Here is a 72089-nt window from a genome sequence, read left to right on the forward strand (position 1 = left end):
GATTGCTACTGTATTCTGCAATAACTAAAACATAGATAATCAAAACAATCAGAAAAGAGTAGCTAATCACCACCTATGGCATAGAAGTCTGATACATAAAAGTGATTTTTTTTTAAAAAAAGGAAGAGCTGTCCTCATATTCTCTTGGAATTAGAACCCCAAAAACATACTTGTCTTTCTGAGCATTCCTATGGAACATACTTTAAAAAACATTTGATATATGCTAAAATATCATTTGACTATTTCTCTCTGGAGGCCTCTGGTGGTTTCCTCAAGAGTCTAAGATAAAGTTCGAATTCCTAGGTCTTTGGTTTTCAAGTTCTTTGGCTTCACTTTAATAATAATTTGTACTATAATTCTGATTATAACTGATGACACTGTTGTGAGATGTTCTAATCATCTCATTAAAGATGTGACCTCCAAATCAGAATTTCCAAGAGAATATTGCATGACCAAATAAATATTAAAAACCCAAAAACCAAAATTGAGTAAGAGATGTTAGAGGCCTTAACAGGGCAATAGTCATTGATAATTTCCCAAAAAGTATATATATTATAGAGTTTCCCACTTTTTTGATCATTGAAGCTTTCATTGGCTACTAAGTTGAAGTACTAGAATTTTTCAAAATGTATTTTAGTAAATACTGCTCTGAATGTAGGTTTTAAACATTGGAGAAATTAAAAAGTAGAAAACAATTAGTTATTGATATTCTCCAGGTAATAAATTATTCTATTCTCTGCCCTTTGTGGTCATAGCCCTTATTCCTTTGTAAGCAAGATACAGTGGGAAGAGCATGGGTTTTGTTATCAAATAAATCTGGATCTTATTCTTGTTTTACAGTGTGTGTGTGTGTGTGTGTGTGTTAGTGTGTGTGTGTATGTATGCATGTAAAAACAATTAAAATTTTTCACTTTGTTTGATGTTGTTTTGCTTATTTTCTGCGTGACTTTTAATAAATTTAAAATCTTTTATGAATGATTGGTCCATAGTAGAACCAAGGTTCCTACCCTGGTTATATAATGTTAAAATTAAACTTACTGTGCTTTCTCCCTTGATGGTTGGCATTTTTGGCACGGATTCAATGCCAACAGTATGCCTAAAAAACAGGGATCTAGTTAAAGTGAGAAGACCTGAATTTGGTTCTTTTGAAACTCTGGGCTTCTTGTCCCCCCACCCCTGCTTTTTTGTTACCAGAGGAATAATTTCCACAGACCTCAAAGAGAGGAGAAATCCAAATAATTCAAATAAAAATTCATCTCCCAGATCTCTTTTCTGATGGTCATGGCTCTAGATAACTAGTAACTCAATGGGAAATTCATTAGTTTGGGCACAAGGCCCAATTTCAGAAACATTTTATTTTCACCTTCACACCTTTGAGGAAATTCTTCTTTTAGGTGTCTGGGTTTTGGATCTGAGTGAAACTGTCATATCTTAATTATATTCAAAGCTACCCTCTTGACTTCTATTTCAGCTGTGACATTGGCCTTCACACTTGGATTGGCTTGAATTCTCTCTGGCTTGAGAGTGAGAATTTCATATGTTTTCTTTTCATCTGCAGACATCTGTATTCTGTTTAACTCAATACTGTAAAACTCACGGAGCGGGAAGGGCTTGAGCACATTGTGATCACTGGGGGACTTGATCCTTTGAGGCCAAAAGCTGCAAAAATCCTTTTACCAGCACTCCAAAGAAATTTTTGCACACCAAAGACCAAGGATAGAGAACATCAAATTATTATAATTATGATTTTAGAAAATATGATTTTTCTTTAACTGTAGTTTATCCGTCATTACTCACTTTGTCCATACCAGCTGTATTAAATGAATTATTAGAAGAAAATCTATTTTTAATTTAGAGAAGTAGCTAACCTTCCTTGGTGCTGTGGAGACACAAACACGTTATTAATTTATATGTCAGATGTACTTACTAAGTGCATTCTTGTGAATGAGGAAGAATCATGGTCCCATAATCTGTACAGAGTTTTATAATTCTTGGGGTACATTTTTATTCATTACATCATTTAATTTTTTTTTGCAATTCTGTGAGGAATGGAATGGGTATTATTGGTGGAAAGTATGAAACCCAGAGATTTAAAGACTTGCTAAAGTTAGATATGAGTGGATGAATTAAGACTACGGTACAAGATTTTTTTTTTTTTTGCATTTTCTTAGCTCTTTGTAGTTACAGGTCTACAGTTTTATGTTGCCTCTTAAAAATGTGGCCACTAACTTTGAGGAAATAATTTAACTGAAGAGAAATGATAAATAAAATAAAACATAATGAAAATTTAAGAGGTATCATAAAATTTCATTTTAGTTAAATTAATGTGTGTTTTCAGTTCATTACTGGACTTGTATTTCCAATTTCCGCCCAAGAATTTTGTCATTAGATTGGGCATTTGACATATTCACTAATCCATTCCCTATAGAAACTGTTAGAGATATTTTTAGACTGAATTAATAAATAATAATAATGTTCTAACATAAGCAGGAATTACTGCTGTTTTTCAAGCTGATCACATTTCAACCGGAGCCATTTGTTGAATTCATTTGATAAACTAATCAGTGACCTGGAATGGCCATACAGAAATATCATGTTTTTCAACAAACAGAAGAATCTAGGGAAAAACGAGCTGTGTGTCTACCTTGGAAAAGAAAGACTCTAGAGAACGTAAGTATCACCTAAATTTTTGAATGAGCCTCATGTTTAATAAAGCATAGATTTAGTCACATATTTTTCCATGTTTGCATAACAGGGATAAATAACATTTTGAGTATTGTCAGAAAAGAAAGGAAATACAATATTTGTATAAGCTAATATCCATGTAATTTATCAAAATTATTCGCTACAGAAAATATCTTATATTTTGTGACCCTCTTGTACTGTTCAGTATTCATTGCAACTTTGGGGCTTTTATTAATAATTTGAAATTTTACTTTGCCAACCATTAAGTTTCATTTTCATGAAAATATACTACCAGAAACGCAAAGTTCATTTTTCTATAAATAACTTGGAGTCCAAAAGAAGATAGTCATAATTTCAGTTTGGAGTCAGGAAATTGGGACTTCTTAGCAAGTGGCTTGTGTGTAATGAAATATTAAACATTCTGTGTTGTTTTGGTATTTTCTGATGGGTCAATAGTGCTCCAAAAAATGGATTCTGAAAGTCTAGTGGACCCTTGCAATCTTAAAAGTGAGTTATTTTCTACAGTAAATTTCCTTGCTAAAGGGAACTGGCTGGTAACTCCTGAAATTGAGAGCCTGAGCTTTTCTGGATTTCCAGTGGAGATAAAACAACTCAGGGGACAATATGCATGAGGGATTTTGTGCCTGTATCTAAGAAATGTAAAAGTAATTAGGTGAAAGTGATTAGGAAAAGAATAAGACAGAGATGAAGGACGTGATAGAGATGTGATGAAATCCAGGGATTTTTACAGTATTGCTCACAGGACCAAGATACATAATGAGTGAATGAATACACAAATGAGTGAATGAATAAAGTTATGCCTTCTCAAGTATTCATCTGAAGAAAACTTTAAAGAAAAGGGAAAGACAGAGAGAATTTGTGACCAGTTAAGTGTAACATTATTTGGCCACTTTAAGGGTTTTACAGCTTTAGAAAGCGTGTACAGACTTCTAGTTAAGACAGCACTATTCTAGGCCAAACGTGACAATGCTGGATCTTGCAGGTCACTGTCTGTAGGCAGGGAGTGACCAACAGACATAACAGATCAAAAAATGAATGTGGATGGAAAGTGAGCAAAACTAGAAGACATGAATAAGTGTCAGAATTATTTATCCATCATGAACAATTTCTTTCTCTAGTTAGAGTCCATCCAAGGCTTCTTTCAACCTTCCTTTCAAGCTTCAGGTCCTACAGCTTTCTCTTGCTGCATTCTATGTATCCTAGATTGTTTACTCTTTCCCAAAATGGCTTATAAATAGAAATGCTATTCCTTCTGCCTGAAATGTACTTTTTTCTGGTTTTTTTTTTTTTTTTTTTTTTTGAGACAGAATCTCACTTTGTTGCCCAGGCTGGAGTGCACTGGCATGATCTTGGCTCACTGCAACCTCCACTGCCTGAGTCAAGCAATTTTCCTGCCTCAGCCTCCAGAATAGCTTGGATTACAGAAGCCTACCACCACGCCCAGCTAATTTTTGTATTTTTAGTAGAGATGGAGTTTCATCATATTGGTCAGGCTAGTTTCAAACTCCTAACCTCAGGTGATCCACCTGCCTCGGCCTCCCAAAGTGCTGGGATTATAGGTGTGAGCACTGTGCTAGGCCAAAATGTACTTCTTATCCTCCTCTTCTCACTTGTAAAACGACTCATTCCTTAGGATTCAATTCAAACGTATTGTTCAATGCGAATCCTTGTTTCATTTCTGTTCCCCATCCTCCAGCAGAAATAATTTTGTTTTCCTTCAGTAGAGTTCCCACTATAATGTTACTACACTAACCATATTATTTCATAATTAGATATTCACATCCTTTCCTACTAGATTAACAATTATTTGAGAGCCTTTGTATCATATTAATGTTGAAATTTCTAGCACCTACCATAGTCCTTAGCATATAACAAATCTGGTAAATAAATGAATAGATGATGTGAAGACTGGATGGTGAATATGCACCTTTGAATGACATTTATGCATCCCCTAGCCATTTATTTATTCCTGCAATCATGCATGCATTTATATGGCCAAAAATAAACATATATTGAATAACTCCTATGCTATTATTTAGAAATATTATTTCCATCATGGGCCTGAAAGGATTGACTTTTGCATAGTTTTACCCTCCTCCAAACCATCCCTGATATTGTGAGCTGAATGTTCAGTCTCGCAGTCCATGATAACTAATAGCTTGCTCCCATGCTTTCTTTACCCCGGTGACTTGCTGCTGCATAGCTGGTAGCTGAGTTCTCTAGGGAACCTGTTTCCAGATTTGATTTGTGCCTGAGCAAAACCCCGGTAGCCATTTGGAGGTAAGGTCAATAGTTCTGCAAGGGTTTCTGCTCTTTGATACCGTGCAGTGCCAGCTTGTGAGTAATGTGGCAAACTGGATCTAATAGCAGTTAATGAAGCCAGTCCACATTTCCTTGGCAGGCACCTTAGTCCCTGTTCTCCATATACTTGAACTAAGATGCCTCCTGCTAGCTTAGTGTGGTGCAGAGGAGAGGGCATGGCCTGCCAGATGTGAAAGTACAGGGGCAGAGTAAATTGATACAAAGCACCCTGTGAGTGCACTACATAATAATGGAAACGGGTTTCAATCAGTCACCACAATAACCCTCTGCAATAGGGATTATGATCTTCCTTTTACAGAAAAAGAAAATGAGGTACTGAGATACTGAGTAACTTAAGTAACTTAAGTTAGAGCCACAGCTAGTAAATGATAGAGTCAGGATTGAAGGCCAGACCTAGTTGATTTCAATGTTCAAGGGTACATTGTTTTTCTGTACAATCAGGTACCATCCCAGGTAGGTTAATTTCAACTCAGTATGAAACAAGACTTTCTAAAAAATAGAGCTATCTAATGAATAAATGTCTTCAAAACTCAGTGAACTCATTAAGCAGAATTCAGTAAGAGGTCAGAAGAACATGACAATAAAACTGTCAAAGAAGCTGGAAAATGAATTACTCTATTTGTTGGAATGTTGGTTTATATATTCCCCTTTTTGTCTAAGATTCTGTGATTGCATATCAATTATAGACAGACAAACACACACACATGCACACACACATCGAAAGACCTCACGTTAATGCATAAGAGATTAACATACGTAAAACTGTGTGTGCCCCAAATGTAAGTGAACACAAAATTAATAATAGTAGTCAGTATTAATTGAACCTCTACACTACACTCTCCTTTATACTAGAAGATATGCCTAACACATTTCATGCATTATCTCACTTAAGGGACACAATAATAGTAGCTGCCATACAGGAATTTTATACAGATTAAATTAATACATGTAAATTGCTTAGAACAATGCCTGACATACATTAATTGTTAAATGTTAAAAGTTATCATTATTACTATTAAATGGTAAATTACTACCAAATGTTTATTACTATTACTAACAACTAATAAATGTTTAACTTACTATTACTAATAATTATTACTATTAAATGTTAAATTACTATTAAGTGTTAAATGTTACCATTATTATTATTATTCCTTGCAGCAAGGAATAATAATAGAACACCAGTAAGTCACATGTTTTGGTAGACTGCAAATTCAGTAAGGAAAGAGGGAAAGAAAATGAGAGGAGAAAGGAGCAAGTAAGTTGTCTTACAATTTACTATGATGTGGGTAAAGGCAAAATGGTATTTAACCCAGAGTAAATATTCAGGCAAGTGTCTTAATCTTGCAAAGCCTTAATTTCTTTACCCCTAAAAAGGGAATGATTATAGCACCTACTTCAAAGGGTTGTTTTGAAGATCGCATAATATCGTGCAACCAAAGTACAAAATTTGGTGCTTTGAAAATAGATGTCTTTAGAAAAATCTCCAAATACTTAAAATCATGTAAATTCACAAGTTGGCATAAAATAGCTCCAGATTTTTTTCTTTCTGTTCTCAATGTTTTCTCTCCACTAGATAATTCTATTGAATCTAATAGGGCTTATCAATGCCCAGTGCGGTGGCTCAAGTCTGTTAAGCCTAACACTTTAAGAGTCTGATCCGGGAGGATCGCTTGAACCCAGGAGCCCAAGACAGCCTGAGCGACACAGGGAGACCCCCATCTCTACAAATAATAATAATAATAATAAAATTAGCCAGGTGTGGTGGTGCATGCTTGTAGTCCCAGCTACTGGAGAGGCTGAGCAATCAGAAAGATTGCTCGAACCCATAAGGTGGAGGCTGCAGTGGGTGATGATCACGCCACTGCACCCGAGCCTGACTGACAGAGCAAGACCCTGTATCAAAAAAGAAAGAAAGAGAGAAAGAGAGAAAGAGAGGGAGGAAGGGAGGAAGGGAGGGAGGAAGGGAGGAAGGGAGGGAGGAAGGGAGGAAGGGAAGAAAGGGAGGAAGGGAAGAAAGGTAGGAAGGAAATTAGCCACTCCTGGTGGTGCACATCTGTGGTCCCAGCTACAAGGGAGGCTGAGGTAAGAGGATTGCTTGAGCCTGGGAGGTTGAGGCTCCATGAGCTGTGATCTTGCCACTGCACTCCAACCTGGATAACAGAATGAGATCTTGTCTCAAAAAAAAAAAAAAAAGAAAAAGACTAGTAGGATTTATAAGAAAACAAAAAAGAACAAAGAAACAAAGATTTATATGGCTCCAAAATGAATTTCATGATTTTACTAAAAATATGATTCAATAAAAATTTATTAAGAATTTATTATGTTACAAGAGCAACTGTATTTTTCTCAGTAATGTGAAGGAAACATGAGTATATGAAAATGTATAACATGGAAAAGGCATGCCTTCAGTAGCCAGAGAGCCTGACTTGAAGTCCCACATATATATTGAACAATATTTTGGGCCAGTGTTTTAACAAATCTTGGCCTCAGTTTCTCCATTCATAAAATGGGAATGATAACAGTATCACATAGACAGTTGTGAGGATTAGATAAAATAATCATGGCAAATGCTGGCACATAACAGGCATTCCATATGTGTTAGCCATTAACTGTATATAAAGCAACAACAATTTCCAAATAAATATCACTATACATTGACAATTTTCATGTACATTCATAGTAACAAAACAGAATGTTTAAAAACTAAAATTGGCATGAAATTTGGTGATTTAGGATCATTCCTACACGCATAATGCAACCTCCAAAAATTTATAATTTTGATGAGAATAGAATACTTGCACATAAGTAACAACCAAGAATAAGAAACACATGTAAATAATTATATATTAGGCCGGGCACAGTGGCTCAAGCCTGTAATCCCTGCACTTTGGGAGGCTGAGGCGGGCGGATCATGAGGTCAGGATATCGAGACCATCCTGGCTAACACGGTGAAACCCCGTCTCTACTAAAAATACAAAAAAAATTAGCCGGGCGTAGTGGCGGGCGCCTGTAGTCCCAGCTACTCAGGATGCTGAGTATATATATGTGTATATATATGTGTATATATATATGTGTATATATATGTGTATATATATGTGTATATATGTGTGTATATATGTGTGTATATATACGTGTATATATATATGTGTATATATATGTGTGTATATATATGTGTATATATGTATATATATGTGTGTGTATATATATATGTGTGTATATATATATATAGTGGAAGATCTCAACTACAGAAAAAAAGTAAGTATAAAATGGCAAGTACAATGGATGCACCCTGCACTAATGATAAGCTCTATAAGGACCAAGACCACACCTCTTCCATTGTTCATTTTACCTTCAGTCCCTCACATGGGGCCTATCACAAAGTCTTTGTTCAATACTGTACTTATTGTATAAATTTTAAAAGTGCAAAGAATGATGATTATAAAGTCCACTGTAGAACCACTAGAAATGTTTATCTTATTGTATCCTAGAGAAATGCACAATATAATATTCTAATTATATATTACTAAATACATTTATTTATCCATGTAAGCCTGAAATAAAAGGATATTTTTTAAAAAATCTTGCTGATATGTTAATACTGTAACATGTTTTATTTCAACCCACAAAGTTTGAAGACATCTTAAAGAAATACTGATTCAGTCTGCTCAGGTTACAGACAAGGGAACAGATGATTTACCCGAGTTTGTTCAGGATCGAGTATCAAAGGCCAGATTTCTCAGTCCCGTTTCTTTCTACTGGACCACACTGCTTCATTCCTACTCCACCAACACACACACGCGTGTGCACACACACATGCACACACACACACAGAGTTAAGCGCTTGCTTTAAATAAGTTTTATTTTTATCTATTTATCCAGTATTTCTCCATGAAGTTTAGGAAAATAATTCGTCTATATTACCCATTATAATATAGGGCACGCAGAATGTGTTCAGTAAATGTTTGTTTAAATATTGATTCCCTCCAATGGAATTAATATAGAGTTTCAAAAGATAAGATTTTTCAGATCTGGAAAAGGGGCAAAATTAGAGCCCATTTCAGTAGATAAGAATTTGACAATATTCTCTCAACAAATATTCATAACATACTTACATATTAGGCTCTAGGAATAGAGCAAAAAACAAAAACTTGCACTGTTCCTGTTCTCACAGTTATCCCTGCATTGTCAGGGAGGTAACATTAATTAATTAAATAGCTGTACAAGCAATGTATAATTACAAACTGAGAAAAATCTATGGACGTAAATTAACATGATTTTGTGAAAGCATATAATGAAGCAATCTTCCACTAGAAAGTGATACTTGAGTTTGAATATTAGGTGAAGGATCAGTAGAAGTTAAGGAATGAAACCAGTATAACATGATGAATTTGAGGCTCTATGAGGAGACTATCTGTTAGAGTGATGAACACATGGTGATGAGAAATGAGATATGGGGAGGATTATTAGAAATAAGAATGGACAGATGGATGGAATCAAGGCAAGATTATGAAAAACCTCGAAGATATAATAAAAAGATTAACAAAAAAGGAGACATTAAATAATAGTAAGAAATAATAGAAGATACAAATAATAGAAGATACATATACATATACAAATATAAGTAAGAAATAATAGAAGAAATAATAGTAAGAAATAATAGAAGATACATCTTATATTTATACATATAAATACGTATTATATTTGTACATATATTTTTACATATTTACATATTTATATGTATAAATATAAGATGTATCTTCTATAAATATAAATTACATTTATAATGTATACATATAAATACATATTACATTTATACATATATTTATACATATAATATAATACATATTATATTATATGTATAATAAATATACATATAAATATTTATACATCTTTATACATATTTGTATGTATAAATATGAGCCTGATTAAGTGCTTTACAAACTATCTCCTTTGACCTAATTACTTCCATATTTACAGATGAGGAAACTGAGGCTCAGAGATACCAATTTACTGAAATATGTCAATCAGTAAGTGTTCACTTCAACCCATGACTGCCTGCATTTGAGTAGAAGTTTTCTGGAAGAGGACTGAAGTAATGACAATTGATGATGCCTTATAGAATAGATTGGAGAAACTATATGACAATTATGGCATCTAGAAGGGATTGGAGGAACTAGGATCAGCGGGCTGTTTCAGAATCCAAATGGGAAGAAATCTGGGCCTTAAACCAGAGTACTGGTCATGAGAGAGGATAAATCCAGCCAAACTAACAGAATAAAATCGTCTTTAAAAGGAAATTTTAATAAGAAACTGGTTTTCAAGGAGGCGGCTGTTAAATTAGGAGGGGGAGAAGTCTGTTTAAATTTTATACATGGAGTGCGCTAGTAAGAATATAAAACATTTTTTAAAAGTTAGTAACTCAAGGTTCAAGGTTCAAACTTGTCTGAAATGGGCTTTCAAATATTCTTCAGAATTTATAACTCAATGCCAAATGTATTCAACTAATACATATGTTAAAGTGCACACTACACGTCTTACTTTTGACTAATGAGATTTCAAATCCACCCTGATTCACTCCCGTTTACAGAAGGAAATTAAACAATTGATTGGTTACTTCCTTCGCTGCATACGGACACCTTGATTGGCCAGCTGCCGTGGCTAGGCAACCAGGCGGAGAATCTTTGGAACAAGTAGCAGACTTCATCACAGCAGGAGCCGTGAGGCAAGAAGCTCTGGGATCAATTAAAATGCCAGGCTTTTCCAGGCTGGTTTCCAGCGCATCTGTGCATGATTCCACATAAATTTAGGGAATTAGAGATCAGACAAAGGTAAACATTTCTGTGCTTTGCTTAGCATTGATTTAGAATGCGAAGATGAAATATACCACAGTCATCCAGCCTGGAGGGGGTTTACACCTTCAGCTGATTTTTTTCCCTCCTCAATTGCTTTATTATTTTAGGTATGTTGTAATCGAAGGCTGCTTAAATCATCTGTGTGTTCCTTTGGGGAGGGGAGGAGAAAAAGAAACAAAAGAAAAACCAGTTCCTACTTTCATAGACTAAACAGTAGAATGACTCATTCTTTAATTTTATAATCACACCTCTTAAAAGAAGAAATTATTAATGATCTTCATTTTCCAGCTATTTGGTTTCCTGAGCTTCGGTTAGATAAAAAGCTCACTCGTGTCCTCCTAGAAAATGAAAGACCGTTTCGCCCTTAAGTCTGGAAAGTCTAACCTTTTGTGGAGTCTTCTCTCTCTCTGTTTTTTTGTTGTTGTTGTTGTTGTTGTTGTTGTTGTTTGTTTTTTGTTTTCTGTTTGTTTTGTTTGTGTCCTTAGTACAGAAGGTCTTTTACTGCCTGTGTGTTGGAGAGAGGTTTAACTTCCGCACTTCCTTTGTACCTGGGATGAGGTGAGGGTTAGAGGTTTATCTTTGAAGTACCAAGCAGCATGACAAGGACAGTACAGAGATGGGAAAAGTACAGACAAGTGGCTGGAGATAATGACAAGGCAAACAAATATCATGAACAGCAAATTATAGATTTTAAAATCCTACGGAAAAAGACAATTCCTTGATATCACAGAGGTAGCACAGACTTAACCTTTTATTAAACAACAAGAAGAAAAGCAGAAAGCCATCAGTTTTTAGCTGAATGTTAGGAAGGAATCAGAAGTGGGGCTTTAAGCCATCTTCTAAATGAACATGACCAACTCAATATCTTATACTCTATTTCCACACCAGTAATGAGTGTTACAAAGATGTCCAAAGTTCTTTTCAGCTTTATAGTTGTAAAATTCTGTGAATTAATTCCGAATTTTAGAAAAGCTGAGGAGAAAATTAACATTTATTGAGCTCTTAGGTCTGGGCTCAATGCACATTTACTCTATTTTTTAAAATCCTGTGAGGGAGACAGTATCTCAATTCTACAGGTGAGGAACCTGATGTTTTCATACAATGACAAATGACAAAGCTCTTGTCTTTCTATCAATCAAGCTCATGTTATTTCTACTCTTTCTACCCTCTGAATTATGTCATCCTCAAGAATTCTTATAAATTCTTATAAATCCTTATAAATGAGGACTACCCACCTAAAGTTTGACTTAGGTGAAATAAATCATTCGTTCTATATGTTTTATAAACATAAGTGCAGTGTAATATAAATCTATAATGACCACTTCCAGGAGAACATAAAAGCTTAAGAAAATATCAGTTTAAGCATCTCTTTTCATTTGGTCAGCAGACTGTGTGAGAAATGGCAACCTCCCAACAGAACACAATATATGAGAGGGTTGAGAGTCGGACTCTGAAGTCTGGTATTCCAACTCTAGATACCTTCAGAGTAGGGTAATACAGATCTTGCCAAAGTACATGGTGAAATATTTTAATGCGAGAGTGAGTGTAGGTTAAAACTCCAGCAGCTTGGAGTTTTAATATTCTGTCATCCACGAGTGCCTGTAATTAATGCTGCTTACATTCAGTTGGCATATTTATGACTTGAGTTTCCTCCTTATATCCACTCTTCAGGTTTTCCCTACCTATTAGCAGTGCTCAGAGACCAGGGAGTAATTGACTGCAATTCAGTGGAAGCAGAAAAAATTGCCTAAGAAGACATCAATAAAAGAATGATTTCCATAAAGGAACAATTACTTCTGCTACATTCTTTGAGCTGATAGAAATCTAATTTTAAAAGTTCTTCATTAGTTTAGAAAAATTCTGCTTCTTCTCAGAGTGAGTTTTGCTTTGCTTTTGCTTCTTTAGAAAGAAGAGTTCCTCGATAATACAATGCTAGATGGTAAATCGCTATCTTAGTTCCCTACCAGAAAAGGGTCACACCCCTGAAGCTTCAGAAATCACTGCCCCCATGGCTTCTGTTGGAGCTCTGCTCTGTCAAAAGCTGATGCTCTCTGAACTGCCTTTGGGTGATTCTTTTTCTTCTCCTTCTTCTTTTTATTTTTTATTTTTTGAAGAATAGCACAAATTTACAGCTGAATAGCTTTATCATTCTGTCCTGTAGAAGCTAAGAAATTTGAAAGTCTTCCTTTATTTCCATTTATTCCACTCTCTCTGTCCCTTTTAATTCAAATTGGCTGTGATTCCACTCTCTCTGTCCCTTCAAATTGGCGGTATCTTTGCTGTATAACCCCATCTCTATTCCTGGCCTCTGTTGAGATAGCTGATTAGGTTCATGGTTCATACCATCACTTATCAACTTATCAAAATGTTGGTCAGTTATCCCCTTGGTGTTCTCTTATGGACATACCTTCTCATTTTTACAACATAGATAGGCTGAGAATTTTCAACATCTTTAAGTTCTGGTTCCTTTTTGCTTAACAATCTCATCTTTCATTCATTTCCCTCTCCTCTTATTTCACTATAAGGAGTCAAGAGGAACCAAGATGCTCCTTCAACGCTTTGCTTAGAAATCTCTCTAGCTAAGTATCCAATTCTATCACTCACAGGTTCTGCTCTCCACAAAACACTAGAATACAAACACATTTCACCTGATTCTTTGAAACTTTATAACAAAGAACACCTTTCATTCACTGTCCAATAATATGTTTCTCGTTTTCATCTAAGACTTCTCTAGAATGGCCTTTATCATCCATATTTCTACCAACTTTCTGTACGTGATTATTTGTGTATTCTTCAAGATGGGCACTTTCTCTATAGTTATTTTCCTTTCTTTCTGAGTACTTAACAGATTCATCTTTAATATTCCCTTCATCCCAATATTGGCTTTTTCTAGCACGCACCTCAATCTCTTCCAGCATCTACCAATTACCCAGTTCCAAAACTGCTTCCACAATTTTATGTATTTGTTATAGTGGCACCCTATTTCTTGGTAATAATTTCTGTCTCAGTTTAGGTAGCAATAACAGAATATCATAGACTAGGTGACTTAAAAATATTAATTGATTTCTTACAGTTCTGGAGGCTGGGAAGTCTAAGATCAGGGTGACAAAATGGTTAGGTTCTGATAAACCTCAGTGGCCCTCTGCCTAGTTTGCATGTGGCCTTCTTGCTGAGTCCTCACATGGGAGGAGGAGAGGAAGAGAAAGATAGAGACAGAAAAAGAGAGAGAAACAGACACAAAGAAAGGAAGATCAATAATGATCCAGGGAAGGTGCATTGCACTTATTGCTAATTTTGCACAAAATGTATATTCACAAATATGTAGGAAGAGACTTCTGATTTTGGCAACATGAATAACATCCAACACAGACTCCTCATCCCCTCAAAAACGCACTATAGTAGAAGTTAACAATAGCAACAACAAATGCACACAGATGAATAGGTGTACTCAGGAGAATGAGCAAAAATCCAAAATTTTACAAAAAAAAAAAAAAAAGAGAGAACTCAAAAGAAAAAGGTAAGCAATTTTATTAACCCTGTAACATCCTAGGAAGGAGAAAACCCTGATATAGGCCCTAAAATCTAGTACTTAGGGTATATTTCTTAGGGATAGAAAAACAGTGGTTTAAAGCTGAAACTTGGGGCCCTGAGTAAAGCTGAAGAGCATTAGAGCAGCCTCGTCATGTAAGTGAGACTAAACCACTCCTATTGGGTTAGGGTCCCACTCTTATGACCTTGTGTCACCTTAATTAACTCTTTAAAGATGCTATCTCCAAATATAGTCACATATACATTTTGGCAGAACACAATTTAGTCCATTACAAATACAATCCAGAAACTCCACCCCTACTTATCTACCAAAAGGAAATGGAATATATGTTTACACATATATTTTACACATATAAAGACATTTATGTGAATGTCACAATAACATTACTCTTAGTGGCTATAAACTTGAAATAATTTTAATGTCTGCGAACTGGTGAATACATAAACAAAATGTGGTCTATCTATCCAATGGAATAATAGCCATAAAAAAACTACTCGTCGATGCTACAACATGGAAGAATCTCAAAGCCATGGTAAGTTAAAGCAGCCCCTCACAAAAAACTACATATTGTATGATTACATTCATATGAAATTTCCAGAAAAGACAAATCTGTAGAGACAGAAAATAGATCAGTGTTTGCCTGAAGCTAGTTGTGGTACTAGAAATTAATCACAAAGGTGCACAAAGGAACTTTTGGGAGGGATATAAATGTTTTAATATCAGATTGTGGTGATGGCTGCTCAACTCTATAAATGTCCTAGAAGTCATTGAATTGTATATTTAAAAATGAGTGAATTTTATGTTATAAATTATACCTTAAGCTAGTGCAGCAGCTTATGCCTGTAATTCCAGACTTTGGGAGGCCGAGGTGGGCAGATCACCTGAGGTCGGGAGTTCAAGATCAGCCTGACCAACATGGAGAAACCCTATCTCTAAAAAAATACAGAAACCCTATCTCTACAAAATTAGCCAAGTATGGTGGCGCATGCTTGTAATTCCAGCTACTTGGGAGGCTGAGGCAGAAGAATTGCTTGAACCCAGGAGGCAGAGGTTGTGGCGAGCCGAGATTGTGCCATTGCACTGCAGCCTGGGCAATAATAATGAAACTCTGTCTCAAAAAAAAAAAATTATACCTTAAAAAAGCTGTGAGGAAAAAGAAGCATTTAAGGAAGGAAATAGCATAGGTGTTCATAATCCTTGCACTTTCTCCTTCTCCTTCTCCATATGCCACATTCCTTTCTGAAAATGACCTGCTTATTTTCCAAGTATTTCTGGTCATTTTTTTAAAAAAGCAACTTTGAAATGAGCTATTGATCATGAGCCCTTGATCTCAAGAGAAATTACACAGTCAGTGGTGACTTTCTCTTATGGAAGCATTCATTATATGGCATCTGTTCTTTTTTTTTTTTTTTTAGCACTGTTTTGTTTTGATTCAAAACTATACAGTTAATTTCTTTCAAAATTTTAAATTAAAAATATTTTTAAGCATTACTCATTTCTGGTGGCCGATTAGAAGTCAAATGCAATATACAGTACTCATTAACGACCAAGGACACACTAGACATCACAATATAGGTAACATGTAAATTTGTTTTCTTAATAAATTGCATGTTGACAATTACATTTATTTATAAATTTTCCTTCCAGACTTTTTCCGTTAAAGGAAAAATCATAGACCATGAGATGTTCTTTCACATTCATATTTCAATTAGAAAATTTTAAGCGACTGTGGAAAGGTTAATGCCACTATGATGCTTTCTCAAATCCCAAAAGTCTTCACAATCCCTTTGGACGTGGCCCCATTTCCCAAGCCAAACATCATTTCCATCTGTATTCTGAGAGCTTCATTGAGCTTTTAGATTTGTATTGTGCTACTTAAAATTTCATACAATTTGGATACACTTTTGCATCTAGAGGCAGTTATGTCTTAGGCCAAACCCTGAACTTAATTAACTTACCATAAACCTTCTTACCTTATAGCTATATCAGACCATAATACCAGTGCCCAGTTTGTGAAATAGAAGTAAGGCATGCAGTAGGAGTATCTTTCTGTGTCAACTAATGAGGCATTCTTTTCAAACGTCAAAACCTTCTAGCAGATAGGCATTTTTAATCATTCTATTTTGATAGTACAGGGGTCAAAGTTCAAATTATAATTGCTGTAGGACAACAGTAAAAAGCAGATCTTGTCCTAGGGGACTTCCTTGAATTGCAAGTTAAAAAAAAATCAGATATTAAGTGATAAAAACAAAAACTGAAAAACTAGATTTGAAGTATGATATGATTAAAAGTGACCAAACTTGGATTCAGGTGGATCTGAATTTAGTTTCAGTATTGCTCCTCATTAGCTATGTTAACTTGGGCAAGCAATTATTTTACTTCTTTAATCTTTTATTTTTTTAATTGATAGAAGGGTATACAAATATTTATTTCTAAGACTTATTCTGAGGAATAAGTGGGAGTTCTTAAACCGAGATATTTGAACTACTCTCAGGGTTATTGTGAAGCACTGAAACTGCAAGAAAACATTTGTAGGTTGTTTGAGTGTTCATAGCTTTCATCAGTTCTCAAAGGAATTTCTGTGTTCATGAATCACTAAGAAGGGATACATAGGTGTTTGTAAATACAACTTTGACAACACTTGAGAATGTGTCAATAATGTCAATAATCTATTTCCTTCTCCTTTCTGAAATATGATTAGATTAAAATTACAAACAATGTAAGATTCCATATTGAATACTCTTTTATACCACATGTATAGATGTTTTCAACAGACAATGAGAAAAAACACTGATTTTTGTTCTATACAGGCCTTCAATGGATTGAGCAAAGCCCATCTACTTTGGGGAGAGCAAACTGCTTTACTCAGTCTACTGATTCAAATGTTATTCTCATCCAGAAACACTCTCACAGATACACCCAGAGAAATATTTAACCAAATATTGAGTTCTTATGGTTCAGTCAAATTAACACATAGAATTAATACTCACACAATAGATTATTAAATAGCTGTCCCTAGAGGTAAAATACATATTCTTAATATAACTTAGCAGTTATTCATGCAATAGCTTACTTCCAATATTTAGCCTTATAGAAACCACAATTGAAACACGTATTTCCTAGGTTAAACGCTTCCATGTTGACTAAAGATTGCTGACACCTGGAACTTTTGTTTGTTTATAATCTGCTTTCTCCTGTTTTAATTTCCAGTTATTATCCTTGTAGAGTTTCATTTTGTCTAATAGGTTATTTGTTCTGCCCTATAAAGTTGCACTATTTTTTTTGTAGTTTCTCAGAGTTTTGCAAACCATTTAGCCATTTTCTTCAAACTTTTAAACTATTAATAAAGAAAACCTTGAAAAAGTATGTGATGCTTACATTTTTATGCATTGAATCAAGTTCAAAGTTAGTGACACAGAATTTGTAAACTTATTTTCAATGAAATTACTTAAATAAATACTCCGAAACACACATAATTCTTACAGCAGTGACTCCATGTCAGTTAACATTTCTAGGTTGAGCATTCCAATTCTGAAAACTCCAAATCTAAAATGCTTCAAAATCCAAAACTTTTTGAGCACTGATATGACAATAAAGGAAATGCTCATCATAGCATTTGGGATTTGGGATTTTCAGCCAGTAAGTAAAATGTAAATATTCCAAGTCCAGTATGAAATTTCCAAAATTTGACTGGTTTGGTGTACAACTTTAGCAGTTTCACCTAGTATAAACTTTAGATTTAAGACTTGTTTTTTCAGGGTCTTTTCACTTAAAGAGATACATTCTCTCTTTTTTTTATGAAATGTTATTTTTCAGGTTCTTTTTATGATGATTCTCTTATCCTTTGAGTTTTTAGGTAAAACTTCATTTTTTTAAATGAGGTCTTTCTTGACCATAAAATGTAAAAGCACCAAATCTCACCCCCAGTGAAATGAATACTTTTTACTTCTTTAGACTCACCAGTATCTGAAGGGCTCCTTTGTTGGCTTATTAAAACTTTCCCTCTCTCAAAGGAAAGCACTTAGTACTTTCTATATAGAGATTGAGTATCCCTTATCCAAAGTGCTTGAGACCGTAAGTGTTTCAGATTTCAATTTTTTTTCAATTTTGGAATGTTTACGTTATATTCACTGGTTGAGCATCCCAAATCCAAAATATTCCAGTAAACATTTTCTTTAACCATGATGTACTCAAAAGTTTTTGGATTTTGGAGCATTTCAGACTTTGGATTTTTAGACTTGCGATGCTCAACCTGTAGAAATTACACAATAAACACTGAATAAATAAATGAGCTAATGAATGAATGCTTATGCTTCTGTAGCTGTGTTAGTCCATTTATGTTGCTGTAAAGGAATACCTGAGACTGGGTAATTTACAAAGAAAAGCGGTTTATTTGGAGTCACAGTTCAGCAGGCTGCACAGGAAGCATGGCACCAGCATCTGCTCAGCTTCTGGAGAGGGCCTCAGGGAGCTTACAATTATAGCAGAAGGTGAAGGGGAGCCACGTATCACATAGCAAGAAAGGTAGCAAGAGAGACAGAGAGAGAAGTGAGGTCTCAGACTCTTAAACAGATCTTGCATGAACTCAGAGTGAGAGCTCATTTACTATCATGAGGACAGCACCAAAACATTCATGAGGGATCTGCCCTCATGACATGACCCGAATACCTCCCACCAGGCCCCACCTCTAGCATTGGGGATCACATTTCCACATAAGATTTGGAGGGAACAAACATCCAAACTATATTAGTTGATTGGAAAGATCATATGAAAACTCTTTGGAATACAGTGTAAATATGTGTGTGTATATATATATATATATATATGTATATTGCCTAAAATGTGTTTCAAAAACTTTTCTCTGATGATAAGAAGAAGTAAAAAGATGAAAGCCCCCAGGCACCTATAAATTAAGGGGAACAAAGATGGAACTGTGGTGAGAAGTGTGTGAGACAGAAGACTCTGGAGGAATCAGAAAAGGAGGATTCAAAAAGTAAGTGCTTTGGGGACATTGTTATCCATGGATCTTTCTCATTTTTATACTGTTTGCAAACAAAGGCACTGGCTGCCATTGTTCCCCATTATATTTTCAAGGCTGTTTGTATAGCAAATGGCCTTCGTAGATATAGATATAATCCTCCAAGCTCCTAGAGCAAAGGGTAGCTTTGATAATGTCTGGTATACTAAAGATAATGTCTCTTCCTGGAGCAAAGGTCGCAGGAAATGTGAATGCTTAGAATCAGACAATCTGGATATGAAATCTGGTTCTGACACTTACTGGTAAGGTATTTTACCCATTTTAGGTATAAGATTTCGAATTTTGTGTGGCAGTTTTAAGAAAATATGCCTCAAGAATTGTTTAAATAAATAAATAAGATTACATGATGACTTGCACCATGTGTCTTAGTCTGTTTTGTGTGCTGCTATAACAGGATACCACAAACTGAGTATAAACAGAAATGTTTTGGCTCACAGTTCTGGAGTCTGCGAAGTTCAATATCAAGGTGCTGGTATCTGGCACATGGTTTCTTGGTGTGCTATCCTATGTTGGAAGGTGGTAGGGCGAAACAGAGAGAGAGAGGAAGAGAGAGCCCACACCTGAAAGCCCTTTTATGAAGGCACTCAACCCTCAATAATTCCCCACGGTCTAGTTATCTCTTAAGTCTGTACAATGGCAATTAAATTTTAACATGACTTTGGGAGGGAACAATCTTTCAAACCATAGCAGCATGATAGGCATATCTTTCGTGCACAATTGCTTACTATTTCTATCCTTGTTTCACCTTCCTTTTTCTCTGCCTTTCATCCTACCTTCTTTGAACTGTCTTTAGAAAATCAAAATGCCCCCATTTCCTTAGAAGGTCACAACCCACCTCAAACTGATAAAGAAACTGATATTTATAGAACACATCCAAATATAATCAGCCTAAAACTTTTTGGACAAAACGAACTAACAAACATAAGTACAAAGTAGAGATTATAGAGGCTTTGACAATTAGTCAAACTCCTCTATCACAAAGTATGTCTTTCACCCAGTTATCATTCCCTGACATACCAACCATCTATTGAGCACTCACCAAGTGGGTGTATTGAGAGAGAAGAGAGGATGTAGTAGTATGAAATGAATTCAGCTCCAGATAATAGGAAACCCAACCAACAGTGGCTTGAACAAGTAAAGGGTTTATTTGACTCATGCAAAAAGAAGCCCAAGGTCATTTGGTTTAAGTGTAACAATGCCATCAAAGACCTTTCTAATATGCCACCCTCAACATGCAGTTCTTCAGCTTCTAATATGCCATCCTCAACATGAAGGTCTTCAGCTTCAAGCTTGTCTTTTCTTGGTAACATCAGATGAACTGTGTGAATTACATCCATTTAATTCTGGTACCTCTTAAACTCTCCCTTCAAAGTTCTGTCAAAATTTCCTAACAGCATTTATTGACCAGAGATCTCAAATCCTACTGGTATTTAGCCTCAGAGACATTTTACCCAATGGAGAATGGAGCTGTATTCCATTACCAGAATGCTGAAGGCTGCCACCAGCCTTATACAGCTTTCTTTCCATCAGAAGATCCATGGAATTTTCTGTACCCCAATATGGGACAAGGATCAGGTACCAAGCTCTTTCATGTTCTCTTGCCCTCTCAAGTAAAATTCTCTCTCTCTCCCTCTCTCTCTCTCTCTCTTATTTTTTACCCTAATATCTTTATTATGTTGAAATTAAACAGATTGTTGCAAGTGATCGTATCTCAGGTTACATTCCTTTTCTTTCTCTGAGAACATCAAGAAAAATTCATCATAATCAAGAATGGCAGTTGCAATGGAAAGAATGAGCCCTCCTGATCCCTTGGCACAGGCACAACTAGGTGGAAGCCTGTCAACTCCTAAGTTGAGGCCACAAGAAGGGCATGGGTAACAGGAAAATCACAGTGAGAGTATTTCTAACAGGCTCAGAATTAGGCAACTGTGTACACATACAAATATATATATATATATTTTTTTTTTTTAGGAAACAAAAAATTCTGTGCCTGGGTGGTTACATGTAGCTACAGCAGCTTCACAATGAATCCAGAATCTAGATCTCTCCATCTTTCTCTGTGGCTAACCATAACTAATGTTTCTTGCTCATAGTTGTAAGACAGCTGTTGATGTCCCACTCACCAGTTAGGAGGATCGAGAAGAAGCTGCTTTCCAGGAAATCCCAGTCAACTTCCAAATAAATCTCTTTGGTAAAAAATGTGTCACAGCTCCAACTCTTTTTTTGTGAGGTAATATGGGGAATAAAATATTTTAGTAGTAAAACTGGGTCTCTGCCAATAAGAAAGAAGGAGAGGTTAGATATTGGGTAGATAACTAGCAGCATCCTCCATGTGATGAACTGGAATGGGAGACTATGCTAGCTTTGATAAATTACATCTGGCCTCCATTTGCTAGCTCTAGTCACATGTTAAACTATTTTCTATTGAATCCAAGGAATGCACTTAAATTACACTCAAGTTTTCAGTTTGAAATGAAAGTACCACATTTGTTCCACTCTACTCTTATTATTTCCACCAAATCCTGAATTTCTCCATTCCTTACCACTATGTTCCATGGAATTACATTCAAAGTCTAAGTCACAGCCCACTGAAATCCACAGCAGTCAAATGGTTAAAAACCAGAGTTCCTAGAAAATCCACCTGAGATGATTAGTTAAAGCAATCTGAAAAAGCAAGGTATTTCACTGCCTGCCACATAATGTTTCTCCAGCCCCAGCCCCTGTAAAAATAAAATATCTTTAATGGAAGCCAACTCATTACCCCATAAAATTACTGCAACACATGTGCTTGAAAATGTAAGACAGATATTGTGAACTTGGCATGCCACAGGGAACCACAGAAAGGTTCTCCAAGAAATGATTTCATTTTGTTGGTTTCATATTTAAAGTCACATTTTTGGCAGGCAATCCCAAAGACAAAGTTCCAAGAGTAAACTGGCCTGTGGGATAGAACTCAGATTCTGGTCACTTGCCCACATGTGTTTAAACCGCTTACCTGTCCTTGTATACCTGACATAATGATCTGGGAGCCTGGCTCTGTTCCTCCTAGTTGTAGACCTCTTTTTGCCATCTTCTCTTCTACCCTCCATACTGAGTGTAGTTTATTACTTTAGCACACATATGTGGGGTTATAAAACAGTCTAGATTTGAAGTGCTACTCTGGCACTTAATAGTAGTGTAACTTAAATTACATAACCACACTTTGCTTCAGTTTACTCATCTATAAAATAAGCATCACAATAATGTCTACATCATAAAGTTGTTATGAAGATTGAATCAGTTAATATATTAAAGTTCTTAAAATAGTGCCCAGCATGTAGTGTGATATAGGTGGTAGCTGTTATTATTATCACCCAGCTGGATAATAGGACATGACCTAAATTAGCCAGCAAAATGACTCCCTGAGGTAAGTCAGCCAAAACCAGAATAAAAGAATTCTGTAGAAATGTGTGTGGAAGATGACAGATATTCCCCCAAATACTGCAAATATAAGGGACTCAGCTCAGTGATCAGGGAAAGTTACCTGGGATTCGAATTCACTATTTCCTCTGGATGCTTAAGGACTGTGAAATTTTAGTGAACAGAAGAATCTCGGGGTTTAGCTTATATAGTTCCTTCATTTTATAAAGAAAAACTGAATCTATGAGTAAATACAAGGTTACATAAGTAATTAGTGGACAGTTTCCTGGGCCCTGATGCAGTGACTTTTTTTCTTATATTAAGGTAAGATAATTTCTTTATTCCCTCTCAAGTGAAGATGGGAAGAGAAAGACAAGAATCTCAAATAGGCTATAAATCTCCATAATCTCTGCTTACAAAGCGGTCCATTCCAACTCAGAAATATTTACTTAACACAGAATCTTGAAATTGTAGAAGTCTTTGGGCTTGGAGCTTTATAACTATTTACTCAGCTGATTATCTCCATTTCTTACAGTGAAATGTGAAACTTGTTTTTTAAGAGTGTATGTGCAGCTTGAAATCTTCAAGACAGGCACAAAAAAAAAATGTGAGTTAGGTTTTCCCATTTGGGTGCCAAACTTACAATCTTAACCTTTTCCTTTTCTCATCTTTGCTTCTATTATTCTGATTTCAGAATAATGTCCAGCCCCCTTATACACATTTCTGTAGCATTTTCATTTTCCCAAGGGTCTTCCTCGTTTGACTTATATCTCTCAACAGTTGTCATTAGCTTTATCATCCTCACTTGACCAATGAGGAAATCAAACTTAGAAAGGATTCAGCGACACTCTTCTATGATCACACGAGTAAAGGGGGAGCCTGATTAAAAAACAACAACAACAACAACAAACAAACAAAACAAAACACAAAGAGACAGGTTTTCTGAGTCATTCTGTCTTTCATTTATTCAGTATTATCTTACCAGGATGACTGTGTTTCCCATGTGGACTGAGGATAAGTGGTTTTAAAAAAAAGTCACTCGAGATCCTTTCTTAAAGCTTAGCTTATATCCAGGTCAGTTATGTTTTATTCTAACACACAGTAAAACTATTGAGTGTTATCAATGAGTTTACAAACAAGTCAAAAGGTAAACTATACCTGAGATATCAAGTATAAATAAATAAGAGGTTTTTAAGGTAATTTAATATAAAACAAATTATAAATGTGCTGAGGTCAATAAACCAGTGACCAGATAATTAGAGCCAATCAGAACCATAGACATAACTGAGAAAGACTATCTGTAGGTCAGCTTCACTGCTTCCCTCCCAGCCTTACTGCCCCAGTCACTCTACAGCTCCCAGATTTCGTCACACCAGACTGGTTTCATTTCTTAGCACACCTCATGCAATTTCATCATGTCTTCCTACAATTTGTATTTCCTTTTCATCTTCTCTTGTGCTTCTATTTTTAAAAAATGACTTATCATTTTATTTATCCTTCAAAGTCTACTTCAAAAGTGTCCAAGACTGATAAAATTACTGTTGTTTAGGAACCCTCCACCAATAACTGGGGCCTCCTAGGAATGTAAGAGACTCTAGGAGATAAGAAGGAAAGGTCAGTTAATAATAACTTCTCAAAGTTTCTCATCCTCATGAAGTCAGAAGACTATTAGGGACTAAGAAAGTGATGACGTGATGTTTCCAGCTCATCCTCTAATTCAGCAATTTTATTGAGCACCAACTATTTTATTTTTCTAAGTAAAAATGCATCATTAAATAAGACAAAAATAATCCTCTTATGATGTTTTTATTATGATAGCAAGGCAGACAATTATGTACATATATATATATAACAACACTCATAAATATATAACTTAAAATTGTGATGAGTGTAAAAACTCGAAAAGACAATAAGATTATACTTGATGGAAATGTAGACATTTTGGTTGAATCGCCAGCACTTACTTCATCATCTCTTGATGAATAACAAAAATGTAAGATTTGGAGAAGGACTTCAGTTCAATTGGTGATGACTCATATCTCATATTTATAAATTATTCTCATCTACTTTATCAATGATTGGTTCAAGCATAATCATGTGGCCCCGTTCCAGTCAATAAAATGTAAAACCAGTTTACTGCAGGCATCTGAGAAAGTTTAAAAAAATTATTTTTTATAGAAGAGCCATAACAAGTTAATAGTTTTGTGGTATTAACAAGGAGCCTTGTGGCCTAGATTTTCCCTGAACTCATTTTACCACCATGAAGGGGGAACCAGCTTTAGGAGGAAGATGATGATATGGAAGCTGGAGTTAAAAAAGGAACGAACTTGTTAGGGTACTAAGCCAATCACCCGAAACTCACCTGACCTCAGGATCTCCTCTTGTAGGATCTCATATTTCCTGCTCTTAACATAAACTTGAACCACATTTTCTTTTACCTGTTCCTGAAAACAAACGACACAAAGGCTAGATGGTCAGGCAAGATCTCTCTAAAAGGTGACGTTTGGACTGAAACCTAAATGATGAGGAGTAGCTAACTGGCCAAAGATCTGGAGGAGTTGGAGACAGTCAGGATAAAGAGTCTAAGGAGTAAAGAAATAACGATCTGCTTTTTGAGGGACAGAAGGAAAGCCAGTGTGGCTGGTGAAGTATGAACCAAAGAGAGAATGGGATAAGAACCAATTGAAACATACACAAGAGTCAGAGTTTTAACTGAGGTTTTAATAGATTCACAACATCTCTTCTTTGAAAGGTTTAGCAGAAGTTTTTGTTATTCTTTCTGAAGTAATACATTTTTCATTACATCCACTACAAAGAACACCTTAAATGATCTCTAACCCTTCAGCTAAGATCCACGTCTCAAATTTGAAGATCCTAAATCAGGTGATTCTTATAGAATGCTGAGTAATATACATCCTTTCGTTGGGTTATAAATATCCAAGAACATAGGCAGAAAAGCTTTGATGGCAAAAAATGTATTGTAAGACAAACGGGAAGAGGAAAGAGACAGTCAATATTCTGACTTCCGGGCATACAAACAATTCTGCTTTAAAGTGATTTTAAATATTCAGAACCAAATGGAGAATTAGAGACAGTGTTAAACCATCACCGTTTATCCTCATAGTTTGTTTTATTATTGCTTCTAAATCCTTAACATATTGTAAAACTAAATGCTCCATACTTTACTGATCTGTATAACACTTGTACATATTCTGTTTTAAACCTAATTGCTTTAGTTATGTGCATATGTATCTATGTCTTTCCCAGTAGATTGTAAGTTCCTAGAGAAGAGACAACTTTGAAATCTCTTTTATATTCCCTTGTCCTCTGACAGCTCTATCAATTTAATAGAAACTCAGTACATTTTTGATGAATTAAGTGCTCCTTAGTTGCCATTTAACACTGGCAGACAGGTACTAAGATTCCATTTCTCAATAATTATAATACATAGAATGCATACTAGGTAAGCTCATTCCAATAGTTTGTGACAAAATTTTATATAAAAGAAGAATTATATTTCAGTTCATGAATAATTGCAGGTTTTTTTGGTCTATCTTAGAAATTTGACTGATGTCTGAGTTTCTGAAACCAACAATTCCTTCATTTGTTTCACAGAAACAACTGCTCTAAATTTCGAACAACTGTCTAAAAATGTACCCTCATTCATAGGGCACGTTCACCTCATTCTTCAAATATTGGTTTCCTTAAGTAATCAGTTTCTGGAACCCAACATTTGGTTTTGATATCCTTCCTATGTGTTCTCAGAGCAACCTGGTTTGTATGACTCAACCTATGTAGTTCAGTCTTACTCTGATAGATACACAATACATGTTTGGTTGATTAATTAAGAAAAAGTCTGTGACATCCAACTTCCTTCCCATCCACAAGCTCTTATCAGGGAGACAGTCAGCATAATAATGCCTGCCATGTGACTGATACAATAAATAAATAAATAAATAAATAAATAAATAAATATTAATGCTGTTGACATTTGCAAAGTAGCATACATTATGCCAAAAGCATTCACACACATTATTTCGTTTCATCCTCAAGACTTCTTCTAAAGCCAGTGATCCCTCTGTTCTTCTCCACTTCCATCTTCAGGCTAAGGCAATGGAAATTGAAACTCAAAATGAGTTTTTTTTTTTCTGAAACTGAATGTAAGTCTGAAGGATTCTAGAAATAAATAAATATATATATATATAACTATTCCCTTGTGTTCAATGTAGTCTATTCATTGAGTCTAAGAATTCCTTGAGAGCCAGGGGGATTATTTATTTATGGTATTCTTTTCAGCCTCCTACTGTAATGCCCAGCATGTGATATGTGCCCATTAAAGGCCAATTGAATTTAAACAAGGAGGATCATTTCTTAAAATTCTCAACAGTAAGGCTACAAGTACAAGAAAAATATACTTTATTTTCTAGCCATATCAAAGCTTTGCTTACTCAGATATTTCTTTTTTCAATTATTCTGCATAACCAAGATTTTACTGAAGTAAAATAACCTATTAAATAAAATCAGTTTCTCTCGCGAACTAACATTTTTCGTTTTGCTTCACATTTTCATTAGTAGCCTTAAAGTATGCTATTTTAAATATATTATTGATATAAACTTATATATTTAAAACTGAATATATTACCATGTTTATCTTGCTATTTGCTGGACATCTTAACAAGTAAACTTGATTCGTTTTCAAGCTTTTGAACGAAAATGCTCTTGCAACTGCTAGGTGATCTTGGGTGAATCAGGACTAGCTCCCACAATTAACTTCTCAGGTTTTAAATCTGTCAAAGAGAAAGTGCAAATGATTTAATGTCTGGAAGAATGTCAGTGTCCACTGTATCATGATCTGCTAGTAAGCAACCTCAGTTCCTCTTCCTGGTTCCAGTTGAGGTTAAAATGAAACTTTCTAGATCTGCTTCTGAATGTTCTCTATTTTCAGAGAAAAGAACTACTAAATTATTGACATCTCAGTTGGCTCCATAACTGATATGTTTCAAACTGTGTGTTGAATTTAACGTATTGCTTTACCTTTACAAGTTTAATACAATTTAAAAATCCCTTGAAAATGTAAGTTTACATTTTGTCATTATTGGGTTACTTGACATAGAATAAGGAAAATAAAATATTTTTTATCTGCTTCAAACAAATGAATATATAAAAGATGCTGCCATATTTTCCCTGATTTACCATGTGGTTGCTGTTATACAAAGAGGAATGAATTCATCATCAAATATCTGTACTTCAATGTCAACATGTGGTTCAATAGCAAACAAGTGATTCCATGATTTAAATGAAGAGCTAGCAGGTTTGAATTTTATGTTGAATCAGTTTCTAGAATTTCTTCTAAAATTTGAGCCAACAATTCTGGGAAAATCATCTGTGATAAGTGATGAAGATAATATTTCATTGTTGTTGCTTGTTTTGTTTGTTTGTTTGAAAGACATCCTGGGATTCCTGAGGAACATAAAGCAGCCAGAGTCACTACCACATCAGGCTGGGATTCTTTAGCTCTAATGCCTGTCCAGATCACTGTGGAAGCATTCTCACCACAGGTTACTCTCTTGTTAAAGTGGCAATTTGAATATTTCCTCCAAACCTTTTGTTTTAATTATTAAATAAAATTGCCCAGAGAGATTTTTGTTGTTGCTGTCAGACTTTATATCAGGTAGGCTGTATTCTCTGCATTCCCTAAAACATTTCGATATCTCAACAATCAGCTACTTGGTTGCCTGTCAGTTTCTTAAGAAGGACAGTCACATGTCACAAGAGAATTCAGCCAGGTATAAGCAGACAATGAAATCAAAGCTGTACCAACCCTTCCACCATAGAATCATGGACTTTAAGAAGTTTCAGGGACCATCTAGTCCAGTATTTCATTTTACAGATGAAAAATTCCGAAGGTCGGCCGGGCGGGGTGGCTCACGCTTGTAATCCCAGCACTTTGGGAGGCCGAGGCGGGCGGATCACGAGGTCAGGAGATCGAGACCACGGTGAAACCCCGTCTCTACTAAAAATACAAAAAATTAGCCGGGCGTTGTGGTGGGCGCCTGTAGTCCCAGCTACTCGGAGAGGCTGAGGCAGGAGAATGGCGTGAACCCGGGAGGCGGAGCTTGCAGTGAGCCGAGATTGCGCCACTGCACTCCAGCCTGGGCGACAGAGCGAGACAACGTCTCAAAAAAAAAAAAAAAAAAAAAAAAGAAAAGAAAAATTCCGAAGGTCACATTGGCTCCAGACTTTTTTAAGATCTTAGCGTTTACTAGCAGGTACATCTTCTGGCTCCTAGATTTGTTCGTCCTAAATCTCGTAGTCCTCAGATCTTGTTGCCATTCTTGTATCCTCCTGTGAAGGACTAGCATCTTCCAGACTTCTTTTTCATATGGCTCCTGCTGGTTTAGGCCACTGGGAGACACTGGTAGAGGATTGGAGGACTAGAGGAAGAAAGAAGCAAACAGTGTCTTAACGATATCTGTACATGGTAATGCCATAATATTGCATTTTTCATCTATGAGTATGATTAGAAAATCAAGATTTAATTTTTTCATCACAGATGGAAAATTTCAATGTTTCAATGGGCTGGTTAGGTCACATAGATGAATAAAGCAGGCACAGTAGACACCATGGAGAACGCTCAGCCTATCTAGAGATGAACTAACACACAACTCCAGAAAACTACTGCCCTGTGAAAAGCTGGCCTGTGCTGCTGACTTCTCTGAATTTTTCATTGAAAGGAAACATCTAGAACTGCATGTGAAATTGTCTTTTTTCTAAGTGATAGAAAGCATTTCAATTTTTAAAAACCACTATATGAACCAAATGCAATTTAACTGTGAGAGAAAACTGGCAGGCAGTTTATGATTCTGGCTTTGGAACAACAGCTCACCTCTAGGGAGGAAAAGTACATTTAAATATTCACCATGAAGTGCAGGGTTAAAGAACTCACCAGAGTACTTCCTCTTCTCCACTGCCCTGCACATCTAATACATGGTTATTTCAAGTAATCATTCTATCTTGCTAAAACATCTTAACATAGCTGCTTAAATATTCTACTTTACTTAGTGTATTTAAACACAAGACTAAGCATGAGCATACAGAGTTTTGGGGAGTTAAAAGGGCAACACTTGATAAAGACCATGAAACTGAGTTGCCAAAAAAACCAAACAAATCCTGTTGTAAGTGCATGGCATACCTTCAGTTATTATCTACAAATAAACCCTGGTAATGAGGTTTGGGATTCCTCTCAGTTGCATGTTGATGATAGATTCTCTGTGGAACTGACTCTAACCCATTAAGCAAGCTTGTTCCTGCCACCATGGCTGTTAATTTGACAAGACACTGTCACATTAAGTAGAACAAACATGTTTTCGTCCAGTCAGCCATCCAGAACCGACATAGCTGTTACTCTAACAACTGGATATTGATTGGAATCACTCACCCCATCTGACCCTCCACTGGGAGGTGGAGACCAGGCTCAAGCTGACTGAAGATTTGCCTCATTGGCACACATGGGTAGCATATTAAGGATAGCCACAAATTTTAAACCATTTAGCTCCTTGTCATGTTCAACCTTCAGGCACTGTCTGGTTCTCAGTTTCTTCAGTGGAGCAATAGGCTCCCAATAAATCATTGTTTATTAGTTTTCTAGATCTACACATCCATTGGTGAGGATGAATTTGTGCTGTTTTAGCATTTACAACTTCATAAATGCAAAACATCATAAGGCACACAAAGAAATTTTACAAGAAGTCCAAAAGATAAAAAATTAAAAATTGTTGAATTCTAAAAGGTAGGATGGAGTCTTCCCTCTCTTTTAATCTATGTGATTGAGAGACATCCACTTAGTTTTTGAATGACCAATTCATTTAACCCAGATATAACCTTAAAAGGCTGTAAATCAAGCTCACTGAGAATAGAAATGATATTTACCTGATGTTAACTGTTTTTAATCTGGCTATTTTTAACCTGCTTATTAATATGGGTACCTAACATTTAGTAGAGCTTGCTTTTCACTCAGTCATTCATTTACCACAGATAAATTTTAACATGTGAAATTGCTGGGGTATCATTTACCTGTGTCTCTGTGTCAATCTCAGCATACGTTAGGCCCTGCTCTGTTCACTAAACTTCATATTCATGAGAGAATCCCATGGTTGAAAAGGACCTTAAAGGACATTTAATCAAATTGTACACCAGACTCCCTTGCCTGCTCTGGAACAGTCTCAAGAAGTGGGCATCCAATATTTGCTTGAACACCTCCAGTACTGGTAAACTCATTAAACTCATAACCACCTGGAGAATTCTATTAAGATAGTAGACATATATCCTCTGTTTTTCTAGTGTAGGTCAAATCCTTCTTCTGCAGGGAAGTCATTCAAATATCCAAAAATAGTAATGGTGGTCTCTTTCTGTCTTCTTCAAGAGATATGGTTTGGATTTATGTCCTCACCCAAGTCTCATGTCAAATTGTAATCCCCAGTGTTGGAGGTGGGGCCTGGTAGGAGGTGATTGGATCATGGGGGCAGATTTCCAGATTTGGTGCTGTAGAGTTCTCATGAGATCTGGTTGTTTAAAAGTGTGTGGCACCTCCTCGCATCTCTCTTCTGCTCCAGCCATGTGAAGTGCCTGGCTCCTTCCCTTCCTTCCGCCATGATTGTAACTTCCCTGAGACCTTCCCAGAAGCTGATGCTGCTATGCTTCCTGCACAGCCTGCAGCACCATGAGCCAGTTAAACCTATTTTCTTTATAAGTTACAGTTTCAAGTATTTCTTTATAGCAATGTGAGAATGGACTAATACACCCAGCTAAACACCTCAGTTCTTTGAACTATTTATCTTATAGCAGCTGTCTGCAAACTGTGATCTAAGAGCTGTATCCAGCCTGTCACCTATTTTTGTAAATAAAGTTTTATTAGAACATGTCCATTCAGTTACATATTTTCTAAGCTGCTTTTATACTACAATGGCAGAATTGACTAGCTGTGAGAGAGACAGCCCCAAAATATTGAATAACCTGGCCCTTTAAAAAATAGTTTGTTGGCCACTGTCTTATACCATGGTGTGTCAAGAACCCTCGTCATCTGTATTCTGGATGTCTTTCAGTTTTTCACTACTGCTGTAATACTGTGACCTGCAAAACTTGAGAAGCTTGTGTCACTTGTTCTGGATACATTTTCTATTAATGCAGAAAAAAGTCCTTTGGCTTACAAAAATTCTCCATCTTAAAGCACAAAGAAATCCTCAGTTAAACCATTGAGATTAGCCTGATATATAGCAGAAAATATAAATTTTTGCTGTTTTTCTCCAAGTGTATTCTTATTTTACTGTTCCATCATTGCTTTAAAATATACTTTTGAGTACCTGTTATTGCAGAGCATTGTTCTAGACACTACATAAAATACTAAATAAGACAGAGTCCTTCCCAAAAGAGTTTGCATCTGGTTGTATGGAGGAAAAATTTATAAAATAACTGATATATTTGGGGTTTTAAAAATCTCCCTTCACTAGATTATCAGCTCCATAAGGTCAGGCTGCCTTGTCTGCTTGTCTCTATAATGTCTCCCCAGTGCCTAGAATGGTGCGTGACACATGTTAAATTATCAGTAAATATTTGTGGGATGAGGGAAATGATTAGAAGAGGGAGACAAAATATAACAAAATATTAAATTGTGTGATAAAGACTATACAAAAAACAGGAACTCTGGGAAGAAATAGATCAACATGGTCTGGACATAGAGGTGGATGGAAACTTCACCATGGAATCTAACTTCTCCTTTAAAAATAGTTATCTCTTTTACTGTCTGCAGATTGTCATGTCTAACCTGCATCAGAATCCTCTAGTTCGCTTATTAAAAGGAGAGATTCTTGATGCTTATGAGGACCTCCTGAGCCAGAATCTGGCTGCCATGCCCAGAAATTATTCTTATGAATTCTAAGATTTGAAAACTACCCCTCTCAACAGAAGGTGACACAGTCTCTATGTGAATACCTCTAGTGATGAAGAACTGACACTACCACAAGCTTCTGTATGTGTTAGCTTTTGTTGTTGAAAAATAATTTTTTACTGAGTTGCAATCTGCCTCCTATCATTTCCAATCATTGGTCTCAGTTGCATTCATTAGAATCACACGGGACAAATTTATTTTTTTTCTTTCGTATGACAACTCTTCAAATGTGGAGAGTTCTATTAAATGTCTTCTCCTAAATCAACATGACTTAGATGCTCTTATCTTTGTAGTTGTTGTTCACTAGCAGAACTTCCCAAGATCTATCAGTTACCCCAACATTCTGCTGAGGTGCCAGAGGAACTTGACACTCAGAGCCAAGTAAGTGGTTTGGGAATCTGCAGATGAATCTCTTTCCCTTCTATACCAAGTGAAACAGTCTGCCATAACCCATTCATCATTCACACCTGAAGCCAGAGTATGTACCACCCCCTCTAGCCCTTTATGTTCAGTCTCAGCAGACTCATTGGAAGGGGTTGAAGAGAGACGTGCTCATAGATTGTGGATTCCCATCTCCACACCATTCTTAACACTCTTGTCAAGTTCTATATTTCCCAACATCCATCTTAAAATGTGTCTCCCAGAACAGACTCATGTAGAGGTCAAAGTCTAAGTCGGAGTTAGACTTCACCACTAATTAGCTGTGCAACACTGGGTGATTATTGTTTAAATTCTTTTAGCCTCCATTTGCTTAATCTATAAAATATAAATAATAGCACTTCCTCATATGGTTGTAAGAATTTAATGTGGTAAAGCAATTAACATAGTACCTGGTGGTATACAGTGAGAAATATAGGTAAAGCAATTAACATAGTGCCCGGTGGTATACAGTGAGTTTTCAATAAATGTCAGCCATTATTACTACTTTCTTGGTAGAATGAGACTGTTATGTCCCAGCAATCCTGGGAGTGTTGTAATATTTTTATTTACATTCCTTTCTCCTTGTGCAGATGGTGAACACAGGCAGGGGCCACATCTGACTTATCTCTAGCTCCAGGTACTAAAGAGCCACTGGGGAGAGCTCAGTCATGTAATCCAATGCTATCTAAGTAAGTTTTCAACCTCTCTAGTATTTTGCATATTACCAACCCCCTACTTTGTGTTTCTAAACTAGGCCAACCTAATACATGCAACTCTGTGGGTAACCAATTTTAGAAAGCCACCATCACAACAGCCTCTTCTTCATAATTGTCTGAAATCCCGCTTCCCTGCCCCTGCCCCTGCCCTTGCGCCTATGCTGAGTCCATCTCCCTGTCTTACACCTGATCCCCTGGCTTGGTCATACATTTTTAGTTATGTGCTCACTTATGGACACATGGACTAGATTTGAGCTTGCTCTCTGACTTGCCCATATTCTGACTCTTATGAATAGCCATTCTGGTTTCCTGAGCTGCAAACTCGTAGAGCCTAGAGCAGGACCCTGTGTTGGACATCTGGCCAGCACTCCAGCCATCCCTGCCCTATCATCCCAGAGAAAAGCAGTCAGGGAATAAGAAAGATGCCACGATACAGGGTTGTCTACACATCAGACTGATCTGGCTCACCATGTCATTTTAGTTTCAACTCTTTTGCTTTGCAGACAAAGGGTAAGAGCAACACATCATTAATATGTTATTGCATTATCAGTGATGAAGTGCTAATAAAGTTAGTTCAACAAGACATGGGTTACATATAGGTAGGTCTCAGAAAATTTTATCAGCATCAGCTCTGGAAGTCAGGATGATGATGACATCAGGTCTTAAAAGCAAACTGCAGGGGCTGAATCTGACCTCCTTTGTCTTTGTGGCGGTGGCTCAACACCCAATCAATCTTACAACAGGAGTGTGATGCTTTGCACAAAAGAGGCTGGCGCAATTCAGCTGAGTGGGCGGGTTGATGGAAAGTGACTCTGGCATTACTGAGTTCAAAAGGAATTAAGGATTCATGAGAATGCTACACAGGCAGGCAAGCATAGATCCCCGGATGAATGCTGAATGAGTCACAAGGGAGACCTGGCTGGGCTTCGAATCCCAAATAAGCAAGGAATTGCTTTTTAATGATGCCGAACTATAAATATCATCACCTCAGAAAACCAGGTTCTCCTTTTACAGTGTCAGGAATCAGAAATGAGGACTACAAGACCAAATGTGTACGTTATTGACAAACATAATGCTTTACATAAAGAACACTGCCACTCTAAAACCAGTTACAAAGCAATTTTGAATTTTTCTTCATATTTTAATTGTATTTTAATCATAGTAAAAAAATTATGGGTGGAATTCAAAAAATTTCATTTTTTGGGGCCACTTCACTGGCAATAAAATTACCAGCATTTTCTCTGGTCCTACTCTGGGTCTGGTTATGAAATTGCTAATGTCTAAGTATCACATGTCATAAAAATGAGTGTGTTTCAGGTTTGCCTGCCACTTTTTCACTCCAACTCCATAGACTTATTTGAATTTCTTTCTTTCAGCCATGGATGGAAAACAAAGAAACAAAAATTGTATTTTTTGCCAAAATTTTCCAAAAAGCATTGAAAACAATATGTCCAAAATCCTTGGGTTTTAAATACTTGTCTCTGTTGTGCTTGTCATGAGCAGCTCTTGTGGAATCCCTCACTGCAGGACTTGATGAATTAGTGCAGACCTTGCTCACAACCAGGACAGGTGTCACGTGCTATATCCTTGTGACTTATTCAATTCTGCAAGGGTGGATGGGCCTTATTTTCAGCAAAGCTGGGACTACATAATTGCCAAAATAGAAGAAGTCGACATCCTGCTTAACATCCAATATTTTTTTGTAGTCATCAAATGCCTGGGATAGAGTGATATGCGTCAACACTGGAGCTCTATGTATAAATTTTTTAAATATATACAGAGATACATGCATACATAAACTGATACAGTACTGTATTCTCACCATTGCACTTTCAATATAATGTGTCAAACAATGGGAACTAAACAAGATCTAATTTAGGGGAAATAAATTATGTATGTAGAGACCTGGATCAACATGGCTATACTCAACTATAATGTTCAGCAAGCTGATTAAACCAAGGCAGGTCTGAGCTCTAGACTACGTGAACAGAATTCCATTAACAGGGCCCCTGCATCATCTGGGAAGAATTCATCTACTTTCCCTGCTCTCTTCCAACTTCTGATTGTTCTATCTGTAATCTGTCAATTAAAAGGAAGGAGACAGTGCTGCTGCTACACTGTGTTCCTATCTTCACTAAAATCTACTAAGAAAATTCCAGCACCTTGCCTGACAAATGCAAATAAATATTGTATCATTTTGATTAATCACAGTAATATACACAGATCACTCATCTTTTATTAAAAAGAATCACTGGCTTTTCAGAACTTTCTGGGAGTTTTATTGTTTTCCTCCATTTTATGGTAATGTAAAGGAGAGTCATGCTACAAAAATCGAATACTTATCTTTTCCTTGAATGTAATTTATTCCATGTAAACTCCTCTTTGATACTTTAAAATTACTCTGTTGGCTCCTCACCTGGGATTTTTATAATATAAATAAAGTATTCTCTGCATTAAGACTTAGGTATATAAATAAATAAATTTATACATTCTTTTCCCTGAGAAGAATTACAGATCAGAATGTACAATACAAGATATATTTTTATTCTTACAATCTTCTCTCACAACGTGCCTATGCATTGTACATTAGAACTAAGTTTGGGCCTGCTAAACTACATCTGTGCATGTGACATATATTAATGTAAAAGTGTTATTATTTTCCTCATAATAGAAGCACATGAAAATTTGCTTAGAATCTCTAGAAGCAAATAATAGAAAAATTGATATCTAAGAAAGTTGGTGGAACATCAAAATAGCATTAAAGGCCTTTTTGAGTTTTAACAAAAATGAAAGAAAGAAAGAAAGAGAAAGAAGAAAGAAAGAAAGAAAGAAAGAAAGAAAGAAAGAAAGAAAGAAAGAGAAAGAAAGAAAGAAAGAAAAAAATAAGGGAGGGAGGGAGGGAAGGAAGGAAGGAAGAAGGAAGGAAGGAAGGAGGAAGGAAGGAAGGAAGGAAGGAAGGAAGGAAGGAAGGAAGGAAAGAAGGAAGGAAGAAAGGCAGAAAGACAGAAGAAAGAAAGAAAGAAAAAGAAAGGAGGGAGGGAGGGAGGAAAGAAAGAAAGAGGAGAGAGAGAGAGACCCTCCTTCAACAAGGTGTTTAGAGGTTCAAGCTCTAAGATACCATTCACCATGCACCGTCTGGCCTCAGTCCACCTTCCCAGTCCTCCCTCTCCTCCTTACCCCTTCCACTAACCTACCTCTCCTGTCCTATTGACTAATGTTTAGTCCCTGAATATATGCACTATCATACCACTATGACTTTGCCCATGCTGCTCACTATCTTTCCACCTCCTCACTCCTCCTCTACCTATTGGGGTCCACTTATTTTCTGAGACTTAATTCAGATCTCATCTTTTCTGTGAAATCCTCCTCAAGTATACCTTGTTCCACATCTCCTACTCACCCAGCTGAAAAGAATGTCAGCCCCCAGCACAGCAAGTACAATTTGTCTGTGTCCTTCAGCCCCTAGTATAGGAACTGGCATAAGCAGTGGATTATGAACAAATTAACCAATTGGCAATGAACAAACCTTTCTTCAGTCTCTATGACCTCTTCTTTTTGAACCACATTTTACATTTTATTATTTTTGTTTTTTTAACTTTTATTTTAGGTTCAGGGGTACATGTGCAGGTTTGTTATATACATAAACTCATGTAACAGGGGTTCATTTACAGGCTATTTCATCACCAGGTACTAAGCCTAGTACCGAATAGCTATTTTTCTGCTCCTCTCCCTCCTCTTACCCTCCACCCTCAAGTAGGCCCCAATGTATGTTGTTCCTTTCTTTTGTGTCCATGAATTCTCATCACTTAACTCTCACTTATAAGTGAGAACATGTGAAATTTGGTTTTCTGTTTCTGCATTAGGTTTCTAAGGATAATGACCTCCAGCTCCATTTATATTCCCACAAAAGACAAGATCTTGCTATATAGTATTCCATGGTGTATATGTCTCACATTTTCTTTATCCAATCTGTCACTGATGAATATTTAGGTTGATTCCATGTCTTTGCCATTGTGAATAGTGCTGCAATGAACATTTGCATGCATGTGTCTTTATGGTGGAATGCTTTATATTCCTCTGGGTATATCCACGGTATTGGGATTGCTGGGTTGAATGGTAGTTCTGTTTTTAGCTCTTTGAGGAATCACCACGCTACTTTCCATAATGGTTGAACTAATTTACATTCCCATCAATGGTGCATAATTGTTCCCTTTTCTCTGCAATGTCACCAGCATCTGTTATTTTTTTTCCTGCCCTAATTTCCCAGTGAACTCTGCTGCTTATTGCTGTTTTAAGTGTCCTTGTCAAGCCCTGGACTTGTCCCTGTTGATATAATATCCACATTATCCCCAGTATTAGGCCCTCTACAATTTCTTTTGGAGGTTTCTGACATGTCTTAAGACTATAGAACACCATACTGAGTAAGAGTTAAGAAACTGACAGTCTGGACCTTAATATTTTACTTATTTACTCCAAGGCCTAAGACAACCACTATTTATTTCTGGGTCTCTGAATACTCACTTGTAAAATTAGGAGGATACAGTGAGTGTCTAAGGTCCTTTGCAATGCAAGAAAATCTGTGGCTGGTATGGTTTTCAAAAGTAGTGCCTCCGGTAGGAATAAGTTCAGCTTGATAAAGATTTAATTTATTCATTTATTCATTCAACAAATATTCATTAAGTACCTTTTTCATGTCAAGCATTTTTTCTAAGATCTGGGAATACAGCAATAAGCAAAATGTAAATGTAAATACCATCTATGTAGCTTACATTCTGATAGAAGTAGAGAAAATAAATTATAACTCATCTATGTATATGAATGTGTGAATGAATATTTATTCTATCTTTCTATAAAATCAGGCAGTTTTAAATGCTGTAGAAGGAAAATGTGGAGAGAGAGGGACTATTGTTCAGGGCAAAGGTAGAAAGATAGATGGATCTATGATTTCATTCAGTGTACCCAGAGAGAGAGAGAAAGAGAACGTGTGTGTGTGTGTGTGTGTGTGTGTGTGTGTGTGTTTGTCCCAGGCAGATGGGACAGCAAGTACAAAGGGCCTGTGGGGTCGGAGTATGACCACTTGCTCAAAGAAGATAAAGAGGTTAAAATGCAACAGAATTAAAGAGTGAATGAGAAATGAAGTTAAAGAGGTTGAGGTAGAAGAAATAGGTCACTAGGGCCCTGTGGGCCATTGTAAATGCTTGGCTTTGAGTGCTGAGAGACTGTTGGAGGAATTAAAACAAAGGAGTGACAAGCTTGGATTCAACCCCTTGGAAAGATCACTGTAGCTGTTGACTTGAAAATAGACAAGAGATGGTCAGTGAAGCAGGTAAAGATAATTAAGAGGCAATTATAATAATCCACATATAAAACTACAGATAACTTGGACATGGGAAGAAACCATGGAAACGGTGAGAGGCTGTTGGATTCCATTCATATTTTGAAGACAGAGCTGACAGAATTTCCTTAGATTATTTATGTGCAGTGTAAGGCAGAAAAGGAGTTAAACATTGCAGTAGTTGTGGCCTCAAAAGGGTAAGGAGAGAGTTGGCACTTAGTGAAACAGGGAAGAGTGCAAGAGGAGCAGGGAAGGAATTCAGGAGGTTAGTTTGGGACAAGGTAAGTTTGCAATGCCCCTCGAATATCCAAGTGGATGTTTCAAGTAGGCTGCTGGGTTAAGAGTCTGGAATTCAGTAACAAGTTCTGTGCTAGAGATACAAATTTTAAAATGATTAGGATAGAGATGGCTTTAAGAGATCTCAGAATGGATGATATTACTCAGGGAGTGACTATAGATAGACAAGAGAATAAATGCCCTAAATACCAAATACAGTCCCAGACACTCTGAGAATAAGAGATTAAGATGATGAGGAGAAATGGGAAGGAGTGATGAGTGAGGTAGCAAGGGAGCCAAGCCAACATGTTCCAGAAGCCAAGTGAAAAGGATTTCGGGAAGTGGTAGGTATAGTATGTCCAATGCAACTGAGAAGTAAAATGTGGTAAAACTTGAGTCAACTCTCAATTCCCATTGAATTACTGGAGTCTTTCTGACTGTGGTTGTTGTAGATCCTGAGCAGATATACATAGCAGCCTGGGCCAGATATAAAGAGCCAACAGAGCCTTGCCTCAAGGCCTCTTAAATTAACATGAGGTAGGGGACTAGATAATAGCCAGCATACAAGCATTCCTTTCCACCATCATCACCATGATCGCTACAACATACACACACACAAACTTGTCATATGTAATCCTAAATGCGAAAAGCAAATGAACTGTGTAACAACAAAGTGTAACTTTGGTGTGAGTTACAGCACATCAAATGTTCGATGAATTACAAAGTGTAACTTTGTAGCACTAATTGTTAATGTTGCTATTATGTTATTACTATTAACTGCTTACATTTACTGAGTGATTAGCAATTATCTGGCATTATTTTAATCATTTTACATATATAATTTTGTTAAATCCTAATGATGCCCTCTGAGATTATTATTAATATCACTCTGATTTTCAAATGAGAGTATTAAGCCTTAGAGAGGGGAAGTGGTTTGTCTAAGGTCACATAGCAAGTAACTGGCAGATTCTGTTTCAAAACCAAAAGTCGGCTTCTAAGTCTCTGAGCCAAGAAATAACAGTGGGAATATTCAGTTCTCCTAAATGCCCTGTCCTTTGGATAATACATGTACTTTCAACTGTCTATTACCAAATTTTCTTTCCTGTGATTCCCAATAGGGATGGGTAATCTGGAACTAACTCCAAAAGTTTCCTGATGTTTAAAATACAGGCAATAGCTAGCTTTGCCATTCTTTCTTAGACATTTAGTCATTGCTGAAACAAAGTATTCCATGGTTAGACTCACCCATGAGTGGCCAAGAGCCATTCCCTCAGGACTGTAAAGCTGACCCAAATAAAGTTATTAGCTAGCATTTCTAGAATTACATCACCATATGTTTACCAGCCTCCGAGTTTACTTTTAATAAATCATACTCTGGAGGTTACATACCAGACCTCTAATGACTGGGCAGTAGTTGGAACTTTACTATTATCAAGTATTGATTTGGTAAGATATGATAGAATTCTTTTTTTTAAGTGACTAGTGGTTGAGAGGCCTACTTTGAAAAAAAAAGTCCATACAGTAGAAATGACAAGCGATTTGTTAGAGAGGGAAAGGAATCACTCAAATCTCTTAATAGACAGAAAGAACTTTAAAATGTCTCACTATTAAAAAACTGATTTAGAGCACCTTTCTCCCAAAAAGAGACATACATGTAAGTTCAGGCTATCCGTTTACCCCTTTGTTTGCTAAAAAAAAAAAATGTTCTTGGAAAAATCTTATTTCATGGAGAATACAGTGAAATGACACTAAACTCCATGTTTGATGAATATCAAAATACCTTTCTTGGACTGTTTTCATTATTCTTTATGCTCTTCCATTTCCTATGACAACCTTGACCTGTTCAGGTAAACCTTTGACGTGTCAGAGAAGAGAAAGGACAACTGACTCATTCTCAGCAAGGCAAATATGGCCTGAAATTGAATTTCCTAACCAATGTGACAAGTTGTACTGAGTCATCCATATGCTCATCTGGTGTCCTCTATTCTTCACTGAGACCTTCCACATACCATTGGTAAAAGTCTCACTGGGATCAAGCATGTGATGTCTAGCTCTGATTGTGTGTGTGTGTGTGTGTGTGTGTGTGCATGCGCAGGGATGTGCAGAACAATTGGCCTTCACTAGGAACAAGACTAGGGGTCCTACTTCATTAACAGAACAGTCTACCTATGAGAGAGTTGCCTGATACTATTTGAATCTGGGCTCTGATCCCATCTTTCCTTCCTCAGAGGCATAAGGTAACCAGAACACCAGATTTGAAGTCAGATACAACCAGGTCCAAATCCTCATTCTGCAGTCTTATTCCTGTAGCATCTTAGAAACTCATTGACATTCTCTGAGCTTTGGGGCTCTCATTTGATCAAGGGGAATAAGTAGACTCGTGGCATGTGAAGTGTACTTATATATAGCAAGTGAACACATGCTCACCCCTTTATTCTGGACATCAGTGAAACTTGAGCAGTAGTATCTTTTGTCACTTTTTAAAAAATTATCATCCTGCTCTAGAAAATAAAGTTATCAAGCTGTTCTTTATAAAGTGAGAGCATTTAACTCACAGCTAGTTCTAAATTTAGAAACCACCTCAAAATCAGGTCAAAGCACTAATGTAAAAGGTTTTGTCCAGCTTTAACCAACTGAAGCTTTATGGGATTTGAATTAAAAGATGGGTGTGCTCAGGTGCCTCAACTACTGAGAGTGAATGAATAACAATAATGCCTAACAAATCTTAAGTGCTTATTACATTAATCATCATCTGCTGCTGCATAACAAACAATGCACAAATGTAAAGCAACAAATGCTTATTATCTCTCACAGTTTTTGAGGGTTATGAGTCCAGAAGCGGCTAGCTGGGTAGTTCTAGCTCAGGGTCTCTCATGAGGTTGCCATCAAGATGATGACAGTTTAGTCATGTGAAATCTGTAGGATCTGATATATAACTCGTTCACATGGTTGTTGGCAGGATTCAATTCCTTGCTGGTTATTTCTGAAGGCCTTAGTTCCTCACCACATGCGCCTCTCAATTCATCAGCCAAGTGTCCTAGTTACATGCAATTGGTTTCTCCCTGGAGCAAATGACCCAAGAGAGCAACCAGGACACAGGAAATGACTAGCACAGGAAATGATATGTCATGAAAACTTCCATAGCCTATTCATTGGAAGTAAATCACTAAGTGTAGCAGCTGTCAATGGAGTGTGAACTAAGCTCTACATCTTAAAAAATATTGAGGAATGTGTGGACATATTTGAAATCCACCACACCTGTTATATGCTCTGAAGCTATTCCAAGTATGTGATATAAATTATTTCTATTTGGTTTGTACCATAATTCCATGAGGTTAGAAATTATCATATTCCCCATTTTGTAGATGAGATACATGAAGCTTAGAAAGTTTGACATTCACTCAAAGATGCAATAGTGTTGGGCTTCTAAACCAACTAATCTGAATCTAGAGATAAAACATTTTGAATCATCAAAAAAATTAGTTTACTTCAGTAAAAATTCTAATATTTTTCTTTGAAATTGATAATTTATATCTAGATTATTTAGCATGCTTTAGTAAATAGAATTTTGGATTAAGCAGAATATATCATTTTCTGACAATGCTAAGTAATTAAGTATTTACTGTTTATGAATTAGGATGTATTGTGACAGTTAAATCTGAGTCTACAACATTTTTGTATATGGCTTATACTTCATACTCTAACAACATCTATCCCAGAAGACTATTATTTAAAATATAAGCGGTAGTGAAGAAATTTAGCCACATATTAAAGTACAGAAGTTAAAAGTTCTAAGAGATTCTAATGGAGTCTGGTGTAAAATTATCTTAGTATCTTTTCACTCCTTTTTTTTTTAATGCTCACAGATTTATTTCCAATTATCTCACAAAGGTGAGGGGAGAAAAGAGCCCCAGTGAGAAATAACTTACACTGCCATTTAAGAGCTGCTTTTCTGCCAGCAATTGCTTGAGTTTAATTTACCAGGAGACAAAATTGCAGTTGTTGAGACAGTCAAAGCAGAAGGGGGAAGAGTCAATGATCCAGATCAAGGCTTCAGTAACGGGCAAGAAAAATGTCAGAAAGATGTTAATAGGATAAGTAGAAGAAGTGGGAGGGGAGATGGAGGGAAGGGAAAGGAGTAAAGCATGGAAAGGCAGAACGAAGGGAAGGAAGGAGGACAAAGAACAAATGAATGAATGTATAAGAGAATGGATGAAGGAAGAAATCGGTGCCTGCTATAATCTGATTTGTCCCCCAAAGCTCATGTGACGAAATTTAATGGCCAGTGTGACAGTATTAAGAGGAGAGGCCTTTAAGAGATGATAAAGTCATGAGGGGGAAACCCTCATGGATGGAACTAGGTTCCTTACAAAAGCCTTGAGAGGGTGGGTTCAGCTTTTCTTTGCCATGTAAGGACACAGTATTTTATCTCCAGAAGATGCAGCAACAAAGTGACATCTTAGAAGAAGAGATACTTGGCTCTACTAGAAACTCAACTTGCTGGCATTTTGATTATAGACTTCCCCATCTCCAGAAGTGTAAGAAATAAATTTCTGTTGTTTATACATTACCCCATGTCAGGTATTTCGTTACAGCAGAAATAATGAATGAAAGGAGGGCCTGAAAGTAAAATAATGGTGTAGGAAAATGCCCTGTGATGTCAGGGAGAACGAACAAGTTTTATGCAAAAGCTTTCAATGGGCCTCCATTGCCTAGAGCAAGTATAAATGAGCAAACTACTGCCTACTGCCTGCTGCCTGTCCCCAAGAGGGCTAACAGCTGAAGGGTGAGAGCCAGAGCTTGCCAGCAGCCTGGGAGTAAGTTATTTATTTCTAAAGCAGGGTCTTGTAACTGCCCAATAGGTTCTTCATACCTGCTGCACAAGTAAAGACCACAACATTTCAGTAAAGAAAGAGTTTAACTGATATGAGGCTGACCACACCATGTGGGAGATGGAGTTATTACTCAAATCAATCTCCCTGAAAATTTGGGGATGGAGTTGTTAAGTACAATTTGGTGGGTAGAGGGTTGGAAAGTGGGGAGTGCTATTTGGCTAGGTCAGAGATAAAATCATAGGGAGTGGAAGCTGTCCTCTTGCACTGAGTCAGTTCCTAGGTGGGGGCAGCAAGACCAGAAGAATCAGTTTATTGATCTGGTTGGTGCCAGCTGATCCACTAAGTGCAGGGTGTGCAAAATATCTCAAGCACTGATCTTAGGTTTTATAATGGTGATGTTATCCTGAGGAACAATTTGAGGAGGCTCAGAATCTTGCAGCCTCCAGCTGCATGGCTCCTAAGCCATAATTTCTAATCTTGTAGCTATTCGGTTAGTCCTACAAAGGCAGTCTAGTCCCTAGGCAGGCAGAGGGTTTGTTTTGGCAAAGGGCAGTTATCATCTTTGTTTGCAAGTTAAACTATAAACTAAGTTCCTTCCAAAGTCAGTTTGGCCCATATGCAGGAAGGAATGAGCATCGCTTGGAGGTTAGAAGGAAGATGGAGTCAGTTAGGTCAGATCTCTTTCACTGCAATAATTTTCTCCATTATAATTTTTGCAATGAGAGTTTCAATCCTGAGGGCACAGCATAGAATCCTTCCCCATCCAATGATCCTTTTCTGCTTTAGACAGTACCATTTTTATGCTGCTTTATCAATAAAGGGAAATATTTTAATTCAGAGAAGATACAAGACTAAAATCTCAGTTGTTTCTCGAAAGCTGAAGATAATACATGTATTCATCAAAACTAGTATAATGAAGATTCATTGAGATAAAACAAGTAAAGTATTTACCACAGTATCAACGTCAGCTGCAATTATTATTATTACTATCTATATTGCAGGTTTTTGAAATACATTTGTCTAGAAAATGCTCCAAAGTTAAAAATGAATATATAGTTCACAAGATATCCAAATGCTGAGTTTATGGCTATTAACATCTTTAAGCCTGCTCAATAAATGGCACTTCTGTAATTTCCCCAGGATCTGAATAAATTAAAAAAATAAGGCCAAGGAGTGACAGGTGGTTGCCCATATATCTCATTTTGACAGATAAAAGTTGAGCAGGGCCAGTTGATGTGTATCTGGGAATTAGGCAGACTTACCAACCTAATCTCAGCCTCAGTGAACTGTGACAAGCCCCCTTTCCTGTCCTTCACAGATGAAGAGCCTAGCCTTGGAGGAGCAGAGCAGGAAGACTATTACAAAAAGTAGATGAAAGTAGGAGAGCTGAGTATGCGTATGCCCTGTTCACTCTTTTCAAATGTACTAAGCAGATAAGTCACGTCTCCTTCTCTAGAGTGGAGTAACCCAACATGCAAGAAAAATGTCAGAAAGATGTTAGTAGAATAAATAGATGAAGTGGGAGGGGAGAGGGAAGGAAGGGAAAGAAAGAATGGGAAGGAAGAAGGAAGGGAAGGAGGACAATGAATGAATGAATGTATTAAAAGAATGGATGAAGGAAGAAATGGGAGCCTGCTATAGTCTGATGTGTCCCCCAAGAGACAGACTAAGGTCTGCAGATTCACTGAATTCCCTTCACATGGAAGCAAACAACTAGCATGCTAGATAAGTGTTCCCCAAAACAGATTTTTATAGAGAAATTCTGAATATTCCCACCCCTGGGTCAGGCCTCAACTGGCCAGAACATTGGACCTTGGAACAAAGACACCAAAGGGAAATTCAAAAGTTCTTAAATTCTCTAGATTTAATACAGTGTGTACTCTATAACAAATTTTTTAAATTTTAGTAACATACTTTCATTTTTTGCAACATACTTTTATTGGAGAGTTCATTACTAGTTTTAAAACCTGAGGAATCACTTTATTAAAAAAATCTAAAATATATAACCAAGGAAATAATTGCATTAACAATTACCACAATCAGGGAGAGCCCTAAACTAGTAACGTGAATATCTGATTTTCCAGTTCCACCACTTCTTAGCTAAATATCCTTGACTAGTCATTTAAACTCTAGTTCTGTTATCACATCTTTAAAATGCAAAGAATACTAGGATGCGTAAGATTTTTCACATGCTGCTGAACAGATGACTAAAGGATATATGAGAAAGTACTTTAAAGATGTTTTGAATGTAAATATGGCATCTTCAAGAATGCCAAATGTATTTTAATATAACAAGAAAATTTTTTTTAATCCTGTATATTGGAAACATAGACAAAGAAAAAGCATCAGTGTTTTAACAGTATGTAACAACAAAACACAACGAGAAAAGAAAAAAAAAAGATTCCATTTTCTCCCACTCATAATTCCATTAATTTTTCATGATGGGCTCAGCTTTGGAGAGATTTTATACAGAAGAGGAGTTTTTCATTATGTTGTCCAAGGACCAAATATTTGGGAGTCAACAAATAGCCAAACAATTGGATATTTCATATAAATGTAAAACCACTGTATTTATCCTTTTTAAAAAAGAAGTCAGACTGAATCTACCATGAGCTTCTTCTTTCAAATGCTTTTCATTCAAAAATGAAACAAAAGATGTGCTGCTGCTAAGAGCTTCAAGGTCTAGAATGCCTATGTGCTCCTTGTTATAATTCCTTTCTTCAAAATAGGCATTTGGTGTCCCAGAAGGACAAGCCTTGTGTTCACTCAGCTCTAGGAATTGATTAATGTCTTGGGATGTGATGTATATTTAAGCCAAACTCGTGGCCTATTAGCAATTCACAAACCATGACTTGCACAGTGGTGTGCTCAAATCTATTTTGCATTACAAAATGTTTATAAATCAGCCTCTATTCCCAGAATGTTATATAAACACGTCAACAAATCACATGTGTATTAAGGGGAGAGAGGTAGAAGGCTGGGAATTCATCATAGCCTCAGGCTGTTCTGGGACAAATTAAATATTACCCTGGCCACTGAGGTCCCCACTAGGCAGTCATTCAGAATGAACTGTAGATAAATTGAACTTCTCTTATTGGAGACAAGCCAGCAGCTCACCCAAACATGAAAAATTGTATCCCCACACTAAAAAAATTAAACCACGCTAAACACAAGCTTTTCATTTCTGCAAGGCTGCAGTTGTCCTATTTCTTTAGAAAATGAAGATATTTTATGGCTCAAAAATAAAAGTCACAGAAAGTAGGTGAATAACAGGGAGAAAGGTTGGTGAGGACATTACCTATTTGTATTCCCAGCACCCGAGACATTTTTTGTGGGGAGAGCTGGGAAGGGGGCTTCAGATTAATTGAATATATATAGTCAATTACATATATTCAATTATATATGTACATATACACACACATACATACATATATGTAATCACATATTTTAAATGTAGAGGATGTCAGTTTGCCTAATACATATATATAATGTTTTTAGCAGGTGAATCATTTTTCCTATTATATTTGGAAACTTAACTTAAAACCATTTCCTCTTATATTTCCTCTTATATTTGGAAACTTAACTTAAAATCATTTTCCTCTTATATTTGGAAACTTAACAGACAACAGAAAGTGGATAGAAGAAAGAAAGGCCCCTAAGCAAAGGGCTCACAAATTGTCCCTGAACCCACCCAAGAGATAACTGCGTAGATTCTGGTCTTCAATGGGATTTAGTCTCATACAACCCTCATTTTTCTCTGTTAATCTAGAAGTATGCAATTGGACATAAAATGTAAGTGGTTTCTGCACAGTGACTGGTGAGAAGATATGCTTTGATATGAACCAGCTCTCCTAAAAGGTATTTTAGTCGATTCAAAGGTTCATCTGATATAAAACTTTAGCTTATAAAATAAAGTGTGTTCTTTTATGTTATACATATTTTACTACAATTTTTTAAAAAAAGAAAAACTGGTTCTCCTGGAGAAGCATACACACTAACTTATAAAGGGGGAAGTGTTTTTTGTAATTGGATCATAGAATTGCAGACTTTCAGAGCTGAAAGGGCTGGAAACTCATCTGCTGCAGTTTTCCGGAATGTAATTCTACAAGTCAGTTATAGCTTTTACAATAATAAAGATTTCCACAGATGTAGTCATGAGTCCTGCTCATTGCCATCCAATTTTTCTGTCCTCTAGGCTCTTCCTATCTTTCTCCCTCTTAGTAGATCATGGTCATGTGACTACTTCTGACCAGTGAGTTGTGTGTGGAAATGAGATGCATCATATTTGAGAGGTAATCTTTAAAGACTGCTTTGAGACTCTCCTAAACTTCTTTTCTTACTAGCAAAATGACCTACAAGTTTCATTATGACGTCTACTCCACCAGCTGGTATCCCTAAGTAGCTATGAAAAATAGAGCTCTTATCCATGGTAGTTAAACCATGTTAGACATATAATGGGTAGGGGGAAACTTTCTTTTTTTAATCCAATGAGATTTTCATGTATTTTTTTATTTCAGCATAGCCTAATCTATACTGACTTATATAATGGTCAGTTAAGTTTGAAGAATACAGATTTACACAGGTTTCTTTACTAGGTAAATCTACAAGGCTTCAAAATGCTAATAGGAGACATAAGTCATCAAGAGAGGAATATATTAGGAAGCATTTATCACACCTGTTTGACTATGATAATTTTTGTTTTGTTTTATTTTAGAATTTGTGTGTTGTGCAGAACACGTGTTAGGAAGTCAAAGATCACAATGTTCCACAGAGCAATTAGGGAAATCACTGTTGGTCCAATTTCAGCACTTTACAAAATAGTTTAACAAAGTTCTAAAGAATGAAGTTCTTCTCCAAGGCCATCCTCAGTGAGGTAATCCATGAGCGGCAGACATGGGAGCTGATGTCTCTTAGTCATGCCCTGGACCTAGTAAAGTAGAATAGCTTTACAAGTATACCAGGTGTTTGCTAATGATCACTTCTCTTTTTTTTTTTTTGAAGACTGAGTTTTGCTCTTGTTGCCCAGACTGGAGTGCAATGGCGTGATCTCAGCTCACTGCACACTCCGCCTCCTGGGTTCGAGCGATTTTCCTGCCTCAGCCTCCCAAGTAGCTGGGATTACATGCACCATCACACCTGGCAAATTTTTTGTATTTATTAGAGATGGGGTTTCACCATGTTGGTCAGGCTGGTCTCGAACTCTTGACCTCAGGTGATCCACCCACCTCGGCCCCCTAAAGTCCTGGGATTACAGGCATGTGCCACCACGTCCGGCCAATGATCAAACGTTTTACAGAAGTCTTTAAAGAGCCACACCAGTGGAAACATTCTTAATACCTTACCACTCAAATTAACATCAACTCAAAGTTATGTTTTGCCCACAGAGAATTAATACAAAGAAATACCTATAAGAAAACCTCAAAAATTTCACATCTAAGACAAAAGCCAGAGATTATAGAGGTATCATATTTTTGGAGCTGAGGGGGAAAAGTCTCTCAGCTAGATCTTCTGAACCAGAGCTCTACAACTTTCTGCAAAAGATCATTTCCCCTGCTAAAAACCTGGCAATAAGAACCTCCTTTTTTGGCGAGGGGTATTATTTGGCCAAAAATGAGATTTCAGCCAGAAACAAGGGGAAACTGAACTTGTTGTTAAGCCACTGAAGACACCTCTTTCCTTTGAAATAACTTATTTTGACTGATGCTAGAGGCACTGGTAGAATTTCCTTCCCTTCATAAAATCACTGTAGTTGCAATGATAGCTCTGAAGTTGTGGGAGTAAAGATCTGCTAAAACATCATTTGGATTTAATCACAATACCAGAGGAAAAGAATAAAAGCTGTGTTTGTTTTTTCAACAACAGCAAACTGCTGGATGGATATTGCCAGAAATTAATTGATCAAGAAAAGCTCCTAGAAATCTTTTTTTTTTTTTCTTTTCAAAAAAGTACCTTTTGTGACAGCTTCAAACTTGATCTCTCAGCTCCAGTGAAGCACAAATCACTGTGTGGCATTTTATCTCATAGATTAGAGAAGGTCCTAAATAGCATGTCGTGCCTTCCTTAAAATGCTGTCCTTAGTGCAGGTTTTTTTTTTTTAAGCTTCTTTGAAGTTTCTCATATTGCATTGGGTTCTTCACCCAAGGGAAATGACATTTTTAGTTAAAAAGTAATAAAGTATAATTAAAACATAAATAATTTAAAAAGATTTTGATATAAGCCTGAAAATGGGCATGTGAATAAATTTGCACCGTGTCCCAGGAAGTATATTGGTAGACATATTTGGGAAGGATGAATTCACTGCCTGGAGGGGTCCAGACATATTGGCTAGTACCCCAAGTTCTCCAAGTACTCCCTTGAGGTTTCCAGATAAACTGATTTTTTAGTCAAAGAGCCTCTACAGAAAGCCTGCTGCTGCATTGCCTCATGGAGAAGAGAGAGCCCCACCACTTCTAGTCAGCTGCAGAAGCACTCTCTCTGCCTCAGCAAACACAAGTAACTGCAGTATCTAACCAGAGAGGACCTTCCCACAAAACAGGAGGTGAAATTAGGATAAACAGGACTTGGGAAAATAATTGATTTTGCAGAATGTGGCTGCTGTAATAAATGGCTTCCTTGGAGGACCTAAAATACAGAGGGAAGCCGCAACTAGAATACAGACAGAAGTAGTAGACCTGAACCTGGAAGCCTACAAACCCTTTTTCTGGTATCATTCATTCACATGTCCACCTCCCCTCCTCTCCCCACAATAGGATACACACAAAAGGGCTACTTGTCAAGTAGCAACAATTATACAATGACTAAGCATCGTTGTCTGCCTTCCATATTAAAATGTGATTTAAAAATAAAACCTAATTGGAGGCCCTTTTCTTTCTCCTGAGTTGTGTCTAAACCTTGCAAAGAGGTTCATTTCAAAGCTCATTTTGCCTTCTTTTATTCCTTGTGACCCAGTTCTTTCATTTTATCTTTACCTCTGATTTGATAAATGTATTCTCAGGAAAACATCCTGGATTTAACAGTTATTCTTTCTAGACCTGTGGCTTCTAAAGAGATAATTAGTCCACAATAATATGAAGTAATGAATCTGTAATGGTGAGCTTATTAGATCACTGCCATTGATTGATAGGGAGAGAAGGTAGACCTATCTGCTAACCAAGCCATGAGTATTAGATATTCACCAGTTTGATTCAGTCTCTCACTCATTCATTTATTTAACAAACATGTTGTGAACTCCAGCAAACCAATCACTGCACTCATTATTGATACAAAGATTCTTAAAAAGGCACAGATCTTGATTTAAAGAACTTTAGAGTGAAAAAGACGGATATCTAAACAAATATCTATAACACAAAGCAAAAAGACATACGACATATGATAGCGATAGCAGCAACATACTATAAAAGACAGTGAAGAATAATTCTGATTAGGATGATTCAGGCCTCATTAGAGCCTTGAAGTAGGAGTAGCAGCTTCATACATGGAGTAGGAGGGTAGTGCAGATGCACAGAACTGAGAAGACAGCATAAGTGATGAACAAGAAGCCTAAACATAGTCTGGTCAAAGCACAAAAGGTCAGATCATGGGAGTCACTGTATGCTGTGCTAAGTACTTTGGGAAAGTCTATTAGTAACTGTATTAATTTCCCAATCATGCTGTAACAAATTACTACAAACTGGTTGACTACAAGCAACAGGAATTCTGCTTTTCAGAAGACCATAATTCCAAAAGCAAGGTGTTGGCAGGGCCATATCTCTGAAGGTTCTAGAAATGCATTCTTTCTTTCCTCTTTCTAGCTGGCAATTCTTAGCATTCCTTGGCTTGTAGTTGAATTGCTCAAATTCCTGCCTTCTTCTTCACATGGCTATCTTCCTTCTGTGTCTGTCTCTGTATCTCTGTTTTCTCTTATCAGGACACTGGTCATTGGATTAGGGCTTACCTTATTTCAGTATGGATTCATCTTAACTAATTCCATTTGCAAAGACCCAATTTACAAATAAGATCACATTCTCAGTTCTGAAGTTCCAAGTGGACATAAGTTTTAGGGAGACACTAATTAACTCAGTACAGTAATCAATGTCCTTTACCATATTTGAGGGCAGTGGTGGAATAACCTAACTGTTACAACTTCAAGAAGGCAAAGTTTGTGTCTAATATCTCTAATAAAATTTTCTCAGTAAAGACAAGTATACTGGCTACTTCAAAAGGAGCACAGACTGAATAGTCAATAAGACATGGGAGGATGAAGCTGAAGAGGGAAGGGTCAATGATAACGAAGGTTTCAGGTGGAAGTGATAGGATGATGATGATGACGATGATGCTGATGATGGAACCTAACATTTGTTGAGTTTCTTATATGCTAGGCATTTTTCCAATTGCTAGTACTTTATTCATGCTCATAACAACCCCAGTAAGAAAGATTTTATCATTTGCAGGTGGTAAAGTGTTTACCATTTTTCAAGTGATAAAATTGAGGCACAGAGCAGAATCTGCCCAAGGTCACATAATAATCAATGTGAGTGCTGGAAATTGAAGCCAAGTGATCTAATTCCAGATCCTGTGACATTAACCACTACAGTAGAACTGCTTCCCTAAGAAACACGGTGATGTTACATTTAACCAAGAGCACTCAGGAGACGTCCTATTAGGGCAGAAGATTAAAAAGGGGGAAAAATACATGAATTGGAAGAAGATTCAAAGAAATGTGTTTCCTAGCATTTACTTCACAATTGCAATTACATTGGATACATTAGGATGAGCATTATCTCCCTAACAAAAATGTAACTTGGGTAAAAGATCCAAATGTTCAGAATGAACACTGTGTTACAGCACAGCAATATAACGTATCAGGAAATTTTAGCATATTATCAGAAGCAGAAATAAAATTATAGAAAACATTTTTCTGAGTTTCCCTTTGGACTTTCTTTTCAAATCTTTATCTCCACATTATGGCATAGATTCCATGTTTTGCTCCTCTGCAACTTGCATAGGTGACAGCGGAGGCCTTGGCCACTGGGATGAAGGATTGCAGTATCACATTCCACATGGCTTTATTTTCTTCTTTGTTAGTTATCCTACAGACTCACCTTATCATCAGAAAAGGTTTTGTATGTTGCATCTCTCTTCTATTTAAAGTCTCTTTTAAGCACAGATCACCTCTATTTAGCACACACTCTTCTTTCATCACAACAGGACTCTTAAAAAAGTCGCCTGTTCTCACTCTTTTTACTCCTTAACTTCACTGTTCTATCCACAGTAATCTGCCTTCCACTCCCCTAGAGTAATGCAAATGCCTTGCCTAGATTACAAATGATACTCTAAGGGGTGGCTTTTGATATTAGTATAGTATTTGACATTATTTCCCAAAACTTTAGTGGTTTTTAGAAGCCCCTTGTGGCTTCTCTCTTACCTCTGTAGTTTCTTATGTCCCAGTTTCCATTTTGAGCTCTGATTTCTCTGCCCATCATTTAAATCAGTGGTTTTCAAACAGGATATTATGGTGTCCTAAGAAAGGGATGCCATGGAATAAAGATTTTGATAGGTGGCCTTAAAGATGAATCCCACTGATCTCTACTTTATAGTATTCATGTCCTTGAGTAATCTGCTCTTCCTGAGGATCAACTGGACTTGCTGACTCTGATATAGTTTGGCTCTGTGTCCCCACCCAAATCTCATCTTGAGTTGTACTTCCATAACTCCCACATGTTGTGGGAGGAATCTGCTGGGGATAATTTGAATAATGGGGGCGGTTTTTCCCAGACTGTTCTTGTGGTAGTGAACAAGCCCCATGAGATCTGATGATTTTATCAGGGGCTTCCTCTTTTGCATCTTTCTCATTTTCTTTTGCCACCACCAAGTAAGATGTGCCTTTCACCTCCTGCCATGATTCTGAGGCCTCCCCAGTCATGTGGAACTGTAAGTCCAATTAAACCTCTTTTTTCTTCCTAGTCTAAGGTATGTCTTTATCAGCAGCATGAAAACAGACTAATACAAACTCCCTTCTAATGATTGGAATACCACAGATGTGATATGATGTCACTTCTGAGATTAGCCTATAAAAGGACTGTGGCTTCTATCTCTTGGATTGCTCACTCTGGAGAAGCCAGCCATCATGGTGAAGGCCTATGTGACAAGGGACAGAGGCCTGACAAAATCCATGTCAGTGAGCCTGCAGGAGGGTCCTCTGCAAGATAATCCTTCAGATGACACCACAGACTTAGTTGACAACTGAACTGCAATCTAATAAAACACCTTGAGACAGAGGCACTCAGCTAAATCTAACCCTGATTCCTGACCCATGGAAGCTGCAAAGTAATAAATATTCGTTGTTTTAAGCTGCTAAATTTGGGATTGATTTATTATGCAACAATAGACAATAATACAAGACCCTACGTGTCAGGCTTCATCTTTCAGGTCATCTTTAATATCTTACTTTCACTCCCCACTGTTCTTCCAATAGTCATTTTAAATTCCCTAAAATTTACTTTCTTAATATACCTTGGATTTATATCCCTTATCTCTACTATCACTCTGTTAGTTCAGGCCACCATGACTTCTGCCTTGATTATTTTAACACACCCCTAAATAGTCTACCCACATCTATACAATACAGAGGTGAAGAGCTCAGGTTCTTATTTCAGACTGCCAAGTTTGAATTCAATCTCTGCTACTTGCTATCTAGGTAATATTAGACAAATCATTTAACCTCTCTCCTTAGTTATATCATCTATAAAGTGAGAATATTAATATTAATAGTACTTCATGGAGTGGCTCTAGCATATTAGCTTTTGCTTGTAACATGCTTAGAACACTGCCTGGTATACTGAAAGCTCTTAATAAATGCTGTAGCTATTGAAAGGCAGTCTAACATAGTGGTAAGAACATGGACAGCCAGCCTGTTGGATTTGAGTTGTTATTCTGCCATTCATTATTTGAGTAAACCTGGAAAAATTGCTTTACAGCTCTGTGTCTCCACTTCTTTATCTGTAATATACAGATAATAATAGTACTCAAGAATAAAATTGTCATGAGGATTACATGGGTTAGTGCCTAAAAAGCAGGCTGAAAAAGACTGGCATTGAACATTAGCAAGTGTTTTCAATTATTACTATTGCTGACCATTCTGCTGCTTTTTGATTCATTCATTACCTTGCAAAAGTGATATTTCTTAACATCAGATCTGATTATGGCATTCTCCTGTTTAAACCTCTTTGATGGTCCACCCATTACTCACTACTTAGCCTAACAGAACCTTCATAATCTGGCAAAGCTCTCAAACCTCACGTGTCTCCACTCTTCCCCACTAAACCTTAAACTCCAATAAGACTAAGCTGCTCAACCTTCCTCAGATGAGCCATGTTCTTCTATATTTCTCTATCATTGCAAATGCTCTTTTCTAGCATAAATACCCTTTCTACTCTACTGCCCTGGCTAACTCCCACTCGTCCTTTCAAAATTCCATTCATAGTATTATATTTCACAGGAATCTTCTCTACCCATCACTGACATTCTGTGCAATACACACGTATACACACACTAACACACACACGTAGGTGGATCCTCCCGTAAACACCCATAGTTCTCTGTGCACACCTCAATATCTAATATCTAAGAGATTGTAACTAACTATGCCCATTTCTATTTCTCTCCACTAGACATGAACTACGGAGTCCCCATCCAAGGCACTGAACGAGAACATCTGGAACATTGTAGGCACTCAATAAATATTTCATCAACAATTAAATGAGGGCTTTAATTTACCATTTCCTTTTTTCTTTGAGAAGCCATATGAACTTCCTTTATTTTTTTCCTACTGTTGACTTTTGTGGCACTACTTTGATATGGGGGTGGCAAAAACTAAAAGGGTTCTTTGTAAAGATCAAATAAGAACATGCTTTCTAGACAACTAAGAACACTGAGAGGCTCCAGAGACTTTGTACCCATGTGTTCAACCCAACTCAGGGGAATGAAGTCATAACAATCTCTTTAAGCCCGTACGTTCCATAGCTCTGAGTAGGTGTATACCTGGCTAGAGTCTCTTATTTTAATTCCCCATTCCCACAATATACTATAAGAATTTGGGGCAAGGTGCGGTGGCTCATGCCTGTAGTCCCAGCACTTTGGGAGACTGAGATAGGCGGATCATGAGGTCAAGAGATCAAGACCATCCTGGCCAACATGGTGAAAGCCTATCTCTACTAAAAATATATAAAAATTAGCTGGGCGTGGTGGCACGCACCTGTAGTTCCAGCTACTCGGGAGGCTGAGGCAGGAGAATCACTTGAACCCAGGAGGCAGAGGTTGCAGCGAGCCGAGACCACACCACTGCACTCCAGCCTGGCAATAGAGCAAGACTGTCTCAAAAAAAAAAAAAGAATTTGTATGAAATTGAAAGTTTTTGAGTGCTTCAAACAAAAACCTCACACCAAAAACTCCAATGTTGTAGGTTTTGTCTCTCATCTTTCAACAACTCTCTAAGTAGGCAGGTGGCCTTGTATTGGTACTCCATTAGCCAGGCAGTGTATTGATTTCCAAATGTGGGGAGGGTCAAGGTCTGAATCACTTCAAAAGTACCAAGAAAAATAAGTAAAGAGACCAAAGAGTTTCTTGTCTTTTTAGATTTAATCAAGGAACTGCCAAGTCCCTGGTTCTTAAGAACTTATAACAATGAGGAAGTTATGCTTTTTTTCTCTCCCAATACCACTTGCTCTTTTTATATATCCTGAAAAAGGAAAATAACTGATGATAAATGACATGTACTGCTGGTAGAAATGGGAAAAACTGTCAAGGTCTCACCAAAAAAATGAGCAGTGTCAGTGTTACTAATAAGATCTCCCACTGAATTCCCTCATTTCATAAAGGTTCTATCTATGTGAGATGAGCAAAGATTTTTCTTTTCAAACACAGCCTATGTTCTATAACTAGGATAGAGAAGTGAAGGGAAAATATACCTATAAAACTGACTTAAAAATAAAGAAAAAGCTCTCCCTAAATTTGTAATACAGAGAAATTGAATCATTTTTTAAGAATGTATTTTCATTACTAGAGTAAGTAGATCAGGGTAAGAGTGAAAGACAGTATTTGCATTTATTGCAGTATATACATAGTGAGATCTTTGGCATTTCCTTCGACACAAGTAATTTTCCCACAGACGTTGGCTTGAAGTTTCTATGCTACTGAAGAAATGGAAAATAGAAGTAATAAACAAGTGATTGGAATGTCTTATGTAAGAAAATACAACTCATAAAAAGTGATGGCAAATAGCAGACTGAAGTGTTGATCAGTCTAAGAAACAATATATCAATTTAAGTTAAAAACTAAGAAGTGTGTCCAATAAAGTATATACAGAGCTACACAGTGTAATTCAACTCACTCTGTACCATAAAACCACTCTATAATATGGAGGGAAAGGAGTTAATGCTTTTCAAAAAATGTTTTGCAGTCTTATCTTCAAATCTGTGATATATCCTTGTTAAATGATCTCCCTATAGAACACACTGACTTTATTAGCTCTCAAATGCTATATTAATGAAAGCCAGTCTTGCCTGGAGAGGATATTCTCAAGATATTTACTTGGCCAGAGGATGATATCACAGATGATAGAAAGGACAGTCGAGGAATAGACAAGTGTACTGAACAGATACGTGACAGAAAAGGATATATAAGTGGCCACCTGGCACATGAAGAAGCTGTTCATCAGGGACATGCAACTTAATAAACAATGCCATGCCACTGTGCACTCACAAGAATAGCAAAATTTTAAAGGACTGACCATAATAAGTGTTGGTGAGAATATGGAGCAATTAGTACTCCCATATATGACAGTGAGAATATTAAATTGTACACTTTGAACAAAAGTTCTGAGAGTTTCTTATAAAATTGAATATACATTTTATGATTCTTCACACCAAGATAATTACCCAAGATAAATAAAAACATATGTTTACAAAATGACTTACTAAAAATTGCTTATAGCAGCTTCATTTATAATTAGCCAAAACCTGGACAGAACCAGAATCAATAGGGTATTTTAGGAAACTGGTTCACGTGATTGTGGGGCTGGCAAGGCCAAAGTCTGTAGGGCAGGCCAGCAGGCTGGAAACCCGGGCACGAGTTGATGCTGCAGTCATGCTAAATTTCTTCTTCAGCAAAGCTCAGTTTTTACTCCTCAGAACTTCAACTGATTGGATGAGGCCCAATGACATTAGTCAGAATAGTATGCTTTACTTAGAGTCAATTGATTGTAGATGATAAACACATACACAAAATACCTTCACAGCAACATCCATATTGGTGTTTGAGTGAATAACTGGGTACTATGGCCTAGCCAAGTTGACACATACAACTAACTATTCAGAGGCCTTGCATAAGATACTATACTGTCTGATTTCATTCATTTAAAATTCTAGAACAAGGAAAACTAATCTAGAGAAGCATAAAATTAGAAGAAAGTTTGCCTCTTGGGGTTGAGGGTGGAGTGATGAGAAAAGAGCATGAGAAAACTTTCTATGGTGATAGTAAGTTTCTATGTATTGACATGAGTTTGAGTTACACAAGTATGTGCATGTGTTAAACGTCAGTGAATGTACCCTTGAGATTTGTTCATTTTATTTTGTAAATTTTATAAGAAAAGAAAAAATCTATAAACAACATTCAAATCTATTTAATAATACATGTGATGGTGTATTTAGGGAGAAAAGTACTGATATAAAACGAGACTGATGGATGGATGTAGCACTGAAGAGAGAGATATGTAATAAGGTGAGTATAGTAGAATGTTTATGGCAGAGTATAGGTCAGGAGTACATAGAGGTTCACTGTAAAATGCTTTTAGTTTTGCTGGATGTCTAAAATTAACACAACAAAATGTTGGGAAAACAAACCAATCTCTCAAAATAAGTTATACATATATTTTCTTCAACCAACTGGAAAGCAGTGTTTTACGAGTGGTGAAGACCATCTAATTTGGGGTTAAGTGACCAGGTTTCAAATCCCAGCTCTGCAGTTATGCTAGTTATACAGCCTCGACTATGCTATTTAATATCTCTAAGACCTAGTTTAATCATTCATAAAATGTGAATAGCAAATGGGATTTGCACATGTGGGTGCATGTGTGTGACCAAAGTATTTAGTGTGATATATATTAAGTGATCAATGTGCTTTGTGGCATGGTTATATTATATTGCCTGAAATGACTTTTCTGCATACTTTTCTGGTGACCAAAATGGCCTACTGGTCTCTTCTGCTTGACTAACCTTTAGACAGGTTCCTTCCTGACTTTAGGTCCCTGACTTCTATTTAATTAGAGGATTTGCTTTAGAAAGCTTGTAACTGTAAATCCTTCCTCTGCCTTTTAGAAATGTAAATCTTCTCCCAGTCTCTTGCCAGTTTTACAACCCAGGAATGCCTTTCTTCAGGATCTGAGAGCCATGTATTTGAAATGCAATCATCAAGGAAGATAGTGCCCCTGTCTCCCCTATTTCATAGTCTCTCTTGGGAGCGCAGGAGCCTAACTTTGGTGAGCAGCTTGTTCCATGTAGTACAATGATGTCCTGTCATATAGATATGGGAAGTTTGTTTTTTCCTTTGGACAAAGCCAATTAGCAAATATCAGTAGCCTATGAATTACCTATAATGTCCCACAGTACTTTTCCACTAGCTCATTGCAGCACTTAAAACCCCTCTCTCCGTTTGTTTCAGTGGAATTGAGCTCAGACTGAGTTCTTTCCTCTTTCGCCTATTTGAATAGCCTGAATCAAGCCATCTTTGCCTGTTTAACTTTGTCCAGTGCAATTTTTTCTTTGACATACAGTAATTGTTACTTATCCTTTTAAGGGTCAGCTTATATGTCACCATTTTAAGGAAGCTTTAGCATCCTCCACATTACCTTCCTCACAAAGAGTTTATTGCCTTCTTAACTCTCACAATACTTGGTATTTGCTTCAAGTAAGATATATTTGTTTTTGTTTATCTGCTTCATCTCCCACATTGGGAATTCCTTGAGATGCAAGTACTTCTTGCATCTCTGTATCTCAGCTTTCAGAACAACCATTATTCTATAATAAACATCAATTAATGGTGGATGAATGAATAAATAATCAAATGAACAAAGATATCAGGTCCAGTTCTTGCCATAACATGATGCTAAGCAAAGGATGACCAGAAGGCTAGCAACTGCTTATTTAATGTCTGATGAATCTGAGGCAATCACGAAGAACATATTATCTGATAAATGTAAATCACAATCTGTACTGAGCTAGTGGGAAAAGAATATCCGTCCTTCTCTTGGAATGCATCTCATTTTATGCTGTCTACTAGTTTCTAGCATTTTTGGATTTTAAACATCTCCCTATCCACTAAGCTGCACTTTTGATTTAACAAACTTATACATATATATGTTAAACCATTTTTTTCTTTTAGATAAGGAATAACATTACATCTTAGCGCAACTGCTTATGCTATAAGTGTGCTGAGCTCAATGTTAGAGCGTTGTGAGTTACATGTTTGCCTTGACAGTGTTTTTCTAAAAAGGAACACAATAACCTCAGTCTTTTATGCCTCAAAGCTTGTGCATACCAGGAAAAGACAGATTTCAAAGCTGATAGAACACATAGTTTCACCACATACACAAGTAACACAGTCTACATTTATTGGGTGCTAGGTAGCAGGAAAGTATTGAGCTAAGCACTTTATAAGCATCATTTTATTTAAACACCAATTCTGTGATTCAGATATTATATTATTTTTACTGACCAAGCTCATCTTGAAATCTTCCTTTGCTCACTTTGTCCTATCCATGTGACCTTCTTTCTATTCTTGAATTTCCCACCTCTGAGCTTTTGTATTAGCTGTTTTCTCCATCAGAATTCTTTTTTCCTGCAAGTCTTCATTTGGCTGGTTCCCTCTCGACTCAGCTTAAATCTCACCTTCTTAGAGAGGCTTTTCCTGACCACCCAAGCTAGAGTTGCTGCCTACCCTCCCCAAGTCAATTGATGGCCCTTCCCCTTGAATTATCTTTGTTATATCAGTGGTTCTCAAAGTGTGCTCTACAGCCCTGCAAGAATCTCAAGCTCTTTTAGGGCATACATGAGGACAATCATATTCTCATAATAATACTGAGATCTTATCTGCCTTTTTTGCTGTATCTACATTTGTACTAATGGTGTAAAAGTAATAAGAAAATAAATAAATAAGACCCTTAGTGCCTTGGCATGAATCAAGGCATTGGCCCCAAGCTGTACTAGTGGTCATTGTGTGTTTCACCACCATGCAGTTCCAGATACAAAACAAGCAATCTCATTACTGGGTATATACCCAAAAGATTACAAATCATCCTACTCTAAACACACATGCACACATTGGTTTATTGAGGCACTATTCACAATAGCAAAGACTTGGAACCAACCCAAATGCCCATCAATGATAGACTGGATAAAGAAAATGTGGCACATATACACCATAGAATACTATGCAGCCATAAAAAAGGATCAGTGCATGTCCTTTGCAGGGACATGGATGAGGCTGGAAACCATCATTCTCAGCAAAGTAACACACGAACAGTAAACCAAACACCACATGTTCTCACTCGTAAGTGGGAGTTGAGCAATGGGAACACGTGGACACAGAGAGGGAAACATCACACACTGGGGCCTGTCAGGGAGTGGGGGACTAGGGGATGGATAGCATTAGGAGAAATACCTAATGTAGATGATGGGTTGATGGGTGCAGCAAACCACCATGACACATGTATATCTATGTAACAAACCTGCACGTTCTGCACATGTATCCCAGAACTTAAAGAATAATAATAGTAAAAAAAGAATGAAAAACAAAAAGCGTCACTAAAGAATAACCTTGACAAAATAGTAAAATCTATAACTTTTATTGAACCTCCACTCTTAAATACACATCTTTTCACTATTCGTGATGAAATGGGAAGTACACATAAAGCACTCTTGCTGTACAACAAAGACAATGATTATCTCAAAGTAAAACACTTACATAATTGAGTTGAGAACTGAATTAACCATTTTTCATGGAGCAGCATTTTATTCAAAAGAACAACTGAAAAACTTGAGTATTTGGCAGACATTTTCTAAAAAATAAACAAAGTGAGTCTGTCGTTTCAAGAAAAACAACTGACAGTATTTGTTGCCAGTGACAAAATTTGAGTTTTCCAACAAAAATTAGAATTTTGGAAAATCTGTATATGCCATCATGAGCTTGAAAGCTTCCCAGTGCTTAAGACTTATCTGATGATAATATTGATCATATTAACAAATGCTTTCTGATATTTTAAAATGAAATACGTCAAAATTTGGAAGATGTGCATAATTTAGTAAAGCGATACTTTCCAAATGGCCAATACTTGATGGTACAAAATCATAAATGGATAAAAGATTTACTCAGAGTGCAAGGCCGACTGGTAGCTTTTAATGTAACAAAGTATGGAAACTTCATTGATGTGATTTTAGATTTTACATTGTGATTAACATTAAGGAAACAACCACTTGTCAAGTTTTGATGTAGCATTAGGGAACAGCCACAATTACCTGGAAATGCTATTATAGTAGTCTTCCCTTTTCCAACTACTTATCTGTGTGAGGCTGGATATTCTTTTCTTTATATTTATTTTTTAGACCCAGGGTCTTTCTCTGTTGCCCAAGCTGGAGTGCAGTGGTGCAATTATGGCTCAGTGGAGACTCAAGCTCCTGGGCTCAAGCTATCCTCCCATCTCAACCTCCCGAGTAACTGAACTACAGGCACATGCCACGATGCTCGTTGTTTTTTTTTTAAATTTTATATTGACATAGTTTCACTATGTTGATCAGGCTGATCTCGAACTTCTAGATTCAGGTGATCTTCCTGCCTTGGCCTCCCAAAGTGCTAGAATTAGAAGCATGAGCCACCATACGGTATTCTGTTATGCATATATTAAAGAGATTTGCAAAAATGTGGAAAATGACACTCTTCCCACTAATTCATTTTTAATTTGTAAACTACAGCCATTTTCAGGGAAAAATGTTTTTATGTTAACATGTAATGTGGTAATTCTTATTATTTCTAGATAAATTAATAATTTAAAAATTTTGTTTTAGTTTTTAATATGATAAATATCAATAAATATAACCTATACAAACAAAATTTCTTTAGGTGTTTTGTAATTTAAGATTTTCAAAGTCCCAAGACAAAAAAAAATTAAGGATCAATCCTTTATAGCAGATATCACCAGTTTACATTCTATTCTATATTTTTAGTTATTGTGTATCATCTATCTCCATCTATCAGATTATTAGCCATGAGAAAAGGGCTAGATCTGTCTTGTTTGTTAATATCTTCTGTGCCTAAAAGAGTGACTTGCATATAATAGGTGCTTCATAAAAAATATTTGTTGACATGAATGAATCTTAAGGATGAAGAAATGGCATCTGAAAGAGGTTTTAAGTTATGTACCCAAGGTCACATCTCTAGTAAGTGGCTGAGGAAGCATTCAAATACAGCTTTGTCTAATTTCAGAGCTCATGCACTTAATTAAATTATTCAATGAAATTGCCTCTGCAGTGAGGATTTGGAGGTGGTCTTATCAGAGCAATATTTAGCTTTAATGTCAAAAGACTTATAGTCTTTACGAACTTCTATAGTATTTTGTCTTAGACATGAAATTATTATAAAAATACAAAGAACTTTAGAGGGTATTTATTTCAACTTCTCACAGAGTTGGGTCATAGAGTTAATTATTTATACAACTTAGGGACTAATCCCAAGAGCTTCCACCCATACCCATTAGGGCAATATGTTGTGGAAGCAAAGTCATGAGAATCACATGAAGTCACTTTCATTTCTTCTGCCTCATCCCAGATTTCTTTTCTAAAACCCCAGGTGATAAGGAAAGGCATGGAAGAAATGCAGCCTGGCATGCTAAGTTGAGAGCTTTGCTTTTCTGACCACAGCAAATCTATTTTTCCATCGCTGACAATTAGACCACACACCCTTTGGAGGTGTGCCTTGATCAATGACACCCAGCTACACAAAGCAGGCCCTGCCCTCTGAGCGACCACTAAAATGGATGCGCATTCTAGCTTTTCCTAAACTAGGCCGAGGTGCAGTGTATAGGTCTTTACCAACGGTCCTTTGGTAAGGCCCTTACCAAGTCTCTCTTGTAATTGAATTGCTTTTCCTTTATATTTGATAATTAAACCAATAAATAAAAATATTTTAGTTCCAAATCATTTCAAATGTTGCAAGGCAGCAACCAGAGCAAATGTGACTCAAATCATCACTAAAGAATATGTTCATGGGAGTGTGCACATGAAACATAGCTGAGTAGTTGTAGAACAAAAAAGGGCACTGTGCCTCCTACACTTTGCCATCACAGTGCTCAGGGCAATGCCTATTTTACACCAATTCCAATGCCCAGGGAAACACCCGTGATCAGTGTTGGCTTTAAGCACTGAGTAGCTACTTAGGGCGGTAAGCTCCCTAGCTTCTAGCATATAGCAGATGATCAATAAATAATCATTGAATGACTAATTTTCCACAATGTCAGTACATATTTCAAGCATTCACCATGAGTATGGCCCCTCTAATCTGGAAACAATATGCTCATGCTGAAGACCAAACAAATCCTGTGGTCTGTAGCACAGAAGCTTAAATTCATAAATCCTGGAGGTTTATGTACTTCTGTTTGTAAAGATGATAATATTTTACCTTTAGAGAGATGTTACATAGAGATCACTGCTGTCAGATGAAAATATTGGCTTAGCCTACAGCCCTACTACAAAATATAAAATGGTAACGTCTAGAGAAAACAAACACATTATCATTTGGAGGGAGGGGTGTGGTTAGGAAAGCAATAAAGAAGCCAGATAACTAACTCAAATTGAGTTAATAATGGAATGTTTAAAGTATCCTAATTGCTACTGTCTGAATGTGTTCCCCCAAAATTCATGTGTTCAAACCTAATCACCAATGTGATAGTATTAGGAGGTAGGACCTTGTGAGGTGATTAGGTCATGAGGGAAAAACCTTCATGATGGGATTAATGCCCTTATAAAAGTGGCCTCAGATGAAGGTTGGGGTGAAATCATAGCATATAGCAGATGCTACAAGATCTTACCACTGCACTCCAGAGCAAGACACTGTCTCAAAAAAAAAAGAGGCCTCCTAAAGCTGTCTTGCACCTTCCACCATGTGAAGGACACAGCAAACAGTTGCCACCTATGAGCCAGAAAAGCGGCCCTCACCAGACACTGCATCTGCTGGTGCTTTGATCCTGGACTTCCCAGCTTCCAAAACTGTGAGAAATGGATGTTTGTTTATAAGCCACCCCATTTATGGTATTTTCTTGTAACAGCCTGAATGGACTAAGCCTGAATGGACTAAGCACAAATTATTGCATTTTGTAGTTATTTTCCTCACCCTTGATATTACTCTTTTATTTGTGTATTTCAATATATGTATTATCCAGACACTAGCACAAACTAAGTGCTTAATAATTTTTGATGAATTAACTTAATACACTGGTTGTCCCATTATGGTTTGAGGATCCCTGGAGGTAGCGGTGTGCTGGAGCAGATTCTATCATCTCTTAAGGACCCACTGTCAAATTTTATGTTTTATTGTTATTTTTTATATTTTATTTTATTTTTTTGAGATGGAGTCTCAGTCTCTCTCCCAGTCTGGAGTGCAGTGGCACAATCTAGGCTCACTGCAATCTCCACCTCCCGGGTTCACGCCATTCTCCTGCCTCAGCCTCCGGAGTAGCTGGGACTACAGGCGACTGCCCCCACGCCCGGCTAATTTTTTTTTCTTTTTTTTGGATTTTTAGTAGAGACAGGGTTTCACTGTGTTAGCCAGGATGATCTGGATCTCCTGACCTCATGATCTGCCCGCCTTGGCCTCCCAAAGTGTGTCTTTTATTTTATTTTAAGTTCTGAGATATATGTGCAGGATGTGCATAACTGTTACATAGGTAAACATGTGCCATGGTGGTTTGCTGCACCTATCAACCCATCACCTCGATACTAAGCCCCACATGCATTAGCAATTTATCCTGATGCTCTCCCTCCCCCAACCCCCAACAGGCACCAGTGTGTGTTGTTCCCCTTCCTGTGCCCATGTGTTCTCATCGTTCAGCTCCCACTGATGAGTGAGAACATGTGGTGTTTGGTTTTCTGTTCCTGTGTTAGTTTGCTGAGGATAATGGCTTCCAGCTCCATCCATGTCCCAGCAAAGGACATGATCTTGTTGCTTTTTATGGCTGCATAGTATTCCATCATATACATGTGCCACGTTTTCTTTATCCAGTCTATCATTGATGGGCATTTAGGTTGATTCCATGTCTTTGCTATTCTGAATAGTGCTACAATGAACATACACATGCATGTATCTTTATAATAGAATAATTTTTATTCTAATATCCAGAATCTACAAGGAACTTAGCAAATTTACAAGAAAAAAAAACAAACCTATCAAAAAGTGGGCAAAGGACATGAACAGACATTTCTCAAAAGAAGACATTTATATGGCCAACAAACATGAAAAAATACTCAACCTCACTGATCATTAAGGAAATGCAAATGAAAACCACAATGAGATACCATCTCACACAAATCAGAATGGCAATTATTTAAAAATCTAGAAACAACAGATGCTGGCGAGGCTGTGAAGAAAGAGGAACGCTTTTACACTGTTGGTGGGAATGTAAATTAGTTCAATGATTGTAGAAGACAGTGGGGTGATTCCTGAAGGATCTAGAACCAGAAATACCATTTGACTCAGCAGTCCCCACTGTCAAATTTTAAAGAATTTTGTGAGTCAGTCCTTAAACATAATCATTATTAAAATGTATATTATAAAAACGTTCAATTAAACAAATTAACGTAAAGATAATAGATATTCACAACCCATCATTTCCTAATCATTTTACTACATTTTACTACAATCTTGTTAGGCTCTTGTGGTTGTTTCTAGCTGTTGTATTTGTATGGTAGAAATACTATATAATAATGTGCTACTGCCTGTCTTTTCCCAAGTTTGCATTATCAGCCATGTTGGGGGTATTTACACCAGAGAAATTGGCAGTGCTACAAAGTGGGCTTTCTCTCCTTCAGTGATGAACTGGTTATTAAAACACTCTCCACAAGTGGAGCAGCACACCACTTACTAAGAGTTCTCAAGACTCCTTCTGGTACCAGGTCCTCTCTTTTGGTACCAGTGGCTAGATTTCTTCATTTACGTTAATCAAAGCAACACATTAAAACAGATTGAATGCAGAAGCAGAGATGAGACTCCAACTACAAGCTCCACATTAATTTTCAGAAAATGGAAATCTATGTATCTCATTAATTTTCTTCTTCATAAAAATGGGTTATTTGGGTTATCATATAATGTTTTGTTGCTATTTTAAAATGAATTAATAAGTATTTTTATTCCAAATTTTGCATTTTAGTATGATAAATAGTGATAGACACAGTTCACATAAATGAAAGCCCTTGGGGCCCTCAATAATTGAGAGTGTGAAGGAGACTGAGATAAAAAGTTTGAGAATCATTCATTTTTCAATGCAGTTAATTCCATACCTCGCTTTTTTTGACTTAGCATAGTTAAACCAGAAAAGCAGGTCTGTATTCCTATGGCTTCGTGACCTTGGTAAGTTAATTCTTTACCTATTTAAATCTTTATTTCTCCAACTGTGAAAAGGCAATGTTAGAAAAGATTTTGTCTCACGGAACCATTTTTTAGCTTTTAGCTTCTGTGACTATGAGAATTATAAATGAGCTTTGCTCGTAGCTTGAGGGCAGTGAAATTATTTCTGCTTTGTTATCCTTTTTATGCCTCCAAATCCCATCATCACTGTCTTTAACAATCTTTTCTGCCTAAGCTCTTGCCCCCACCAAAAAGATTTTTCATTGGATTACATCACTGTACAGTAATTACAGAAGTTACTATTTCCAGTTGTCAAAAAAAAACAGTTCTGCACTAAACTGCATGCCATGTAGCACATACAAAACACAGTGCAGACCAAGAAAATGCCACAGTTTAGTGTCACCCCATCCATCAGGTGGAAAAATGAAATGCCTAAAGCAGGCACTGCGACCTAATTTAATAAAGCATACTATTACTCAGGCCCTGCCTTGCATCTCCCCACTGCAGCGGAGTGAAATAGAAAGACATGTGCTGCCTGTGCATTTTCTCTTTTCTGTGAAAACACCTCGGATTAGTATCTGCTTGGCGTCCTTAACGAATGTGTGAATACGTGTCTTAATTCCAGGCTAGTGCGCGTCTGCTTTGCCTCCGAAATCACTGCGGCAGAATACAAATAATGTATGAAATAAAAAGCCTTTGCCAAGTGCGCCAAGACTACAGCCTTCACTTACGAATCACATCTGCGTCTCCTTTCTCTTTACGCACCCCCAGTAGGATCAAGATGTGAGATCGCACCCCGGTCTGCCGGGAATTTAATTTCCATTTCCCCTCCCAACATCAAACCACCACGAAAACCAACCCTTCCGGGCGCGAAGCTGCACGTAAGATGGGGAAGGCCAAGGGACCGCGTGGCGAGCCCGCAGTGTGGGGCGCGCCCACCTCCCGCCGCAGACCCTGGAGTGAACTGGGCTTCACCGAGGCCTGAGCCGGGAAGAAGCCAAGGAATAAGAAATGCGATAAAATGGCTGCCAGGAGGGGGTTGCTGTATGCTAAGCGCAGCGTGCCTTCCCCAAGGGATCCAGTGTGCTCCCAGTCCGCCTCCAGGCAGCGGCCGAGACGCCTCAAATTTGGGCCGCATCCCAAGGCCAAGGAGAGGCGACTTGCACAGCTTCGTTTAGCTCTGCAGAAGGTCACCTCCGCCCCCACCCCCATGCGGCACGTGCGGCAAGGCATCGCCATGGCAACCTTCCTTTCCGCCCCTCTCTTGTTATTGAACAGCTGAGACACCCAGCGTCCCTGAACTTGTTACTGCACAAGTTAATGCGGTCCTCTGAGGGCTTGGTTTCCTAACTATTGTTCTTTGGGCAACTGACTGAAACAAAAAATAAAACAAAACAAAACCCTACGCGTGTGTCTCAGACGTTCTTCCCATTACTCCTGGCCCCAAATGTCAGCGAATCTGGTCATTCTCCTCCTAGGAAGCGCAACAGAATAAACTGGAAGGAAGCAAGGATTCAAGTCCAACCCTGTTTTACTGACACTAATGTTGGAACCATTTTGACGTTTGCAGCCTTCAGTTTCACTAGATATAAACCATTAATAGTTACATGACTACCTCTCATATACGGTTGGTGAGTGAGCAAATTGATGCAGTCTTCCTGTAGGCAACTTTTTCAAGAAATAAATAGAGGTTTGAACAAAATATAGCTACAAAGATATGCATAGGAGCAAATAGTTATAATAGTTGTTTTTAAATCAAGCTAAATGTAAGAAAATAGTTGGTTAAAGAAATGAATACAATGAGATAACCACTGGGTGATGCAATTACAGGTGACTTTTTCCTTATTCTTTCTTTGAAATTATAAAAATTATATAAGAACAAAAACATGTTTTGTTTTGTTTTATTGTTTCAACAGGTCTGATGTGGTTTATAAACATATAAAGGGATCATTACTTATAGATTATACATAAAAGTATTTTCCTCAAAGGAAAGTGTGAAGATTAAAATGGAAGAGCTCTGGATCATTTGGATCATTTGTTATTGTTTTTGTTTTTTCCCCTCAGATATCTAAGTATTTGCATTTGGTTTGGGAAAAATTATTTTTAATTATTTATGTTCTACCAAAGAAAACAAAATGATTTTCCATTGAACACATAATAATATTAAGAAATACTCAAAATCACCTTATTGTCATAAACCTTCATTAAGGATAAAGGCTTTCATTTTGTTCTTGTTCTCTGGCTATAGAATTTCAATTCAAAGAGCAGTTGTTGTTTTAAAATGGAAATTCATGAGTGCTGAGAAGCCTGGCTGCAGAGCCAGATTGTGCTCAAAGTGGAATCCTTCAAAACCTTGCCTTCTCTGAGGTCCCTGCACTCCGGCCCTGGAACAGCAGGGAGTAGCTTGTCATCTCATTTACACAGAACTGCGTGATCCTTCAGGGAAACCACTCTCTTCCCACTGTGGGTAAGACTGAACCTGGCTGTTGTCAAGTAGCCTGTAAGAAGCCCTGCAGTATCACACTCAAGGCAGCTCATCTCTGAGGAGGGCTCAGGGAGCACCCAGGCCTGACCAACAGTTGCAATTAAATCAGGGCCTTTTAAGGCTTGAGAAATGCTCACTTTGAATTATTCTGAAAGAAAAAAAAAAATCATAGATCTGGGCAAAAGTTTAGCTACGCGAATTTAGTTTTTATACTATTTTATAACAGTAAAATTTTAGAATCCACATAAATGTCGAAGAATTTAAAAAAAAATCTGTGTTACAGCTGGATGATAAAACTATATGCAGCCATTAAAACTGAACGTATAGGAGAATATGCAGTGTTAAGTGAAAAGAAAGGCATGTTAAAAATAGAATGTACTTCATGACCCAATTTTTATAAAATATTTTGTAATGCACACAAGATTTAATGTGTTACATACATTACTTGAAATTTAAGCTCCAAAATTGTGGATTGCCAGTTGTATTTTTTCTTTTTTCTTTTGCCTTCTCTAATAAGTCCATTAATAATAAGGTATTGATGGCTAAAGTGATTATTAATAGGGCATTAATGAGAGAGAGTGTATTTTATTAGTACCCAGCAAATGGTACTACACACTCTGAAGACTTTTCTGGAATGCATTTTGCAGACACTTCAAAACATTTCCAAAGCATACATTTTATAAGCTTAGTAATTAGAGGATGATAGATTGCCTGAGTCACGTTACCCACTTCACATATCCATTCATCTGGACTAAAGCGTTTGTGCCTTGTATTTCTTTCCAACCTGTTTTGGAGCACGTATAACACAATTTTCCTGAAGACATCTGTTTACAACATTGAAAAGATTAAATCAAGCTAAGGATTGTCCAGGCACCTAGTAAGCACATTCTATGTATCCTCAGAGTGCACGTGTGCTCTGGATTCAGATCTGATTTTCCATGAACCTCTCATTTATAATTGGAGAAGCAGTTGCCCACACGACTCTATAATGGAAAATCCACGAAGACTATCACCTCAGGGTGGACGGCCAAGCTTTACAGCCCAGCCCAGCAGGCCCTTTATTTCCAGGTTCCTGCTAACCTCTTCATGTCTCAACCCTGCCTTTCCCACCTCCTGTGCTCAGCCACGGTGAGACTATCACAGTGAACACAAAAGGAATCTTCCTATGTGCTGAACATTTTTTATGGTTAGCCAAACAAATCTATGGGGTAGATATTACTCTACTATTATTCCTCCCATTTTACATATGGAGACACTGAGGCACGGACAAATAAAACAATCTACCCACAGTTCCTTTCACTTACAATTAATAAGTATTAGGATGTGAACCCAGGAAGCCTGGCTCTTGCTCTTAAATGTTATATCTCCACCCAGGTAGTATGTAGATTCCCAAATGAATTATTAGCTTCAATGACTTTCTGCTTCAACCCTTCTGTGTAGGCTCCTTCTGTGTAGGCTCCTTCTGTGTAGAAGTTCTTTCCACTTAGCCAAACTCTCATTCTTCTTTCAAGACACAAATGTAATATATCTCCTCTGGAGAGTCTTCCTCAGTGCTCCCATATGTGCCTC

General features: G+C 37.0%; 2 long non-coding RNA genes across 3 annotated transcripts; both read left to right on the forward strand.

Annotated features, from left to right (window-relative positions):
* Window positions 1-10729: 10729 nt before the first annotated feature.
* Window positions 10730-33890, forward strand: LOC116477284 (uncharacterized). 2 transcript variants are annotated; one of them, XR_009208767.1, is made up of 5 exons: window positions 10730-10859; window positions 19306-19426; window positions 21565-21701; window positions 33107-33194; window positions 33824-33890. It is a non-coding gene; the product is annotated as an uncharacterized LOC116477284 (long non-coding RNA). The 2 variants fall into 2 exon arrangements; XR_009208768.1 differs by having other exon boundaries at window positions 10741-10859; window positions 19309-19426.
* A 7523-nt stretch (window positions 33891-41413) lies between these two features.
* LOC131380683 (uncharacterized) lies at window positions 41414-45737 on the forward strand. Its single transcript, XR_009208769.1, has 3 exons — window positions 41414-41574; window positions 43996-44098; window positions 45714-45737. It is a non-coding gene; the product is annotated as an uncharacterized LOC131380683 (long non-coding RNA).
* Window positions 45738-72089: the final 26352 nt, after the last annotated feature.

Source organism: Hylobates moloch, unplaced genomic scaffold (genome assembly GCF_009828535.3).
Source record: "Hylobates moloch isolate HMO894 unplaced genomic scaffold, HMol_V3 SCAFFOLD_11, whole genome shotgun sequence".
NCBI lineage: Eukaryota > Metazoa > Chordata > Mammalia > Primates > Hylobatidae > Hylobates > Hylobates moloch.